The sequence below is a fragment of the Patagioenas fasciata genome, chromosome 19 (assembly GCF_037038585.1).
Source record: "Patagioenas fasciata isolate bPatFas1 chromosome 19, bPatFas1.hap1, whole genome shotgun sequence".
Lineage (NCBI taxonomy): Eukaryota > Metazoa > Chordata > Aves > Columbiformes > Columbidae > Patagioenas > Patagioenas fasciata.
The window spans coordinates 3,401,294-3,471,124 of record NC_092538.1 but is presented as its reverse complement, the minus strand read 5'-3'; the positions used below and the strand labels follow the sequence as shown (position 1 = coordinate 3,471,124).

Genomic DNA, 69,831 nt, shown 5'->3' with positions numbered 1-69,831 from the left:
TGGGGCTCTCGCTCCCCCCGTTGTCCCGCACCAACGGCGCCTTCGTGTCCCCCAGAGCAAGGGAGTGAGTTTTTCACGCAGTCCTGCGAGAAAAAGCTCCGTGGGAACAGGGAGCGGCTCCCCCGCCTGTGTGAGGCCGTGCAGGAGGATGCCCAGGCTCTGGCCACGGCCCGGAAGGTAGCGGGAGGTCCCATCTGCCACGTCCCCCTGCCCGGTGCTGGCCCTGCAGAGCCACCTGCTCCGCCAGCCCTCTCCGGGAGCAGACAGCAGTAGGACGTGACCGTCCCCATGCTGACGGGGACGTTCTCTCTGCCCGCAGCACAAGCCCGTCCTGGCCCCCGAGGTCCTCAGGGCGCACAACTTGCCCCCCGATCTGGCCGGGCTGACGGTGGAGGTAACGGGCTCTGGTGGGCACGGGCTGGTGCGGGGGCTGGGGCTCAAGGGACGCTGGGAACAGGGTGCGCCGTGGAGGGACCCGGTGCCGGCACAAGGACAAGCCCACAGGGCTGGTGTGGTGAGACACGGGGTGTTCACCTGTGTCCCACGGGTCCCTTTCCACCGCAGGACGCATCCGTGCAAGGTCCTCCTTTAGCTCCCGGAGCAGATCCCTTGCCCCAGCAGAGCTCCTGGCCCTTCCAGCCTGCCTCTCCTGGGCTGTCTGACGCAGAGTCCCCCAGCCCTGAGGTGTTGATGTCACCTCTGCCTTACCCCACCCACCCCCCAGAGCAAAGCTCTCCCAGTCCCCATCCTTCCAAGGGAGTGACAATGTCCTGGAGCAACGTCCCAGCGTCCCCGGCTCTACGGTGGGGGGAGTTTCCCAGGCAGGACCCCCTTTTCCCGCGGGTGCCCAGCAAGCGCTGCCTCCAGCTTGGTGACCTCTGGCTTGCCCATCCAGGAGGCCCGGGAGAAGCTCCGGGCCACAATCTACAAACAGGCGAACACGCTCAACATGCTGGACTACCAGCTGAGGCAGCGCTGCCAGACCCGGGACAAGCTGCAGCAGCAGCTGCTGCGGCTGCAGGAGGAGGAGTCGGATGAGACCAAGAAGCAAAAGCGGGTACCCAGGACCCCTCTTCCTGGGGTGGCTGCACCCATGGGAGGCTTGAACCCAAGCCCTGCAGCCCCTGGGTAGGTGCTGGGTTCAGCAGGTGGTGTCAGCCCATGTGTCCCCCCCATCTCTGCCCCAGATGATTCGCCAGCTGGAGAAGGACCTTGACAAGATGCGCGCCAAACTCCGCGCTGCAGAGAAAGTGGGCACCGTGTACGAGCGGGTGTATGATGCCCTGCAGAAGGTGAGCCCCTCCTCAGCGGGCCATCGTCCCACCTGCTCCCCCTGCAAAGGCAGCGAGGTGCCCCAGGGACTGTGCTGGAGGGACGTCCTCCTGGCTCAGCGAGGTCCTTCTGCTCCCCTCCATGAAGTGGTGAGAGCCTGGCCCGGGTTGCCCAGAGAGGTGGTGGAGGAACCATCCCTGGAGACATCCCAGGCCAGGCTGGAGTGGGCTCTGAGCAACCTGAGCTGGTGAAGACGTCCCCGCTGATGGCAGGGGTGGCACTGGGGGAGCTGGGAAGGTCCCTTCAACCCCAGCTATTCTAGGATTCTGTGATTCCATCCATTGTCACAGTGTGGGGACCCCCAGGGCTCAGTGGGGTGACACGCTGTGGTTCCCTGTGTCCCAGGAGGTGAGCCAGCTGACTAGAGACGTGGAGCGCATGTGCAGGGAGTCCGAGCTGGACGACATGGAGCTGAAGGACATGGAGGCCAGGGCCGAGGAGGCCCGCAAAGCTGCTGAGAGAGCCCAGGTGAGATCAGCCAGGGCACCCTGGGGCCCACTGCCACCCTCCAGAGCCCACAGACAGCACCATGCACCCAGGCTGGTGGATCTTCCTGCAATGAAGAACAAAAGAGACTAAGCTGGGCTGGCCCACGGCACCTAGATCCTCTGGAGCTCCTCTCACGTCTCATTCTTGGGCCAGGATGCCCTAGGGCTGGGGACAACATGCCCAAAGCAACAGCCATGGTGAAAGTAGCACTCTCCACCCTCCAGCCCTCCCTGCCCTCCATCCTGCTCGCTTTCCTACCCAGCCCATTTACACGGGGGGTCATTTATGACACTGGCCATCTCAGAAGCTCAGCTGGCTCACAGAGGTCCATCCTCAGAACAAGAAAGCCCTTGAGGTGCTGGAGCGAGTTGAGAGAAGGGAACAGAGCTGGTGAGGGGCTAGAGCACAAGTGTGATGGGAGCGGCTGAGGGACCTGGGGGGTTCAGCTGGAGAACAGGAGCTTCTGATCTCTGAACTGCCTGAAAGGAGCTTGGAGCCAGGGGGGTCGGGCTCTGCTCCCCAGGAACAAGCGCCAGGAGCAGAGGAAACGGCCTCAAGTTGCGCCAGGGGAGGGTGAGGTTGGATGTGGGGAACAATTTCTTCCCCAAAGGGCTGTGGGGCATTGGAACAGGCTGCCCAGGGCAGTGCTGGAGTCACCATCCCTGGAGGGCTGGACAGACGGACATGAGGTTCTTAGGGACATGGGGCAGTGCCAGGGGTGGGTTGACGGTCGGACTCGATGATCTTGAGGGGCTTTTCCAAGCCAAATGATTCCATGATTCTGTGGTCCCAGCTTCTGCAGCCACTTCTCTCTTCTCTGATACCCTCCAGAAGGAGCTGGCCAAGAGGGAAGCCGAGTTCCTTGCGGAGCGCTCCCTGGACACCCAGAAGGTTCCCATGGAGAGGCTGTGGCTGAGGGAACTGAGCGAAAAGAAAGTGCCAGCGGTGAGCTGAGGGGAAAGCAGCAGCACCGAGCCCCATGGGTGGGGGTGGCAGGGCCAGCTCCCCAGGGTGCCAGCAGCTCGGGGGGTGACCATGAACGTCCTTACAGGCAGCCAAGTCCGAGCCCAGCACGGACGTCTCGACCCAGCAGGACCCAGTGGTGGGTGAGTGCTTGGCGGGGTGCAGTGGGGTGGGACGCGGGGGCAGCTCCGGGCATCCCTCTCTGCCGCTTTTCTCCCGCCTCAGCCACCGAACTGGAGGCCGCCGAGTCCCAGAGAGACCGCGAGGCCAGGATAAGCGAGACGATGGAGGCGGCCAAGGCTGCAGTACAGTGCTCCCGCCTCTGGGTAACGGAACAAGCCATCTCCCCAAAAACCTGAGGCTGCTCGTAGCCACAGGGAGCCGAGACCTCTCAGCTCGCTTTGTTTTCTTGAGGGGTTCTCAGCTCTCATGTGGGCCTGGAGAGCCCAGAGCCCCTATGTGTGGGCAAGGATGGAGCTGTGTTTCTCCACGCCTTGAGCCTGCAGTGGTCCCTGGTGCAGAAACCTCCCTGAGGCCACGGGCCAGCTCCTGCACCCTGCATGAGCACTGTGGGCTGAGTTCTCGTGCTGTCCCTTGGTTAGAACGTCCCCAGCAAGCTCCTGACACAGGACTCAACCTTGGAGGACCTGGAGAAGTACATCAAGGAGCAGGAAGAGCTGCAGGAGGAGCTGAAGAAAAAACTGAGGGATCTGGAGCTGAAGAAGGCTTTGCTCCTGTTTCAACCGGCCCCCAACAAAACCAGGTGCTGCTGGCCTCGGGACAGCCATGTCATAGAATCACAGACTCGCTTTGGTTGAAAAAGACTCTCAAGATCACTGAGTCCAACCATCAACCCACCCCTGGCACTGCCCCATGTCCCTGAGAACCTCATGTCCGTCTGTCCAACCCTCCAGGGATGGTGACTCCAGCACTGCCCTGGGCAGCCTGTTCCAATGCCCCACAGCCCTTTGGGGAAGAAACTGTGCCCCAGATCCAACCTCAACATCCCTTGGCGCAACTTGAGGCCATTTCTGTTTGTCCTATCACTTGTTAGGATTAGGGTGGCGAGAGCCTGTCCCATGTTGGCCAGAGAGGTGGTGGATGAACCATCCCTGGAGACATCCCAGGCCAGGCTGGACGGGGCTCTGAGCAACCTGAGCTGGTGAAGATGTCCCCGCTCATGGCAGGGGGGGGTGGGTTGCAACCTGAGCAGCTTTTGCAATGATTTGTGGTGTCTCTGCACCCCTGTGCAGTTGTATGCATGTGGCTGTGGTTGGCTGCAGGATGCTGGAGAAGGAGCTGAGGGCGAAACTGCAGGAGCAAGAGGCCCGGCGGGACCGGTCGCGAGCCCAGATGCTGAAGAACGAGGAGCTCCTCTTTCAGATTGAGAACAGAATCGACCACCTCCTCTTCCGTGTGCGTGACATCACCGTGCCCGGCCAGGTAACCCCCCAGCGCTGGGTGGTGCAGTGACACAGCGCGGTGACACTTGGCGCAGCCACCGTCACCCCAGGTGGCTCATTTTGCCCACCAAGGTTGTTCTCTCTGTCTCCAGGATGATTCTCTCCTGTCCCGGGGGCTGGAGGAGAAGCTCCAGTGCCTGGTCCAGAAGTGGCAGTACCTGGAGCAGCGGGTGGCCCACCTGCCCCCTGAGTACAAGATCCTGGACGAGAGCAGCAAGGTACGTGGGGTGTCCATCCCTGCTGGGGTCTTCGGGGACCCGCACCAGGAGGCTCCTCCTGATGGCCCGTCCCAAGTGAGGAGAATGGCGGTGGCCCCGTGGAGCAGCTCAGCTCCAGGTGGCACTGGGCACTGCAGGGCGTTGTTGCCAGGGGATCATCAAGGGCATCCCTTGGGTTGTAACACCCACCTCCCCTTCAACAACTAACCCAGGGTGTGTTTCACAGATTTTTGTGAAGGCCAGGGATTTTCTAGAGAAGAAAATGTCAAGCGATCCTCGGAACGTGATGGTTTCCTTCGAGGAGAGAGACAGCAGCGATGACGGTAGGAGAACACAGCGGGGACGCGTCCCACGGCGACTGTCCCTGCCCCTGCCTGTTGGGATTTCTGACCATCCTCGCCTGTCTCTCCCTGTCCCAGCAGAGCCCAGCCCATGAGTTCTCTCCAGACCTTGGGGCTGTCTCCAAGGCTTTGAGCATGGGTGGTGCTTTTAGGTGGGGATGTGGGAGCATGAAGGTGGCCGGTGGGGTGGCGAGCGTTGGACCACAGAAGGAACAAGAAAAGATGCTATGGGGGAGGGAGGGAGAGCCTTGTCTTCAAAATCACCTGGTTTCGAAGAATAACCAGTGCTGGGGTCTGTCTGTGGCCTCTTCCTCTTGGATGCTCTTGGAGGAGCCACTGAGTTTTTGGAGCTTGCCACCTCTTTTGAATGAAGCTGGAGCGGCGTCCAGCACCGCGTGGCTCCAGACCTTTCTGGGAAGCCCCAGCAGCTGGGGATGGGCCACAGCAGCGGCACTGCCAGGCCCTGCAGGTCAGCCTGGGATGCTGGGCAGGAAGAGCCAGGGCTTGGCAGGAAAGCTCACTGTGATGCCACCAGCCCTCCAAAACGTGCTGGCTCTCCCTGGTGACACCGGCACAGTGGAGGTGGCCCTGCAGACCCTCCCCAGCCCATTTCTCTCTGTTCGCTCCTCCAGAATCCTCTGAATCCTCTGAAGAGAAGGAGGACGAAGATGGCGAGCACGTCCCCACTCGGGAAGACATCAAGAGGGAGGGGCAGCTGCTGATCCAAAGACACAAAAAAGCCATCGAAAAGTAGCAACCGCTCCACGAGAGCTTTGGATGCCCCCGCCCACCCCTTGTTCTTTGGATGCCCCCACTACCCCTGTGTTTTGGATGGCCCAGACCATCCACTTGACCCTGTATTCTCCCACCACCCCTTGTACCCTTTCTCCAACAGGTTTAATAAAGCAGATCTTTTTCGTTCCTCCCAAACCTGTGGTCAAGCTGCAATGGGGGGTCCTAGGTCACTTCTGTCACCCGGGACGCATGAGGGTCAAACCTTGAGGAGCACTCACCTGGGTTTGGAGGCAGCCCCATCGCCCTGGCCCTCACCCAGCTGTTCTCCTCACAGAGCTGGGGATGGGCTGGGGTGGGGACGGCGTTCCTGGCCAGAGGAAAGCCGGGGGCAGCCTGGCTTTTCCCCACTTGATGCTGTGGAGCCAGCAACTTCCTGGGACCTCTGTCCCCCAGACGGCTCTGAGTGCACCAGTGGGCCGCTGTGTGTCCACAAACATCTGCCAAAGCCTCAGGTAACCAAGAAACCCACTTCTCAGCAGTGACATCACCGAATCCAAGAGCCAGAGTCTGTTGGTCAACAGCTGGGAATGTCCAGTTCCAGGTATTCTGACAGCCTGAAGGTCATAGAGAAGAAAATCATGGAATCCCAGAATCAGACTCACAGAACAGTTTGGGTTGGAAGGGACCTTCAAAGCTCCTCCAGTCCAACCTCTGCCATGAGCAGGGACATCTTCACCCAGATCAGGTTGCAGCTGGTAGAAATGATGACCTTTCAGAGCGTGCTGGTGGTACTTTGTCCCTTGTGCCCTGCCCTGATGTGCAGAGGAGACAGAAGGGACACTGGGAAGCTTTGGGGAAGACCCTCCATATGCTGAGGTGTTGCGTCTCCTTCCTCTTCAGCCTCTAAAAGGCATTTGGTAAAGAGCAGAGTTGGAACTGGGGGTTCCCACCTTTTGAGATAAACTGTAAAAACTCATTAATCATTTTGGTTGGAAAAGACCCTCCAGATCATGGAGCCCAACCATAACCCACCCCTGGCACTGCCCCATATCTCTGAGAACCTCATCTCCGTCTGTCCAACCCTCCAGGGATGGTGACTCCAGCACTGCCCTGGGCAGCCTGTTCCAATGCCCCACAGCCCTTTGGGGAGGAAATTGTTCCCTATATCCCATCTAAAGCCTCCCCTGGTGCCAGTTGTTTCAGGCTCTTGGTCTGGTCTTTGCACTGGGACTGTGGGGAACAGAGAAGCCACAAAACGTGTTGAAGACTTCTCTCTGGTAAAGCTGGACTCCAAGGACATTCGCACATCCCACGCACTTGGGGGCGGTTATCCGGCCCGAGATACCATTCTCACAAGTCTGGGCTATAACTTTTTACAATTACAAGAAACGTACACAAAGTAATCTGTCCAAGGCCCTTTATATGTTATTATGTTAGTATTATGTCTTTGACCATCCAAATGGTCACGTTAGTATTGATCTTCCTTTATCATCCAGATGGCTGGAACCGCACGTCTTGCTCTCCCATATTTGACTTTCCAACATTTTCCCCTTTTTTGTTTTAAAATCAGGTTCTCAATGAGTGCAGTAAGGACCCTGGCTTTGTTCTTCTTTGCATTCTGTATCATTGTCCAGATGATTCGAAGGACTACAAGAAAAACATCACACAAGCATATCCAAATCCCTCGAAAACCCATATACGTAGACTGAGAGCTGAAAGTGAAGTTTTAGGGTCTAATCACTTTATGCTATGAGATAATGTTAGCCATTTTGTCTTACAGTCCTAACTCTTACAAACTGTGTAATTATTTGCAGGGTACTGGCTAAATCCTAAATCAGGCCTTGCACATTAGCAAAGACTGTTATTTTACTTGATATCACTCATAAACACTAGAATTCAAGTTCAACAGTATTACACATATTTAGCACTCTGATAAGAGAAAATACAGGTTCAGATAGCAGCTAAGGAGATTATTTAAATACAATATTGTAAGAACAATGAGGATCCACAACGTGCATGCAGTCACTCACAAGAAACAAAACCGGAGGCCTTTTACTTCAGGGTACTCACAAGAAACAGTCGCTCACTCCAATAAAGAAGTGGGGTGTCATTAATCCCAGGAAGTTTCCTTAGACACTGTTCCTGTCTAAGGAAAGGACTCCAGTTCACAGACCCGCAGCTCCGAGAAGACCACTCAAAGGGGGTCTTTGGCGGGAACCCCGTTTCATTGTTTGGCCAGATGTGGCTGTGGGCGTTACAACATAGTCCAGAAGCTTCTCAGCGAGTCTGGGCATCTCCTTTGTTAAGGACCCTGTCGACTGACCAAGGGTCCCACCCCTCCTGACCCATCGGTTGGTAGAGGTGAAGTTTATTGACAACACCTTGGTACCATTCTAGGTGTATGTATGTGGGGACAGGCACAGTGGGGCACAGAAGGTGCTAAAGAGCCGTCAACCTCCTCACTGAAAGCTCCAGATTTCAGGGGAATGTGTAACTGCCTCACAATCCAGCCTGTGACCACAGCCATCTGGCAAACTACTTTGGAGTGGTGGTGCAGTCACCTCTTGCCTCCAAAGTCAAAAGGGGACATTCTGTTGGTGAGTTTGAGTGCCTACTGTGGATCGTCATATCTTATGTGTCATTTTCTTGTTGCAAATCAACCTACAACAAAATAATACAAATTACAACAATTACAGTTATTAACAAATATTGGAGAAAGCTGGTTAGCCATACTAATAAGGAAAATAAATGCATTGAAAGTGCTTTCGACAGTTAGTCGCCAGTCCACATCATGTAAATCTGTATCATTCTGATATGGCAGTGCCTCTTCCTTTGATCTCTTCTATTTCTTTGTTGCCCTCTGCCGCAGGGACAGATGCTGGATCTCTGGCATTAGGTCCTGCATCGTGTTTGTCCAGCTCGTAGAAAGGTTTAACATATTTCACAGGAAGCCACTTTGGTCCTGTTGGAAGAAGAACACAAGCAGAGCCCTTCCCCAGGCGATTAACTACAGGCCCTTGCCACTGACTGTTGTGCAGGGGATCCGGTTATAAAACCTTTGGTCTCTGAGACAGTGAATCTGGAACACGGCAGTGTTTTTCCACTGCTGCGATAGAGGAGGGAGGCACAGTACGATTCAAAACATTTAAAGCATATATTGCATTGTCTGACTGTTCTTGAAGCACCATATTTGCCCTTTTTTGTTTTAATAACATCTGTTTCAGTGTGGAATGTGCTCGTTCAGTGATGGCCTGTCCAGTGGGAGAATGTGGAACACCTGTGACATGCGAAACACCCCACTGCTATAGAAATTATTGCATGGATCTAGCAGTGTATCCAGGACTGTTGTCAGTTTTAATCTGTTATGGCACTCCCAGCATAGCAAAACAGTCGATCCAGTGGGGCTGAACATCTCGGCTTTTCTCACTTGTATGTGCAGATGCACAAAACGTACCTGAAAAAGTATCTATAGAAACATGTACGTATTTCAAACGGCCAAAAGATGAAACACGTGTAACATCAGAGTACCAAACGCCATTAGCTGAGAGTCCGCGAGGGTTAACTCCAAGGGAGGGCGAGCTTGTAATCAGACCTTGACATTCCCTCCAGCGCATCCACGGCACCACTCGGTTTGGTGGAAAAGCAAAACTGAAGTGTCTTGGGTGATGCAGAGACCAGGGAAAGGTGCCTGGCTTTAGCTCTCTGCCAAGCACACCTGGGGAACCCTTTGAAATGCTTCAGTCACTTTAGCAGAGAAAAATAACACCCCCACACAGCTGCCAGGCTTTCACTGCTCACGCAGGGACAAAGGACAGCGCGGGGACAGCACGGCTCTCACTCCGGAGCTCGCCGGCTCTGACACCGGTGCCTGTTTAGGACAAATATCAATGGGAAAGATTTCGTGCTCTGGGATTCAGGTCATCTGGAGAACACCAGCAAGGAGAACGACTGCCAAAACCTGCACAACGATGTGACCAGCTCCAGCTCCCCTGGGGAAGGAGGCGGCTGGTGCTTGTCCCAGCCCAGCCATGCCATGGGCGACCCAGAGCGGCTGAGAACAAAGCCTCTTTCCAGGCTCTCTTCCCTGTGAGAACGTGGGGCAGGGTCCCATCCATGGGGGACATGGGAGCACATCCTGCCCGAGCTCTCACGGGCCACTCTGCTGCACAGGGAGCAGAGGAAGGGACAAAGGCGCCTGGGTGGGCAGGTAGCCCCCCAGCGCTGGGTGGTGCAGTGACACAGCGCGGTGACACTTGGCGCAGCCACCATCACCCCAAGTGGCTCATTTTGCCCACCAAGGTGGTTCTGTCTCCAGGATGATTCTCCCCTGTCCTGGGGGCTGGAGGAGAAGCTCCAGTGTCTGGTCCAGAAGCTGCAGTACCTGGAGCAGTGGGCAGCCCACCTGCCCCCTGAGTGCAAGATCCTCGATGAGAGCAATGAGGTACGTGGGGTGTCCATCCCTGCTGGGGTCTTTGGGGACCCGCACCAGGCTCCTCCTGATGGCCCGTCCCAAGTGAGAAGAATGGCGGTGGCCCCATGTCGAGCGATCCTCGGAACGTGATGGTTTCCTTTGCGGAGAGAGACGGTAGGAGCAGCGATGATGGTAGGAGAGCATAGCGGGGACGCGTCCCACGGCGACTGTCCCTGCCCCTGCCTGTTGGGATTTCTGACCATCCTCGCCTGTCTCTCCCTGTCCCAGCAGAACCCAGCCCATGAGTTCTCTCCAGACCTTGGGGCTGTCTCCAAGGCTTTGAGCATGGGTGGTGCTTTTAGGTGGGGATGTGGGAGCATGAAGGTGGCTGGTGGGGTGGCGAGCGTTGGACCACAGAGGGAACAAGAAAAGCTCCGTGGGAACAGGGAGCAGCTCCCCTGCCTGTGTGAGGCCGTGCAGGAGGATGCCCAGGCTCTGGCCATGGCCCGGAAGGTAGCGGGAGGTCCCATCTGCCACATCCCCCTGCCTGGTCCTGGCCCTGCAGAGCCACCTGCTCCGCCAGCCCTCTCCGGGAGCAGACAGCAGTAGGACGTGACCGTCCCCATGCTGACGGGCAGTGCTGGAGTCACCAGTCCTGGAAGGGTTTGAATGATGCAGAGATGAGGTTCTCAGGACATGTGGCAGTGCCAGGGGTGGGTCATGGTTGGACTCAATCTTGAAATGATTCTATCATTATTGAATCAGGGTTATATCATCTACACTTTATGGATGACACAAGTACAACACAAGTGGCACCTGTTTACAGCAGAACTCCACCAAAACTCTCTTGCCAGCTCTCCGGTTTCATCTCCGTGTGTGTGGCCGCATCATGCCCTGCACACACCAGTGTCCCTCTGTCACCTCTGCTCACCCACGGACTGGGTGCACGGAAAGGTCAACTTAATTCAGAAATTAATTGCAAAGATAGTAAAACAAGCTCCTTATAGTTACCTTCATAAGTGATTTCACATACCATGTATGACATCTTCCCATATGTTAATTCCCTTCCAAGGCATCTCAGATGCCCAGGTCCCAGCTTCGCATCGTGCGCTGAGCTACAGCCGAGGGCAGGACTGGCTCCAGCGCTGCCTTTTCACTCATTTCTTGCTGTTTCTGTTGGCTGCAGCATCTTAGAAGTGCCCGAGCATCCACACCCACGGGGAGATGCTGATTTGTTGGCTACAAATAGGAAGACAACACTAATCCTTCTCAATTCAGCACAACTGAAAAGTCATCAGTCTTTCTGTGATGTTTTTCCAGCAGGTTCCCTTTATTAGATTTTTCCCCAGGGGCTGTGCCAAAGGCTGTGCTGGGATTGAGCCCGATTGCTTTTCAGAAAGTGCCATTCTGTGGCCAAGTGTGAAATCCTTGCTGCTTCCTGTTCTAAAACTGAAGTCAGCAAAGCCACCTCAGACACCATAATCCCTGTAGCACACCACGGATGTGCTGCAGTGAGGCAAATACCCAACCTCTCAGCCTTGCTCATCCCCAGATCTACAACAGTCCTGCTCCCACACCTTCACGGTTCTACATGGACCCTTAGTTTTAATTACCCGTTCATTTTTTTCTTTGAGGGACAACTATCATTATTTTTCACTGTGAGGCCTGACTTAATCACAGGGTTTGGAAGTTGAAGATGACGCTCAAATAAATGAATCAAAAATCACCACCACTCTACTGTAAGGAGAGTTTCCCAGAGTGAAACTGCTGCTTACAGCACCCCCTCATCCACATCGTTATAACAAACATGTCAGACAAAATCAGACCCAGGACTGCCCTGTGTGCTGCACCACTAGTTACCGGCCTCCACGTAGACTTTGCGACACTGATCACCACCCCCTAGGCTCGGTCCACACTTCTTCAGCTTATAAACTCTAATCAATCCACCCAATCTCCAATAAGATTTATTATTATCATTGAGACACCTTGGAGACATGTCGAGCTTTATTAGTGTCTGTATTACCAGCAGGTCTAGCAGGATAAATCCAGGACAGGACTCAGTCCACTCACTGCCTTGGGAAATAGCTGAATACACCAAGAATATCTCTTCAGTAAAAAACATACAGGGGAGACGTCTTTTATACTTAGAAACTACAGGGGTCGTGGCAGCTGGACGCCAGAACCGTCAGATAACGGTTGGTTGTTGGACTGAGGGATCAGCTCAGATAAATGTATTAAAGCCCAGCTCAGGAGCGGGTATCTTCCCCTCCCCAGTGAAAGAGTCCACAGGCAGGCCTTTCGCTTTCCGTAGCCAGGCTTTCCTGCGCGCTCGCTCCCGTTCTTCCGTGAGCTGCTGCTCTGCCTTACACTGAGCTGCAACAGCTGCCTCGCACCGCTCCTTCCATTTTTCCGTCAGAAGCCTGAACCCACCGTTAGGCTGGGAAGGGTCTGCAGCACTCGTGCAAAAAGAGATTTTTCTCCTGGAAACCTCTTTGTTTCCCGTTTGTGCAATGGTCGCATGCGTTGGTTTGGTCCTCTCAGCAGCAGCTGTAACGGGATCAACAACCTGAACCCCATCTCCAGGGGGAGGAATGACTTCCCCAGGAGCTTTCTTTTCCTTCAGCAACCCAGAGCAAGTCTTGAGCCGCACAACAGAGGGAGCAGGGATGGAGGACTTCACAGTGGGGCCATGCAAAGAGTTTTTCAGCTTGAGCTGCAGCATTTTGGTTTCAAAGGGCACAGAGATTACCCTTGGGGTCAGAGAATCACTGTGCAATTTGGCACGTTGGAGCTGGGCTGCCTGATCGTTTTTGCGTTGCAGGGAGGGTTTGTGTATTTGTACCTTTTCAGGGTGGTGTTGCTCACTTTCACAGACTTCCCTGACTTCTGCGTGGCGATGAACGGGGTACCTGAGGGCGGCTGCCTTGCGGGCATTCTGCAGCGTGTTGAGCGTTAAGAGGAACTTGTCAACGGACATGGGACCACTTTCACCTCTTCTCTTTCCAAATTGCCAAGTGGATTCTGCCTTGTCAAGATGCGCAGGTACATTGATAGAAGTGCCATGTTGGAGTCTGCTACCTGTTCCCAAAAATACAACACAGCAGGAGTCAAAAATAGTTTTTCTGATCATCATTACACTCCTATTTGTTTCCTGTTTCTACAAACTGTGCGTCCCTTACCAAGTAGAGCCACATCAGTGAGGTCAACACCTGGTCGCCTTCAAAGCATGAAAACTTTCTCAGTTTCCCTGCAATACACAGTTTGACTGTGGAGCTGGAAGATCTGTGATACGTCCTGCATTAAATAACTGCTGATTAGAAAAAATCACTGTGTTACGATTTAAAAGGTGCCTGCTCCTGTCCAATTGCATTTCCCACGGATGGCAGATCCCAAACGCAGGTGTCCTGTGGCTTTCTGGAGTATTTTCTAATAAATCAGAACTGAACCAGCAGCCTGTTTCCCTGCACACCAGCTGTAATAATGTGAATAATACTGATTTCTCTGTTACTGAGCTGGAAAAACGACAGTGCCTGTCTGTATGGGGATATAGCAGAAGATTTGGTGAGGAGCTTAGTTAAATGTAAATACGCTCAAGTGACTTGCACCTGTCTGTAAAAAAGCACACACATCACACTCATTGTTTTACTGACCTTGTGTGCTTGACGAGCAGAACCTCTGTGTTAGATACCATAGGCCTGTGAGAAACTCCAGGCACCTCATCACTATGGCTGAGATTCCTGCTCTGTTGTGAGAAAGAGCAGGAGGCTGCGCCTGCCTGAAGCCTCGAAGCACAGGTGAGCTCAGCAGCTCAGAGCTCCCAGCAGGGCTGAACTGACCAGCGCCTGCGTCCCTGCCGGTGTCACCTCTGCTGGGAGCTCCCGTGAGGCTTCGGAGATCCCCCGGTAGAGAGGGAACTAAAATGAAGCTCGCTCTTTGCAGCACACCCGTGCCCTCTGGCTCTTCTTGCGACGCCTGCGGATGTGCACACACTGTCTTGGCAAATGTCTCGAATTTATACCAAACCTTTCTAAAAAGGCACAAAAGTTTTACAAAAGCCTACAAGTGACGGAACCATTGAAACCAACAGCACACCTCCCAGACCGCACTTTTGAAAAGCACAGAGTCTGTATATTGATTAAGACGAAGGCAGCCGTATACTTGCAATTATTTCAAATTCATTTTAGGAAACGCCAGCGTGTTGCAGAGGCCGTTTGTAATATTTTGAGGTGTTCCCCAGCCTTTCAGTGACCGGCAGCGGACCCAGGTTGAAAACAGGAGCCGCCAGCACCTTCTGGTTCCAGAGCCAGGCGGCGCATCCGGTCGTGGTACAGCCTTCGCCAGCAGGGAACCGCGGTTCTGCTCCAAGTCGCCTGCTGCTGGTTGGTCTTCCCCGCCACCTCTCGGGCAGCATCCAAGGTGTAGTCCCAGCTGACGTCCTCAAACTGGAACACCAGCACTACGGCTGGAGAATTTATCACCATCCTGAAGGAGGGAAGGAAAAGCTGTGAAAGCACCAATACCATTAACCCAGGGCTTAGTGCCTGCAGACACTTCAACAGCTCTGAGATGACCCGCACTTGTTTAAGGGAGCAGGAACAATTAACCCCATCGGTGGTGCTGCACATTGTAACCCAACCTCTGTGTGAGCTCTGTGGGGCTCTTTTCATTCAGCTCTATAATAAATTTAGTTGTAAGATGATTAGGATGAAAACTTGCAGCAGTAGAGTGAGCTAGATCAGTGCAATGCCAAAAGAAACTGGAAACACCATATTATGAGGGACATTTAATGTAAATTGGAGGGGTGGAGCGGGCCTGGCTGGGATGGAGTTTTCTTCATAGCAGCCCATATTTTGCTGTGGTTCAGAGCTGTGACCAAAACACCAGCATTTTAGCCATTGCTTATGCAGAAGCTGGGAACCACCTTCACTTCAGAGGTGCAGATGTGAGGACACCTGGGAGAACTTTCCACTGCTGGCTTTTACAAAGAGGCAGTAAGGCAGGGAACAGGTAGAGGCTTTGTCAGGCCTTGGCTCGAGTCCCCAACCTGCTAAGAAATTTGGGTGCTCAATTCAACTTTACAGTTGGTCCATAGAATCTTTTAAGCTGGAAAAAACCATTAAGATCATGAAGTCGACCATAAACTCGGCACTGCCGAGTCCACCGCTGAGCCACGGCCTGAGGTGCCACATCTTTAAAATACCTTCGGGGATGGGGACTCCACCGCTTGCCCGGGCAGCCAGTTCCTCTGTGTGTCTTAAGTTGGATAGAAACGGGAAATTGTCAATTGCTGGATGGAGTAAGCAAATCTATTTTTAGCCACTGCTAACAAAACCAAGTTATTAAAGCAGTCAACAAGCAGTAGAGCCCTTTACAGCTTATTTGTGAGAAGGAAAAATGCTTAATTCCTTCAATTACCAAGTTATCTACCTAGTTTAGTTCAGAGACGACAGCTGCCCTCACCAACCTGTTTTCTGACACATGGACAGAAGAGATGGGGCTCCCACTGGTATCGGCCGTCAGCACTTTCAGGCAGGTCCCAGTCAGGTAGTTAAATATACGGATGTTCCCGTCAGCGCAGCCGCTGATGACCCGGAGATAGAGGAGCTGCAGAGACACGACTTCCCTGGAAACACAACACGCAGCGCTGGGACATCCACCGTGCTTTCCCGAGGAGACGCGATCAGCTCCCTCTTTTGTCCTGGAGGAGATGCAGAGCTCTGCCTCCATCAACAGCCTGAATAAAGAAGCTCATGGAGATATTTCAAAGGCCTGGTAGCGAAGTCCTTCATAATCCCTCCCTGCCCAAACCAACCAACCCAGCGCATCCTCAGAGCAGCCACTGTGGCTGTGGCCATCTGCCGTGTTTTGAATTGCATTTTTATGTCCAGGAAAGTAAAAGAAAATAATCTGATGGTACAGTTGTAATGAGTATTAGAAAATAACATAGTACACAGTTGGCAGGGTTCAGCATATAACTTGGCCACCTCTGACATAGACCGTGTCTTCTCTTGACCAGGTAGCATGACACCCTCTTGCATACAGGTTATGATCCTTGGATTATTAGACTATGCCCTGCCATCCCTGCTCCTGAACAAGTGGTTGCAATATTTGCATTTGAGGTTGTTATAGGTCTTAACTGACAAACACTGGTTATGATCACATAGTGCCTGACACTTTTAAAGATGAAGACTGTTGAATGTGGGGATATTTCAGATACTAAGCTTGATAATTGAGGCATTCTGTGTTTCTATAAGGAAGATGTTTTCTTTACAGACTTAGTAGATTGCTGAATACAACTCGAAACGCATCCGATTCCTACTTTGGGTGGTGGAAAGCTATGAGGCATCTGCTCAGCTTTCCCAACATGCTCCATCCCAGGGCGCTCCCATCGGTGCTGCCTGTGACAAGGTGCCACTGGTCAAAGGACAAGCACTTCACTGGGCCTTGGTGCTCCTCTAATGTCTGCAAAGTAAAAGAAATAGGTGTAACCCTCAGTAATCTAGATGTAAATACGCCAAGGTATCTTATGGCATTCCCAATACCAGCCTCATGTACTATATTGTAGTTTTATCAGGTATTATTCTAATGTACCAATATACTCTGTGGATAACTGTTGGGTTTATAGTCACCAGAAATATTTCGGGCTCGCTGCTGATAAAGAGCTGCTGGTGTGGAATTAACATTAATTTTCCATCTTTATTTATGTGCTCAATAGATGTCACCACACCAAGACCTTTATCATCCATTGAATACTCACCCAGGAGAGAAGAGACCCAATGGCCCTGACTGTAATGAAAGGGACAATCGCAAATGTAGCTCAGCTGGAGCTGGGAAATCCTGCATCTGAGATGCTCTCAATTTGCAGCTAGATTGCTCTCAATTTGCAGACAGAAAGAGCTTCACTCCTCTCAAATGTGGACTAACACTGATTCTGGACACCTGCTAAGGTAATTAGCAGTCTCCAGCCTCGACCTTTAAAATGCAGAGCAGCCATCCAGCTGCTTCAGCTGCATCAACTGTTACCAGTTGTGAAGGTTTCATATTTTAGGCTGACAGGTGAGACCCAACCCCAAGAGCTGTTGGTCAGACCCCAACCTCTTCCCAGGGTCTGAATGTTCCTGCAGGAGCAGAGGTGAACGTTTCTACAGGAATGAAGGGGTCAGGCACAGCACATCAAACCCTGCATTAAAATTGACAGTTGTTTGCAAACAAGTTTTATATTATTTGCTTACAAATAAATCTGTGGTTTCTTTTACCAGTTTAGGCTGCCTTTGGTTTGGGGCTTTTTTTTTTCTTCAGAAAATTTTCGGCAAGAACCAAAGGCTGTGATAAACTAGCACAGATTTTTAAACATTTAGCACAAAACGATCCACCTAAGAAGAAACTCACTTTGATCAGAGCGCCCGTATCCGCAGCCCAGACTCTGACCAGCCCTCGCTCGCACCCGCTGACAACGCGGGCACCGTCGGTTCTGACCACCCAGACAGCGCTGCTGTGCTGCAGGGTCTGGAGACATCGCCCACTCCTCAGATTCCACACTGTTGGGAGCAAGGGGGAGAAAGGTCACAAATTAATAGTAAAGAAACTTCTGGCAAAGCTGCAAGCTGATACCGTTTTCCCCGAGAGGTGGTGTGGCCTTAGAGCCACAAAACCTTTAAAAGTGAATAAAAGCAGAAGTAACGAGAATTTATGCAGTGACACAGAGACCTTGCATGTGCACGTGGCCACAGCTTCGGCTGCTCTGGAATCGAAATGGGATGCTAAACTCCACCCTCCAATTGATGCCCTTGCTCTATTCAGACGCTGCCCGTGTCACCCGTCACACCTCCAGCACTCTGCCCATCGCTACTCCCGGCCTTTGTCTGGAAGCTCCTGGTCTCACCTTTTACCATCCCATCCCTGGCTCCCGACACGAGCTGCTCTTCGTGTAAATCCAAGCAGGTGACTGTCCCACGGTGACCATCGAAGACTTTCACACAAGCACCACTGTAGATATTCCAGCACCTACAAAGGACCAACCAAAACAGGAATACAGCGATTAACTTAATTGATGGCTTATTCATTTTATTATTTCCTACTTAACAGGCCCAGCGTTTCTCCTCTACACACTAGGCTAAAGCCAGGAGTCATTCCACTAAGGTGTCAGAGTATTTGGAATGATCAAGTCAGGATTAGTAGTAATTTTTTACCAATATCATTTGTTCTACCTGCAGACTACCTGGAAACACATGTCTAGATTCCACCTTAGGCACAGCTACCTCCAATTAACCTTAAAATGTAGAGCTTTGCAGATAAAATTGTTTCTTTAGTGGCTGGTGTCAATGTGATTCCTGTTGGCCTCGGAGAACACCAGCACCTGTTCAGACAAACATTTTGGAGCAGGGAAGAGCAGGGGGGTCAGAGCCTGAGTCACTGTAAACTCTTTCCCTTTTTAAGTGCTGCCTTTCATGAATTTCTGGTATTGCTGTGCCAGAGCCAGACAGCCTGCTGTTCAGCTTTTACCCCTCCTTGTGATACTCTTGAGATGTAGAGATAAATAACACGGAAGAGCTGAGCATCTCCTTGTCTGAGGGGGCAGTGTCTGCAAAGGAGCAGCTGTGCAGCGGGTACCAGGCTGTTAAACCTGCTCAGCCAAACTGTCACAGATAAACCCAGCCTTGCTGAACTCAGTGCTGACCTTAGCAAGGCCAGAATCTCACAGCAAGTGCCTTTGGGAAACATCTGGTGTTTTGAGGCACTTTAGGAAGACCTGTGCGTCACCAGGTGAAACCGGAAAAGAGAAGCTGTCCTATGTGAGTGGGGGTTGTTTCCTTATCTACTGTCCTTTCCTCGTTACTATAACGAAAGTGAGGGAAGGAAGATTCCGAAGATGGGCTGGAAGGACTAAAGATGAATGTTTTCCTGGATATTCCAAGAGGCTGGTAATCCCGTGGCACGGTCCCTGTGCTGCTCACCTGATGCTGAGATCAAAGCCTGTGCTGAGGACCAAGCCTTTGTTCTCATCGAGGAGCAGAGCTTTGCTCCCAGCACTACCAGAGAGCAGAGGCGGCACTTCTTTCGTCCCCGGCATGCCAAGGAACCGCACTTTTCGGCTTGCAGAGACAACGGCTACCAGGTCACCACCACTGTAGTGGATTATTCTGCTCTGGTCTGATCTGGATAAGAAACAGCGACTGAGATGAGCTTTAGCCAGGTGACAAGGTACAACATGTCTAAGGTTGTGACAGGGATTTCTCTGATGCTTAATGGTCTTCACTGAGCAACCTGACACACAACACACTTAAATGGGTGAATCCTTTGCAGGGCACCACAGCCAAGGTCCCTAATTCTGCATATTTAAGGTTGTATCTGGAGAATAAGCTCAATAGGTGCTGGAGTGAGTTGAGAGAAGGGAACGGAGCTGGTGAGGGGCTGGAGCACAAGTGCGATGGGAGCGGCTGAGGGACCTGGGGGGTTCAGCTGGAGAACAGGAGCTGAGGGGAGACCTTCTGATCTCTGAACTGCCTGAAAGGAGCTTGGAGCCAGGGGGGTCGGGCTCTGCTCCCCAGGAACAAGCGCCAGGAGCAGAGGAAACGGCCTCAAGTTGCACCAGGGGAGGTTGAGGTTGGATGTGGGGAACAATTTCTTCCCCAAAGGGCTGTGGGGCATTGAAACAGGCTGCCCAGGGCAGTGCTGGAGTCACCATCCCTGGAGGGCTGGACAGACGGACATGAGGTTCTCAGGAACATGGGGCAGTGCTAGGGGTGGGTTAATGTTTGGACTCCATGATCTTGAGGGTCTTTTCCAATCAACACAATTCTGTAATTCTAAAACAGGGAGAGTGCTCTGTATCCTTTTGTGATACACTGGGGATCACCAACCCTTAAGCCTTCAAAAATTCCCCTGCTATCTTTATTAAAAACTGGATTTGACACTGAGGATTTTTCAACACTGATGCTGAGGGACTCTCCCCTCCAGCCACACATTCCCACAGAAGGACCACAGGGAACAGAACGGGTTTGCAGAAGCTGCAGTTGGGCCCTACAGGGTTAGTGCAGAGAGCAGCCAGGCAATCTACTCACTGGTCCATGAGGACACGAACACTGTAGGAGCCACAGAAGACATTTCTCTCTTCTAGTTGGATTGTGTCGGTTTTCAGATCGCGATAGGCTTCCTGCAGATTGTCTTTCTCCTCCCGTCTTTCTCCTCTCTGTCCAAAGAGAAACAGGGAAAAGTAACTCATGGAGGGAGGAAGGTAGCATTATTCCACAGTATTAAACATCAAGGCTTGGTCCCTACTATAGTGATGAGACCAGAGACAGAATGTGTTGGTAAGGAACACCCAGAGTGCAGGAGCTTCCTGCTTGGTGCAGAAACAAGGGTTGTTCCTTGGCAAAAATGCAAGGCCTGACATCTGCACCCTTGATTTCTGGGGAAAATGCTGTGCCCTCGGGATGCTGCCCGACCCTGCTCGCAGCCCTGGCCCCAAGGCTACGCCTGCGAGATGCAGTAGGACAAGGCAGGATTTAGGGATGCAGGCTCCTGCTCGTGACAGAAGGTGCTGAGCAAGCTCTGGTCCTTAGGAGTTGCTCACGATGGTACAAACCAGAAGAGCAAAGCAACTCCAAATTCACTGTCACATCTTCCAAGATGTGTCCTCCTTCTTCCTCAAATGCTGAAATGCAGGATCCATGGAAGGCAAACACCTTTCAACATACCTGCGGTTTACTTTCGCAGTCATGGCCTTCAATGACATCCCCCTCTTCGTTTAACACTGGAACTGCCACATCGACTCTTTTGGCATAGGTTGGAACTGCTCTTCTGGGGCACAACCCCTGGAATGAACCGGCAGAGGCACCACAGTCACCGCAGAGCCCGAGCACACAGAGGACGCTGCTCACGGGTGGTGCTCCAGCATCTCCATGGGACGCTGAAGCCACACGCAAATCTGAACTGCACACACTGGTTGACTGTTCCTTAAGAGACCTGACTTGCATTTACCACCTTGTTGCTATATGACTTGACTTGTTGTGAAAAATCATTGCCCTTTCTTTTTTTCCTCCAAAATCCAGTCTTGAGCTTCTAAGAGCCTCCAAAACTTTTCCATTTCAACAGAAAAAAGTTGGAAAGTGCATCTCATCTCTGGTGAGCGCTCACTTGGTTCAGAATCCAAACCCGCTGAGATGAGAGGCTCTCAAAACATCTTCAGCAATATCTAAGTTTCATATGTAATGCGCAAAGCCTGACATGAAACAGCCTTTAAATGCTGGCCCAGAGCTGAGATTTCAATGCTCTCTTCACAAATCAAAGCACACAAAGATCTCCTACTTTCTCTCTTTGGGGATTTACCTTTACACTTAGCTTGCTCTATGGCAAGTCTGTCCTAAGCAGGACAGGCATTTCCTAGCAGTTCTGCTTTACTGTGTCCCAACCACCAGCTGTGACTTCTCACAAAGTCATCTCATCTTTCCATCTTCCTTGGTGGAGCAAATAAAGCTCAGGGAGCTGTTGCAGGTCTGCCAAATTGTCACCAGCTCCTGGAAATACAGCATTTGCATTCCTGACCAAACCCTGTTTTCTTTGTTACAAGAGTGTTTTGATCCATTTTTAGAGTCGCAGGCTCCCTGAAGGTCAGTAAAGGCTCTTACGTTGTGCTTACTGGTGATAGTATGAACATCTAACCTGGCTTAACTCTGCAGATGGAAGAACAGGACAAAGGTGGGAGGTGGCCTCTAGTAAAAGCATTTCCATCTAAGGGTTTGGGCAGTAGCAGAAAAACCCTCTTTTTAAAGCACATCATCATGGCAGAAGCCCAGACATCATACCTGCAAATATAGGATACTCTCCTGGATTGTTTTTTGACATTCACGTTCCTTATTGACTTCTTCAACCAGATGAGCCCAGAATCTATTCACAGACGCACATGCTTCGAGGGATTTCTCATCCAAAAGTCCTGAGGAATTAAAAGGACAGAATGCTCAACCAAGATCCACACTACAGGCCATCCATGGCCCTCGGGGGAAACCACACTTGGAAAAACGAGGGCAGCTTTACCAAAGATGTACAGGGACAGGTGAGATGGCAGGCAGCTAATTAAGTTCTTGCACCCAAAGACATTAGAGGGTGACCGGTGGGCGGCAGGACCCACAGCCTCATCTCGACCAGTTAAGGGGCACAGCAGGCGAGTTCTCCTCTGCATCAGGACCCTCCCGGGGTAGGCACTTGATGCCGTGGGGCCAGCAGCTCACTGCTGGTGGGTGACCACCTAGGAAACAGAGGAAATGACAGTTTTGTAAGCACTTGAGCTTCAGTGCCTATTAATGATGCTGTTGCTAGCAGTGCACCGCAAGAGCTGGTTGATTTTCCTTAAACCCTTCACTATTGTACTGTTGAAAGGAAAACACTGGACACTCAGTGTCTTGCAGGACAATTCAAGCCAGCAAGGCTGGGGGGCAGAGGTGTGTGGGATGACAACTCTTCCCACCCCCCTTTGTCCCGAGGAGCAGGCAGGGGCTCCCGAACAGCCCGGAATCCCAGTTCTAGTCTGCAAACAAAAGCTCCCTCCCCAGAGGAGGGAGGGCTGTGTGCTGCTCCTCCCCACCGCCGGCCCTGCAGGGAGGGGCTCTGCTGACAGCCACCCAGGCTGCTGACAGGCGACATCTTCCTGCCTGGGCACAGTTGCTTGCAGTTTGTGTTAAATTCAGCCACTTTAAGTCTCAGCTGGGAGAAATCAAGAGGATTTTCGCAGCTCAGGGGAATCCAGCACAAGCCCCAGCAAAGCAGCATTTGCTTTTCCTACACCCTTAACCCTCAAAAACACTACAGGGAAAACCAGCACGGCATCAGCACCCAGAACACCGAACCGCGCCGGCCTGGTTGCCCTCGGTGCGAGGTTTCGGTCCCCTCCAAGCAGCACATGAAGCATCAAGCGGTGCCCCCAGGCCCAGGTTCAGACAAACCCCTTTTGTCCCCGGGTCCCACCGGCGCCCACCGGCCCCGGGCCCGCTCACCCGCCCCGATGCCCCCGCCGCGTCCCGTTGCCAGGAGGCAACCGCTTAACGGAAACCTCCGAGCGCCGCCCGTGTTCTGCCGACAGCCGCGCCCGCCCGCCAGCGCCCGGCGTTCCGTGCCGAGCACGGGAACCCGCGGCGGGGCAGGGGGCACAGAGCCCCCGGAGCACAAGGCAGCTGGAAAGTGAAGCAGAGGGGCTGTAAAAAGACCTCAGGGAAGTGGGAGACAAGAGAGAGATAAAACAGCCAAACACCACACACACTCCAAAACAACAACCAACAAACCACACTTCCTTAGCCATCTAATGATTCAAAAATGCATGTAGATTAAGATTAAAGACCTGTTCATCTATCATTTGGAAGAAGGTAGGGGGATTAATTAGATTATTAGAAAAAACCTTTTGAAAAGAAGATCAAGTTCTGCAGAACAGCCTGCAAAGGCCAGGATGAACTCGTACCTCCCCAGGGACTCCCCTCAGCCTTGCAGGGACAGGCCCAGATGCATCAGGACAGCAGTGGCACGTACCTGGGTCATGCTCTGTTCACAGCAAGTTCGGAGTTATCGCTGTGCCTGTTAGGCAGGAGTGGAAACGATGGTGCTGGATGGGAGCACAACAGTCTCTGCCCTGCGGAGATCTCAGCGCTGTGCAAAGCACTCGAGGCACCATCCCATGCACATCCCCATGGTCACATTCGCCGTGCAGGATTTTAACACAGCCCTCGGGCTGAGCAAGCAGAGAAATGCAATGCTCCAGCCTCAGCTATTTCTCCAGCGCTGGGTTGTTTTCCTGCCCCAAAGAGCTACTCAGAACAAATCCACCCCTTTTCACCAGTACCAAGCACTGCTACGGGGTCTCTCTGGGTGCTTGTTCAACTAGATCAAAGTTTGGAGCTCTGCCCAGATCACAAACCCCTCCAGAAATGCATTTTACTCCCTACGCACAAAAATGCTTCTCTTACCTACCTTCCTGCATATCTAATGGTATCTCATAAATAATATTTTCTAGCAAAACAGTCTATTTGGGATTACAGCGCCCAGCACCGAGACACTGCTGTCCCAGGTGAGAGAAGCTCTCAGACCCCAGACCTCCAGGAGGGCTCTGGAGGGAGCAGCCACCTCTCCCTGGGCCAGATTGCATTCTGTCCCCTTCTCCATGTTCACAAGAAGGTGCAAGCACCCTGATAGGGCAGCTCCTACTAAAACCAGCACTGAGACCCTCATACAACCACCCATGGCCTCCTGGCTTTCACAGAGACCCCCAGCCCCAGCGCTGAGATGTCACTCTCCACACCAAACCTGAGCCCTGCCAGGGGGACCAGGAGCACATCCCACCCTGCCAGCTCTGTTCAGAAAACCCAGAGTTACCTTCCTAGCTGCACATGGCTTCCTACCTGTGGGGTGCTCAGCACAGCAAACAAGCTGGGGCTGCGGGTGGCCCCAGCACCCCCACCCCAGGCAGCAAAGGGGGAACCATGGCAGCAGCAGATCCCACAACACATCCAGTACCCATCAGGGGGAAATAAAACACCTGAGTGGGGGCAGGCAAAGCAAGAAACCCCCACAGTGGGCACAGAGAACAGGGCTGAGCAGGACACATCCCAGCACTGGGGCTGCTGGGCTTAAATTGGTGTCCAGGAGCAGAGGGGTGCAGGTGAGGATGTTCAGGGTAATGAAGGCATCAGGGTGGGGATGCCCGTGGGAGGGGGTGGTGGGGGCTCTGAGGTGCCTGGGGATGTGTGTGTGTCCCCAGCCGTGCAGGGGTCAGGGGGACAAGCACAGCCCTGTAACACACACGTAGTGGCTGCTGCTGGGTGTCACGGTGTGGAGACCCAGGATCACCCCAACACGCTGCCCTGGGCTGGGCCCAGGCGGGTGCTCCCCCAAACTGCCAGCACCCACTCCTGGGCACCCCCCCCACTGGCTGCCACCCCTGGGCAGGCACAGCGGTGCTGGGCTGTACTGGGACCTGCTGGTTCACAGCAGGATTTGGGGGGGACCTGGAAGAGTAGTCAGGCACCCCACCCCGTGCTGAGCTGGATCCATCCACCAGCACCATGTGGAGGACATTGGGGTGCAGGTGGGCTGGGAGGGGGCTTGCAGGGTGAAGGGGCAGGATAGTGGGGTACAGGACAGGATAGTGGGGTGCAGGGAGAAATAGCAGGGTGCAGATGGATGACGCCCACTGGAGGGCAGGTAGAAACACAGTCCATGGATCCCAGCACCACCCCACCAGCTCCTGGTGAAGCCAACCTGCGGTAACTGGGCATTGGTGCTCATGGTGGGGGACCAACCATAGCGAGCGCCCACGGTGTATCCCAGCAGGGCTCACCACATCATGGGGGGGGCACAAGGATGTTGGGGGGCAACTCATGAAGAGCAATCGCATCCCCAGGCCAGGATCCCTGCTCTGCTCCCCCAGGTCCCATCATGGTCCTCACACCAGCGGGACCCCAGGGCAGTGCATGGGGGGACCCTCACCCTTGGCTGCTGCCTCAGCCCCCAGGTGGGGTCCCACAGGGCTCTCCCACCCCCCTCCAAGCTGGGTGCCCCTGTGGGTGCAGCAGAACCCCCCCCAACATCCATTTTAAGCCTTTTTCCAGGAAATAGGAGCCAGAAGCCGCTGAGCGGTCACTGTCAGCCCCTGCCCGCACGGAAGCCACTTGGGGTTGCAGTCAAGCCGGGTCAGCCGTGTTTATTGAGAATGGTTGTGGAGGGATTAAAAATATTTCCACTAGCTCTGTAAGAATGTATAAACCTATACTCTGCTTCTCCCTGAATAAATGCCTCTCTGACCGTCATGCAAAGGGAGGTACTTCTGTAAGAAAATAGCAACGTTAAAAAAAGGAAAGCGCTAATACACCCTGCAGGGCCCTGCCGTGTCAGGGGGGTCCCTGCCCGCGGGGGCCAAGGGACCCTCTGGCTGGCACGGGGACATGGGTGACGCACGCGGACGCTGCTCCAGCACCCTGCAGCACCCACCCCCAGTACAGCCCCCGTCAGCAGAGCCCTTGGTGTGCAAACCCCTTCGCTCAGGGGTGAACCCCCCGGGGACCACGGCTCAGGTGGCTCTGATAGGGAGGGGACACGTCCCCGCGCTAGGGAGCTCCCAGTGATCCCATTGCTCCCAGTTCTGCCTCCACCCTGCAGCTTTGCTGTCCCATCATCTCTCCCCATAGCCAGGGACACCCCTGCGGGGGACACGGCACAGTGTTCTGCAGGGCAGCAACACGGATGGGGACATCCTGGGGGGACACAGAGACACAAAACTGTGTCCCCAGCAGCAGGGCAGATGGAGGGGCTGGGATCGCTCCCCCACTTAAGCCAGGGCCAAGCTGAGCGTAACAGTGGAAAGCAGGCAGCTCGAGGTGACACGGGGACAAGGGACACGATTGGCGAGCAGATTGGCCAGTGGCCCTGCCCCGAGCGGCAAGGGGCACAGAGAAAGCCAAAGCTTGGGGATCAGAGCTGTCCCCAGCCCACCGGGGGGTGGCTGGGGCAGCATCTGGCCGAGACAAGGGGCCTGTCCCCCTGGGTGGCCTGTCCCCTCGCTGTCCCCGCGGGCTGGGCGCTGGCCGCTTGGCGAAGGCGATACCGCAGCAGCGCAGGGTGGCGGGTGCGGCGTTGGTACCGGGGCAGGATGGAGCGCGATGTAAACATTTCTGATCTGGGGGGGTGGCAAGGAACAGGAGGAGGAGGAGGAGGAGGAGGTGGCTAGTGCGAGTCCTTCATCTGCTTCTGGATCTTCTGCAGCATCTCCTGCATCTGCCGCAGCTGGAGGGGAGCAGAGCAGGGAGCGTGGCGGGGGCTGGCACCCCCCAGCCCCCTTGCAAACCATAGTGGGGTTGAGCATCCCAAGCAAATTGGGATCCGCGAGTCCTGTGGGTTGGGGAGGGAACCTCTGACACCCCTCCAGCACCCCCCACCATGGCTGGCAGCTGCTGGGGTCTGCGGGAAGGGTGGTCCCTTGCTGTGGTCGCCGTTTGCTCTGCCCGCTCCGTGATCTTACTCACCATCTTCTGTATTATCACAAAACGCACATTTTGAGTCAACGGATTCTCATGATTTAACAGTCTGTGAACTTACTGTACCATATAACAGACAAAGACCTATTAAACGGTAATATGCTTAAACAGATACCTACAAAGGAAACAGGTTAATAAAGAAAGCATCTTGCGGAGTTCAGCAAGTTTACTGTGACCTGTGTATTATCAGTTAACTCTCTCAGCTTGTTGAAGTTCAAACCGTTCCATCTGTAAAACTGTCTGAAATGATTTAATGATCTCTTGTAGAGATTTCTTTTGTCCTGCTCTTCTCACCTTAAAAACAACATTAATTGCAACAAAGTGTTATACTTCAAGATTCTATTCTCCGGCCACTTTTCCCAATCATTTAACTTATACAGGAGCCACCATTAATTACAATATTTCACAAGATCTTCCTTCCTCATATTTCCAAGTGCTTTCCTATGTTTTAAAACACCTCCCAATACCGATTTCTTAGGAACACGAATGAAAACAGCCGTTCCCGACCCCATCTCGTAAGTAAAGACCATGAGAAGAGGGAGGCGGGGGAAGCACAGGGCTGCTGGCAGCGCGAGTGGGAAAAGTGGGGAGAAAGTCTTACGGTGCACTTATAGCACAAAGAAACAATTCTGACAACAACCAGTAAAACAATGAACTCGCGTTCCTGACAAGCTGCTTGATTTTCAGCGAGGCAATGCACAGAAGCATGCAATATGTACTGTAAAACCCGCAGATAACACGTCGATAGCAAACATTAGCATTCTCTGCTGCTAATTTCAACACCAGCGCTTCCTTAACTTCTAAGTTTTCAACCTACTTATTGATGGCCTCTTGAAGATGGTCGATAAATTGCATGTAATTCTCATTGGGACCCTGATAATAGTTATAAACGATTTGGCTGCTTTGCTGGTTTCAGACACCTCTACTATAGCTTGATATGCGAAGTCCGTTGACTGTCTCAGGATTTCAGAACTAATCGCTCCTGTAATTGTGGTGTGCCAATTAGTGTCTGTCCTAGGAGTTGGGGGATACCCACTCCTTTCAACGAGTCCCCATCGTTCCGTCCTAAATGATCCACAGCTGTTACACTGCATAGGTCTAATTTTGCTTGAGTCTTTCATGGTTTTTATCTGATCTCGAGGCAACACACACACGAACTCTTTTTCCTGTTAACTTTTGAAGAAAATGCTGCAAACCCCCGTCCTCATCCGAGTCATCAGATAACGCGGACTCGGGCGGTGCTGCAGAATCGTTAGGAACATGGGGGTTCGGAACAGTGCACATTCTCGCCAATACTTTCTAGCATCATAGCTATTCGTACAACCTGAGTCCCCAGGCGCACCCCCTTTCCCGTCACGATCAGCGTGACCGCATTGCCGACTGCTGGATTCCAGCGACTCCTTCTGCTCTCTCGTGGAAGCTGGAGGGTTAAAAGGCGATAAAAAAAGATACAAATTGGCAAAATTGTTTGCGACTTTAGCATTCTCAGCTTTCTCAGGTTCTTTGGGCAAGTTGTCCGACTCCAATCCTCTGGACTTGCTGTTCTCACCAGGGTTGGGCAATGGTACAGGAGCCCACCCGCTCGGCATTTTTCCTCCCCCCGCCCCGGACTGCTGAGCTATCGGGGGTGCCGAAAGCACAGCAGGGGATGGAGTAGGGAGGGAATCAAAGACACGAACCGGGTGAACTCCACAGCGACTTTCAGGATACTTATCAGGCTGCAACGCTGCAAAAATTCCGGCAGCAGCAGACCGTTCAGCCTTAAGATCTTTTAAGGTGCTAATTATAAGCTTCCATGTAGTTGCTAATGATTTAGTTTCTTTATCTCCATTGCTGACTTTATCCCATAATTTCTGCCCTGTGTCGTCCCAAAGTTCAAGTTTAAGTCACTAATGCTCATAACAGTCTTTTCAGGTTTTAATTGCTTCGCTGTAGTAATTATCAGTTTCCAGGCGGTTACAAGGCCGAGAATATGTTTTTCACTGCGACTAATTGCCTTCCACAACACCGTTCCCACTTTTTCTCAAGTCTCTCTTTGAAAAACTCCTAAGAGATCAGCAGGAAACCCATTGCCTCTGCACCAAATTAATAGTCTTTTGAGGTTACTCTCCTCATACTTCACCCCTCTCTTAGAGAGAATATGCGAGAGGAGCCGCAGTATTTCTTCTTCTTTAAAAATATTCTGCCCCGTCTCCTCCCGCCCCCAGCTGCCCACCTCTTTGGGTGTCCGTTGCAACGATATCGGATCCTTTATCCCTCCTCTGTCGCTTCTGTAGCGATCAATCAGGAGTCACGCAGCCCGCAGACCGCGTCCCGGTCACGGTCCAGCCGAGCCGTTCCAGCTGGGGCTCGCTCCCCGCAGCGACCGTCCCCCTGCCGTAAATTCTCCTTATGGGTCACGTCGGGGTCTCCACTTGCGGGGGCGAAAACTCATGGACTCCACACAATTCAATATGAATTCAAGCGAAGCCATTTATTAGAGAAACAAGCCTCTTTATATATGCAGTTATTTCCTGATCACGCGTCCACGCTCCAGGCGTGCACGGGCCGATTGGATGTTGTCCGTGTTCACGAGCTGTCCACGGGCCCGAGTCTCACTGCTGATAGGCCTGTTGATTTACATCCCCCACCACGGCTGGCAGCTGCTGGGATGCTGCGGGAAGGGTGCTCCCTTGCTGTGGTCGCCGGTTGCTCTGCCCGCTCCGTGACGATTAAACAGAGCTCTGCTTTGTGCTCCTGACACGACCTTTGCCTTTGTGCCATTAACGCGGTGTGAATTGTGTAGAATCGAAGCAGGGAGAGCTGATGTCAACGGGAGGAGCTTTGACGTGTGGGGTGTGGAGAGTCTTCGGGACTGGATGCTCTTGGAAGCTGATTTCTGCGGCGGCCGATTTACGGGAGCTCGTGCAAGGCTGGGTTAAGTTTCTTTAGGAATATTTTCAAAGTATTTGCCACTATAGACTCTGAGTTTTGCTGAGGGCCACTGCAATGGAGATTCTTGAACACTTTCTCCTGCCCCCAGGCTAATCTTCCGCGGTGTTTAAATGCTGCCTAGGAAAGTTCAGTGGCATAATGATTCTATTTGCTGTGTGGCCACAGCCTCAGTGTGGAAATCTCTCCGTGGACAGATCGGTAAGATTCCTCGCGTGTACAATCCGTGCTTTTCAGACGCCCATCTCTTCATGCGTGCTTTGTGAAGCGCTGAGGATGGTAACGTTGATATTTAGCTTGTCCCTGGCAATTAGCGCTAACATTCAATTCATGAATGTGCGAGTGAGACGCTGAGGAAGAGCCTCCGATGATGTTGTGTCAGTAATACTCGATTTCCTAATCCCGCCATTTGTTTTCTACATCCCAACACGCAGGGCACAAGAGGACGGCTGCAGGTCAAAGAGCTTCTGTTACAGAAACTTCATCTAAGCCAATTTACGCGCTTGATGCTAGGAAGGCAATTTCCTTATCAAGTCTGTTTTTTCTGCAAATGAAATGTTAAGTGTTTTCTCTGGTAGGGGGAGCTTCATTTGATCTATTAACACATCAATGCACATGCTTGCAGTTGTTGTCATAGTTGTCCTTCAGCAGGAATGTATGGTAAGCATCCAAATAAAGATCAGTATTGGCGGCTGGTTTCCGTGTGCGGGTTTGAAGAACTCCCTGCGCAAGCGTGTCCTGACCAATGAGGTGGAATTTGGGAAGGAGGATGTGCAGGGAGTGACAGACTCCTCCTGGCACTTGGAGCGAGCTGGCAGCTCCCGGGCGAGCGCTGCTGTGTTGTGTGTCCGTGTGCGCGTGTTTTGGCTGTGAGCGGCCGTGTGGCCGTTGGAGCTGCCGCGTGGCCGTTGGAGCTGCCGCGGCAACGGTTCCGCAGGCAACGGACACCCGGTTCCACAGGCGGTGCCGGCGGCGGCTCCGGCAGGCGGTGGAGCGGCCATGGCTGCGGCGGGGCCGGGGGACCGGGACGCGACTGCCACCGTGCGGGGCCAGAAGACACGGCTGAGCCGGCGCGCCCAGGAGCTGCGCGCCGCCACCGCCGTGCAAGGTGCTGCCCCTTGGGCTTGGCGGGGACGGGCTGGGGCTCTCGCTCCCCCCGTTGTCCCGCACCAACGGCGCCTTCGTGTCCCCCAGAGCAAGGGAGTGAGTTTTTCACGCAGTCCTGCGAGAAAAAGCTCCGTGGGAACAGGGAGCGGCTCCCCCGCCTGTGTGAGGCCGTGCAGGAGGATGCCCAGGCTCTGGCCACGGCCCGGAAGGTAGCGGGAGGTCCCATCTGCCACGTCCCCCTGCCCGGTGCTGGCCCTGCAGAGCCACCTGCTCCGCCAGCCCTCTCCGGGAGCAGACAGCAGTAGGACGTGACCGTCCCCATGCTGACGGGGACGTTCTCTCTGCCCGCAGCACAAGCCCGTCCTGGCCCCCGAGGTCCTCAGGGCGCACAACTTGCCCCCCGATCTGGCCGGGCTGACGGTGGAGGTAACGGGCTCTGGTGGGCACGGGCTGGTGCGGGGGCTGGGGCTCAAGGGACGCTGGGAACAGGGTGCGCCGTGGAGGGACCCGGTGCCGGCACAAGGACAAGCCCACAGGGCTGGTGTGGTGAGACACGGGGTGTTCACCTGTGTCCCACGGGTCCCTTTCCACCGCAGGACGCATCCGTGCAAGGTCCTCCTTTAGCTCCCGGAGCAGATCCCTTGCCCCAGCAGAGCTCCTGGCCCTTCCAGCCTGCCTCTCCTGGGCTGTCTGACGCAGAGTCCCCCAGCCCTGAGGTGTTGATGTCACCTCTGCCTTACCCCACCCACCCCCCAGAGCAAAGCTCTCCCAGTCCCCATCCTTCCAAGGGAGTGACAATGTCCTGGAGCAACGTCCCAGCGTCCCCGGCTCTACGGTGGGGGGAGTTTCCCAGGCAGGACCCCCTTCTCCCGCGGGTGCCCAGCAAGCGCTGCCTCCAGCTTGGTGACCTCTGGCTTGCCCATCCAGGAGGCCCGGGAGAAGCTCCGGGCCACAATCTACAAACAGGCGAACACGCTCAACATGCTGGACTACCAGCTGAGGCAGCGCTGCCAAATCCGGGACAAGCTGCAGCAGCAGCTGCTGCGGCTGCAGGAGGAGGAGTCGGATGAGACCAAGAAGCAAAAGCGGGTACCCAGGACCCCTCTTCCTGGGGTGGCTGCACCCATGGGAGGCTTGAACCCAAGCCCTGCAGCCCCTGGGTAGGTGCTGGGTTCAGCAGGTGGTGTCAGCCCATGTGTCCCCCCCATCTCTGCCCCAGATGATTCGCCAGCTGGAGAAGGAGCTTGACAAGATGCGCGCCAAACTCCGCGCTGCAGAGAAAGTGGGCACCGTGTACGAGCGGGTGTATGATGCCCTGCAGAAGGTGAGCCCCTCCTCAGCGGGCCATCGTCCCACCTGCTCCCCCTGCAAAGGCAGCGAGGTGCCCCAGGGACTGTGCTGGAGGGACGTCCTCCTGGCTCAGCGAGGTCCTTCTGCTCCCCTCCATGAAGTGGTGAGAGCCTGGCCCGGGTTGCCCAGAGAGGTGGTGGAGGAACCATCCCTGGAGACATCCCAGGCCAGGCTGGACGGGGCTCTGAGCAACCTGAGCTGGTGAAGACGTCCCCGCTGATGGCAGGGGTGGCACTGGGGGAGCTGGGAAGGTCCCTTCAACCCCAGCTATTCTAGGATTCTGTGATTCCATCCATTGTCACAGTGTGGGGACCCCCAGGGCTCAGTGGGGTGACACGCTGTGGTTCCCTGTGTCCCAGGAGGTGAGCCAGCTGACTAGAGACGTGGAGCGCATGTGCAGGGAGTCCGAGCTGGACGACATGGAGCTGAAGGACATGGAGGCCAGGGCCGAGGAGGCCCGCAAAGCTGCTGAGAGAGCCCAGGTGAGATCAGCCAGGGCACCCTGGGGCCCACTGCCACCCTCCAGAGCCCACAGACAGCACCATGCACCCAGGCTGGTGGATCTTCCTGCAATGAAGAACAAAAGAGACTAAGCTGGGCTGGCCCACGGCACCTAGATCCTCTGGAGCTCCTCTCACGTCTCATTCTTGGGCCAGGATGCCCTAGGGCTGGGGACAACGTGCCCAAAGCAACAGCCATGGTGAAAGTAGCACTCTCCACCCTCCAGCCCTCCCTGCCCTCCATCCTGCTCGCTTTCCTACCCAGCCCATTTACACGGGGGGTCATTTATGACACTGGCCATCTCAGAAGCTCAGCTGGCTCACAGAGGTCCATCCTCAGAACAAGAAAGCCCTTGAGGTGCTGGAGCGAGTTGAGAGAAGGGAACAGAGCTGGTGAGGGGCTAGAGCACAAGTGTGATGGGAGCGGCTGAGGGACCTGGGGGGTTCAGCTGGAGAACAGGAGCTTCTGATCTCTGAACTGCCTGAAAGGAGCTTGGAGCCAGGGGGGTCGGGCTCTGCTCCCCAGGAACAAGCGCCAGGAGCAGAGGAAACGGCCTCAAGTTGCGCCAGGGGAGGTTGAGGTTGGATGTGGGGAACAATTTCTTCCCCAAAGGGCTGTGGGGCATTGGAACAGGCTGCCCAGGGCAGTGCTGGAGTCACCATCCCTGGAGGGCTGGACAGACGGACATGAGGTTCTTAGGGACATGGGGCAGTGCCAGGGGTGGGTTGACGGTCGGACTCGATGATCTTGAGGGGCTTTTCCAAGCCAAATGATTCCATGATTCTGTGGTCCCAGCTTCTGCAGCCACTTCTCTCTTCTCTGATACCCTCCAGAAGGAGCTGGCCAAGAGGGAAGCCGAGTTCCTTGCGGAGCGCTCCCTGGACACCCAGAAGGTTCCCATGGAGAGGCTGTGGCTGAGGGAACTGAGCGAAAAGAAAGTGCCAGCGGTGAGCTGAGGGGAAAGCAGCAGCACCGAGCCCCATGGGTGGGGGTGGCAGGGCCAGCTCCCCAGGGTGCCAGCAGCTCGGGGGGTGACCATGAACGTCCTTACAGGCAGCCAAGTCCGAGCCCAGCACGGACGTCTCGACCCAGCAGGACCCAGTGGTGGGTGAGTGCTTGGCGGGGTGCAGTGGGGTGGGACGCGGGGGCAGCTCCGGGCATCCCTCTCTGCCGCTTTTCTCCCGCCTCAGCCACCGAACTGGAGGCCGCCGAGTCCCAGAGAGACCGCGAGGCCAGGATAAGCGAGACGATGGAGGCGGCCAAGGCTGCAGTACAGTGCTCCCGCCTCTGGGTAACGGAACAAGCCATCTCCCCAAAAACCTGAGGCTGCTCGTAGCCACAGGGAGCCGAGACCTCTCAGCTCGCTTTGTTTTCTTGAGGGGTTCTCAGCTCTCATGTGGGCCTGGAGAGCCCAGAGCCCCTATGTGTGGGCAAGGATGGAGCTGTGTTTCTCCACGCCTTGAGCCTGCAGTGGTCCCTGGTGCAGAAACCTCCCTGAGGCCACGGGCCAGCTCCTGCACCCTGCATGAGCACTGTGGGCTGAGTTCTCGTGCTGTCCCTTGGTTAGAACGTCCCCAGCAAGCTCCTGACACAGGACTCAACCTTGGAGGACCTGGAGAAGTACATCAAGGAGCAGGAAGAGCTGCAGGAGGAGCTGAAGAAAAAACTGAGGGATCTGGAGCTGAAGAAGGCTTTGCTCCTGTTTCAACCGGCCCCCAACAAAACCAGGTGCTGCTGGCCTCGGGACAGCCGTGTCATAGAATCACAGACTCGCTTTGGTTGAAAAAGACTCTCAAGATCACTGAGTCCAACCATCAACCCACCCCTGGCACTGCCCCATGTCCCTGAGAACCTCATGTCCGTCTGTCCAACCCTCCAGGGATGGTGACTCCAGCACTGCCCTGGGCAGCCTGTTCCAATGCCCCACAGCCCTTTGGGGAAGAAACTGTGCCCCAGATCCAAGCTCAACATCCCTTGGCGCAACTTGAGGCCATTTCTGTTTGTCCTATCACTTGTTAGGATTAGGGTGGCGAGAGCCTGTCCCATGTTGGCCAGAGAGGTGGTGGATGAACCATCCCTGGAGACATCCCAGGCCAGGCTGGATGGGGCTCTGAGCAACCTGAGCTGGTGAAGATGTCCCCGCTCATGGCAGGGGGGGGTGGGTTGCAACCTGAGCAGCTTTTGCAATGATTTGTGGTGTCTCTGCACCCCTGTGCAGTTGTATGCATGTGGCTGTGGTTGGCTGCAGGATGCTGGAGAAGGAGCTGAGGGCGAAACTGCAGGAGCAAGAGGCCCGGCGGGACCGGTCGCGAGCCCAGATGCTGAAGAACGAGGAGCTCCTCTTTCAGATTGAGAACAGAATCGACCACCTCCTCTTCCGTGTGCGTGACATCACCGTGCCCGGCCAGGTAACCCCCCAGCGCTGGGTGGTGCAGTGACACAGCGCGGTGACACTTGGCGCAGCCACCGTCACCCCAGGTGGCTCATTTTGCCCACCAAGGTTGTTCTCTCTGTCTCCAGGATGATTCTCTCCTGTCCCGGGGGCTGGAGGAGAAGCTCCAGTGCCTGGTCCAGAAGTGGCAGTACCTGGAGCAGCGGGTGGCCCACCTGCCCCCTGAGTACAAGATCCTGGACGAGAGCAGCAAGGTACGTGGGGTGTCCATCCCTGCTGGGGTCTTCGGGGACCCGCACCAGGAGGCTCCTCCTGATGGCCCGTCCCAAGTGAGGAGAATGGCGGTGGCCCCGTGGAGCAGCTCAGCTCCAGGTGGCACTGGGCACTGCAGGGCGTTGTTGCCAGGGGATCATCAAGGGCATCCCTTGGGTTGTAACACCCACCTCCCCTTCAACAACTAACCCAGGGTGTGTTTCACAGATTTTTGTGAAGGCCAGGGATTTTCTAGAGAAGAAAATGTCAAGCGATCCTCGGAACGTGATGGTTTCCTTCGAGGAGAGAGACAGCAGCGCTGATGGTAGGAGAACACAGCGGGGACCTGTCCCACGGCGACTGTCCCTGCCCCTGCCTGTTGGGATTTCTGACCATCCTCGCCTGTCTCTCCCTGTCCCAGCAGAGCCCAGCCCATGAGTTCTCTCCAGACCTTGGGGCTGTCTCCAAGGCTTTGAGCATGGGTGGTGCTTTTAGGTGGGGATGTGGGAGCATGAAGGTGGCCGGTGGGGTGGCGAGCGTTGGACCACAGAAGGAACAAGAAAAGATGCTATGGGGGAGGGAGGGAGAGCCTTGTCTTCAAAATCACCTGGTTTCGAAGAATAACCAGTGCTGGGGTCTGTCTGTGGCCTCTTCCTCTTGGATGCTCTTGGAGGAGCCACTGAGTTTTTGGAGCTTGCCACCTCTTTTGAATGAAGCTGGAGCGGCGTCCAGCACCGCGTGGCTCCAGACCTTTCTGGGAAGCCCCAGCAGCTGGGGATGGGCCACAGCAGCGGCACTGCCAGGCCCTGCAGGTCAGCCTGGGATGCTGGGCAGGAAGAGCCAGGGCTTGGCAGGAAAGCTCACTGGGATGCCACCAGCCCTCCAAAACGTGCTGGCTCTCCCTGGTGACACCGGCACAGTGGAGGTGGCCCTGCAGACCCTCCCCAGCCCATTTCTCTCTGTTCGCTCCTCCAGAATCCTCTGAATCCTCTGAAGAGAAGGAGGACGAAGATGGCGAGCACGTCCCCACTCGGGAAGACATCAAGAGGGAGGGGCAGCTGCTGATCCAAAGACACAAAAAAGCCATCGAAAAGTAGCAACCGCTCCACGAGAGCTTTGGATGCCCCCGCCCACCCCTTGTTCTTTGGATGCCCCCACTACCCCTGTGTTTTGGATGGCCCAGACCATCCACTTGACCCTGTATTCTCCCACCACCCCTTGTACCCTTTCTCCAACAGGTTTAATAAAGCAGATCTTTTTCGTTCCTCCCAAACCTGTGGTCAAGCTGCAATGGGGGGTCCTAGGTCACTTCTGTCACCCGGGACGCATGAGGGTCAAACCTTGAGGAGCACTCACCTGGGTTTGGAGGCAGCCCCATCGCCCTGGCCCTCACCCAGCTGTTCTCCTCGCAGAGCTGGGGATGGGCTGGGGTGGGGACGGCGTTCCTGGCCAGAGGAAAGCCGGGGGCAGCCTGGCTTTTCCCCACTTGATGCTGTGGAGCCAGCAACTTCCTGGGACCTCTGTCCCCCAGACGGCTCTGAGTGCACCAGTGGGCCACTGTGTGTCCACAAACATCTGCCAAAGCCTCAGGTAACCAAGAAACCCACTTCTCAGCAGTGACATCACCGAATCCAAGAGCCAGAGTCTGTTGGTCAACAGCTGGGAATGTCCAGTTCCAGGTATTCTGACAGCCTGAAGGTCATAGAGAAGAAAATCATGGAATCCCAGAATCAGACTCACAGAACAGTTTGGGTTGGAAGGGACCTTCAAAGCTCCTCCAGTCCAACCTCTGCCATGAGCAGGGACATCTTCACCCAGATCAGGTTGCAGCTGGTAGAAATGATGACCTTTCAGAGCGTGCTGGTGGTACTTTGTCCCTTGTGCCCTGCCCTGATGTGCAGAGGAGACAGAAGGGACACTGGGAAGCTTTGGGGAAGACCCTCCATATGCTGAGGTGTTGCGTCTCCTTCCTCTTCAGCCTCTAAAAGGCATTTGGTAAAGAGCAGAGTTGGAACTGGGGGTTCCCACCTTTTGAGATAAACTGTAAAAACTCATTAATCATTTTGGTTGGAAAAGACCCTCCAGATCATGGAGCCCAACCATAACCCACCCCTGGCACTGCCCCATATCTCTGAGAACCTCATCTCCGTCTGTCCAACCCTCCAGGGATGGTGACTCCAGCACTGCCCTGGGCAGCCTGTTCCAATGCCCCACAGCCCTTTGGGGAGGAAATTGTTCCCTATATCCCATCTAAAGCCTCCCCTGGTGCCAGTTGTTTCAGGCTCTTGGTCTGGTCTTTGCACTGGGACTGTGGGGAACAGAGAAGCCACAAAACGTGTTGAAGACTTCTCTCTGGTAAAGCTGGACTCCAAGGACATTCGCACATCCCACGCACTTGGGGGCGGTTATCCGGCCCGAGATACCATTCTCACAAGTCTGGGCTATAACTTTTTACAATTACAAGAAACGTACACAAAGTAATCTGTCCAAGGCCCTTTATATGTTATTATGTTAGTATTATGTCTTTGACCATCCAAATGGTCACGTTAGTATTGATCTTCCTTTATCATCCAGATGGCTGGAACCGCACGTCTTGCTCTCCCATATTTGACTTTCCAACATTTTCCCCCTTTTTGTTTTAAAATCAGGTTCTCAATGAGTGCAGTAAGGACCCTGGCTTTGTTCTTCTTTGCATTCTGTATCATTGTCCAGATGATTCGAAGGACTACAAGAAAAACATCACACAAGCATATCCAAATCCCTCAAAAACCCATATACGTAGACTGAGAGCTGAAAGTGAAGTTTTAGGGTCTAATCACTTTATGCTATGAGATAATGTTAGCCATTTTGTCTTACAGTCCTAACTCTTACAAACTGTGTAATTATTTGCAGGGTACTGGCTAAATCCTAAATCAGGCCTTGCACATTAGCAAAGACTGTTATTTTACTTGATATCACTCATAAACACTAGAATTCAAGTTCAACAGTATTACACATATTTAGCACTCTGATAAGAGAAAATACAGGTTCAGATAGCAGCTAAGGAGATTATTTAAATACAATATTGTAAGAACAATGAGGATCCACGACGTGCATGCAGTCACTCACAAGAAACAAAACCGGAGGCCTTTTACTTCAGGGTACTCACAAGAAACAGTCGCTCACTCCAATAAAGAAGTGAGGTGTCATTAATCCCAGGAAGTTTCCTTAGACGCTGTTCCTGTCTAAGGAAAGGACTCCAGTTCACAGACCCGCAGCTCCGAGAAGACCACTCAAAGGGGGTCTTTGGCGGGAACCCCGTTTCATTGTTTGGCCAGATGTGGCTGTGGGCGTTACAACATAGTCCAGAAGCTTCTCAGCGAGTCTGGGCATCTCCTTTGTTAAGGACCCTGTCGACTGACCAAGGGTCCCACCCCTCCTGACCCATCGGTTGGTAGAGGTGAAGTTTATTGACAACACCTTGGTACCATTCTAGGTGTATGTATGTGGGGACAGGCACAGTGGGGCACAGAAGGTGCTAAAGAGCCGTCAACCTCCTCACTGAAAGCTCCAGATTTCAGGGGAATGTGTAACTGCCTCACAATCCAGCCTGCGACCACAGCCATCTGGCAAACTACTTTGGAGTGGTGGTGCAGTCACCTCTTGCCTCCAAAGTCAAAAGGGGGCATTCTGTTGGTGAGTTTGAGTGCCTACTGTGGATCGTCATACCTTATGTGTCATTTTCTTGTTGCAAATCAACCTACAACAAAATAATACAAATTACAACAATTACAGTTATTAACAAATATTGGAGAAAGCTGGTTAGCCATACTAATAAGGAAAATAAATGCATTGAAAGTGCTTTCGACAGTTAGTCGCCAGTCCACATCATGTAAATCTGTATCATTCTGATATGGCAGTGCCTCTTCCTTTGATCTCTTCTATTTCTTTGTTGTCCTCTGCCGCAGGGACAGATGCTGGATCTCTGGCATTAGGTCCTGCATCGTGTTTGTCCAGCTCGTAGAAAGGTTTAACGTATTTCACAGGAAGCCACTTTGGTCCTGTTGGAAGAAGAACACAAGCAGAGCCCTTCCCCAGGCGATTAACTACAGGCCCTTGCCACTGACTGTTGTGCAGGGGATCCGGTTATAAAACCTTTGGTCTCTGAGACAGTGAATCTGGAACACGGCAGTGTTTTTCCACTGCTGCGATAGAGGAGGGAGGCACAGTACGATTCAAAACATTTAAAGCATATATTGCATTGTCTGATTGTTCTTGAGGCACCATATTTGCCCTTTTTTGTTTTAATAACATGTGTTTCAGTGTGGAATGTGCTCGTTCAGTGATGGCCTGTCCAGTAGGAGAATGTGGAACACCTGTGACATGCGAAACACCCCACTGCTATAGAAATTATTGCATGGATCTAGCAGTGTATCCAGGACTGTTGTCAGTTTTAATCTGTTGTGGCACTCCCAGCATAGCAAAACAGTCGATCCAGTGGGGCTGAACATCTCGACTTTTCTCACTTGTATGTGCAGATGCACAAAACGTACCTGAAAAAGTATCTATAGAAACATGTACGTATTTCAAACGGCCAAAAGATGAAACACGTGTAACATCAGAGTGCCAAACGCCATTAGCTGAGAGTCCGCGAGGGTTAACTCCAAGGGAGGGCGAGCTTGTAATCAGACCTTGACATTCCCTCCAGCGCATCCACGGCACCACTCGGTTTGGTGGAAAAGCAAAACTGAATTCTCTTGGGTGATGCAGAGACCAGGGAAAGCTGCCTGGCTTTAGCTCTCTGCCAAGCACACCTGGGGAACCCTTTGAAATGCTTCAGCCACTTTAGCAGAGAAAAATAACACCCCCACACAGCTGCCAGGCTTTCACTGCTCACGCAGGGACAAAGGACAGCGCGGGGACAGCACGGCTCTCACTCCGGAGCTCGCCGGCTCTGACACCCGTGTCTGTTTAGGACAAATATCAATGGGAAAGATTTCGTGCTCTGGGATTCAGGTCATCTGGAGAACACCAGCAAGGAGAACGACTGCCAAAACCTGCACAACGATGTGACCAGCTCCAGCTCCCCTGGGGAAGGAGGCGGCTGCTGCTTGTCCCAGCCCAGCCACGCCATGGGCGACCCAGAGCAGATGACAGCAAAGCCTCTTTCCAGGCTCTCTTCGCTGTGAGACCATGGGGCAGGGTCCCATCCATGGGGGACATGGGAGCACATCCTGCCCGAGCTCTCACGGGCCACTCTGCTGCACAGGGAGCAGAGGAAGGGACAAAGGCGCCTGGGTGGGCAGGTAGCCCCCCAGCACTGGGTGGTGCAGTGACACAGCGCAGTGACACTTGGTGCAGCCACCATCACCCCAAGTGGCTCATTTTGCCCACCAAGGTGGTTCTGTCTCCAGGATGATTCTACCCTGTCCTGGGGGCTGGAGGAGAAGCTCCAGTGCTTGGGCCAGAAGCTGCAGTACCTGGAGCGGTGGGCAGCCCACCTGCCCCCTGAGTGCAAGATCCTCGATGAGAGCAATGAGGTACGTGGGGTGTCCATCCCTGCTGGGGTCTTTGGGGACCCGCACCAGGCTCCTCCTGGCGGCCCGTCCCAAGTGAGGAGAATGGCGGTGGCCCCATGTCGAGCGATCCTCGGAACGTGATGGTTTCCTTTGCGGAGAGAGACGGTAGGAGCAGCGATGATGGTAGGAGAGCATAGCGGGGACGCGTCCCACGGCGACTGTCCCTGCCCCTGCCTGTTGGGATTTCTGACCATCCTTGCCTGTCTCTCCCTGTCCCAGCAGAACCCAGCCCATGAGTTCTCTCCAGACCTTGGGGCTGTCTCCAAGGCTTTGAGCACGGGTGGCGCTTTTAGGTGGGGATGTGGGAGCATGAAGGTGGCCGGTGGGGTGGCAAGCATTGGACCACAGAGGGAACAAGAAAAGCTCCGTGGGAACAGGGAGCAGCTCCCCCGCCTGTGTGAGGCCGTGCAGGAGGATGCCCAGGCTCTGGCCACGGCCCGGAAGGTAGCGGGAGGTCCCATCTGCCACGTCCCCCTGCCTGGTCCTGACCCTGCAGAGCCACCTGCTCCACCAGTCGTCTCTGGGAGCAGACAGCAGTAGGACGTGACCGTCCCCATGCTGACGGGCAGTGCTGGAGTCACCAGTCCTGGAGGGGTTTGAATGATGCAGAGATGAGGTTCTCAGGACATGTGGCAGTGCCAGGGGTGGGTCATGGTTGGACTCAATCTTGAAATGATTCTATGATTATTGAATCAGGGTTATATTATCTACACTTTATGGATGACACAAGTACAACACAAGTGGCACCTGTTTACAGTAGAACTCCACCAAAACTCTCTTGCCAGCTCTCTGGTTTCATCTCCGTGTGTGTGGCCGCATCATGCCCTGCACACACCAGTGTCCCTCTGTCACCTCTGCTCACCCACGGACTGGGTGCACGGAAAGGTCAATTTAATTCAGAAATTAATTGCAAAGATAGTAAAAGAAGCTCCTTATAGTTACCTTCATAAGTGATTTCACATACCATGTATGACATCTTCCCATATGTTAATTTCCTTTCAAGGCATCTCAGATGCCCAGGTCCCAGCTTCGCATCGTGCGCTGAGCTACAGCCGAGGGCAGGACTGGCTCCAGCGCTGCCTTTTCACTCATTTCTGGCTGTTTCTGTTGGCTGCAGCATCTTAGAAGTGCCCGAGCATCCACACCCACGGGGAGATGCTGATTTGTTGGCTACAAATAGGAAGACAACACTAATCCTTCTCACTTCAGCACAACTGAAAAGTCATCAGTCTTTCTGTGATGTTTTTCCACCAGTCTCCCTTTATTAGATTTTTCCCCAGGGGCTGTGCCAAAGGCTGCGCTGGGATTGAGCCCGATTGCTTTTCAGAAAGTGCCATTCTGTGGCCAAGTGTGAAATCCTTGCTGCTTCCTGTTCTAAAACTGAAGTCAGCAAAGCCACCTCAGACACCATAATCCCTGTAGCACACCACGGATGTGCTGCAGTGAGGCAAATACCCAACCTCTCAGCCTTGCTCATCCCCAGATCTACAACAGTCCTGCTCCCACATCTTCACGGTTCTACATGGACCCTTAGTTTTAATTACCCGTTCATTTTTTTCTTTGAGGGACAACTATCATTATTTTTCACTGTGAGGCCTGACTTAATCACAGGGTTTGGAAGTTGAAGATGACGCTCAAATAAATGAAGCAAAAATCACCACCACTCTACTGTAAGGGGAGTTTCCCAGAGTGAAACTGCTGCTTACAGCACCCCCTCATCCACATCGTTATAACAAACATGCCAGACAAAATCAGACCCAGGACTGCCCTGTGTGCTACACCACTAGTTACCGGCCTCCACGTAGACTTTGCGACACTGATCACCAACCCGTAGGCTCGGTACACACTTCTTCAGCTTATAAACTCTAATCAATCCACACAATCTCCAATAAGATTTATTATTATCATTGAGACACCTTGGAGACATATGTCGAGCTTTATTAGTGTCTGTATTACCAGCAGGTCTAGCAGGATAAATCCAGGACAGGACTCAGTCCACTCACTGCCTTGGGAAATAGCTGAATACACCAAGAATATCTCTTCAGAAAAAAACATACAGGGGAGACGTCTTTTATACTTAGAAACTACAGGGGTCGTGGCAGCTGGACGCCAGAACCGTCAGATAACGGTTGGTTGTTGGACTGAGGGATCAGCTCAGATAAATGTATTAAAGCCCAGCTCAGGAGCGGGTATCTTCCCCTCCCCAGTGAAAGAGTCCACCGGCAGGCCTTTCGCTTTCCGTAGCCAGGCTTTCCTGCGCGCTCGCTCCCGTTCTTCCGTGAGCTGCTGCTCTGCCTTACACTGAGCTGCAACAGCTGCCTCGCACCGCTCCTTCCATTTTTCCGTCAGAAGCCTGAACCCACCGTTAGGCTGGGAAGGGTCTGCAGCACTCGTGCAAAAAGAGATTTTTCTCCTGGAAACCTCTTTGTTTCCCATTCGTGCAATGGTCGCATGCGTTGGTTTGGTCCTCTCAGCAGCAGCTGTAACGGGATCAACAACCTGAACCCCATCTCCAGGGGGAGGAATGACTTCCCCAGGAGCTTTCTTTTCCTTCAGCAACCCAGAGCAAGTCTTGAGCCGCACAACAGAGGGAGCAGGGATGGAGGACTTCACAGTGGGGCCATGCAAAGAGTTTTTCAGCTTGAGCTGCAGCATTTTGGTTTCAAAGGGCACAGAGATTACCCTTGGGGTCAGAGAATCACTGTGCAATTTCGCACGTTGGAGCTGGGCTGCCTGATCGTTTTTGCGTTGCAGGGAGGGTTTGTGTATTTGTACCTTTTCAGGGTGGTGTTGCTCACTTTCACAGACTTCCCTGACTTCTGCGTGGCGATGAACGGGGTACCTGAGGGCGGCTGCCTTGCGGGCATTCTGCAGCGTGTTGAGCGTTAAGAGGAACTTGTCAACGGACATGGGACCACTTTCACCTCTTCTCTTTCCAAATTGCCAAGTGGATTCTGCCTTGTCAAGATGCGCAGGTACATTGATAGGAGGGCCATGTTGGAGTCTGCTACCTGTTCCCAAAAATACAACACAGCAGGAGTCAAAAATACTTTTTCTGATCATCATTGCACTCCTATTTGTTTCCTGTTTCTACAAACTGTGCGTCCCTTACCAAGTAGAGCCACATCAGTGAGGTCAACACCCGGTGGCCTTAAAAGCATGAAAACTTTCTCAGTTTCCCTGCAATACACAGTTTGACTGTGGAGCTGGAAGATCTGTGATACGTCCTGCATTAAATAACTGCTGATTAAAAAAAATCACTGTGTTACGATTTAAAAGGTGCCTGCTCATGTCCAATTGCATTTCCCACGGATGGCAGATCCCAAATGCAGGTGTCCTGTGGCTTTCTGGAGTATTTTCTAATAAATCAGAACTGAACCAGCAGCCTGTTTCCCTGCACACCAGCTGTAATAATGTGAATAATACTGATTTCTCTGTTACTGAGCTGGAAAAACAACAGTGCCTGTCTGTATGGGGATACAGCAAAACATTTGGCGAGGAGCTTAGTTAAATGTAAATACGCTCAAGTGACTTGCACCTGTCTGTAAAAAAGCACACACATCACACTCATTGTTTTACTGACCTTGTGTGCTTGGCGAGCAGAACCTCTGTGTTAGATACCATAGGCCTGTGAGAAACTCCAGGCACCTCATCACTATGGCTGAGATTCCTGCTCTGGTGTGAGAAAGAGCAGGAGGCTGCGCCTGCCTGAAGCCTCGAAGCACAGGTGAGCTCAGCAGCTCAGAGCTCCCAGCAGGGCTGAACTGACCAGCGCCTGCGTCCCTGCCGGTGTCACCTCTGCTGGGAGCTCCCGTGAGGCTTCGGAGATCCCCCGGTAGAGAGGGAACTAAAATGAAGCTCGCTCTTTGCAACACACCCGTGCCCTCTGGCTCTTCTTGCGACGCCTGCGGATGTGCACACACTGTCTTGGCAAATGTCTCGAATTTATACCAAACCTTTCTAAAAAGGCACAAAAGTTTTGCAAAAGCCTACAAGTGACGGAACCATTGAAACCAACAGCACACCTCCCAGACCGCGCTTTTGAAAAGCACAGAGTCTGTATATTGATTAAGACGAAGGCAGCCATATACTTGCAATTATTTCAAATTCATTTTAGGAAACGCCAGCGTGTTGCAGAGGCCGTTTGTAATATTTTGAGGTGTTCCCCAGCCTTTCAGTGACCGGCAGCAGACCCAGGTTGAAAACAGGAGCCGCCAGCACCTTCTGGTTCCAGAGCCAGGCGGCGCATCCGGTCGTGGTACAGCCTTCGCCAGCAGGGAACCGCGGTTCTGCTCCAAGTCGCCTGCTGCTGGTTGGTCTTCCCCGCCACCTCTCGGGCAGCATCCAAGGTGTAGTCCCAGCTGACGTCCTCAAACTGGAACACCAGCACTACGGCTGGAGAATTTATCACCATCCTGAAGGAGGGAAGGAAAAGCTGTGAAAGCACCAATACCATTAACCCAGGGCTTAGTGCCTGCAGACACTTCAACAGCTCTGCGATGACCTGCACTTGTTTAAGGGAGCAGGAACAATTAACCCCATCGGTGGTGCTGCACATTGTAACCCAACCTCTGTGTGAGCTCTGTGGGGCTCTTTTCATTCAGCTCTATAATAAATTTAGTTGTAAGATGATTAGGATGAAAACTTGCAGCAGTAGAGTGAGCTAGATCAGTGCAATGCCAAAAGAAACTGGAGACACCATATTATGAGGGACATTTAATGGAAATTGGAGGGGTGGAACGGGCCTGGCTGGGATGGAGTTTTCTTCATAGCAGCCCATATTTTGCTGTGGTTCAGAGCTGTGACCAAAACACCAGCATTTTAGCCATTGCTTATGCAGAAGCTGGGAACCACCTTCACTTCAGAGCTGCAGATGTGAGGACACCTGGGAGAACTTTCCACTGTTGGCTTTTACAAAGAGGCAGTAAGGCAGGGAACAGGTAGAGGCTTTGTCAGGCCTTGGCTTGAGTCCCCAACCTGCTAAGAAATTTGGGTGCTCAATTCAACTTTACAGTTGGTCCATAGAATCTTTTAAGCTGGAAAAAACCATTAAGATCATGAAGTCGACCATAAACTCGGCACTGCCGAGTCCACCGCTGAGCCACGGCCTGAGGTGCCACATCTTTAAAATACCTTCGGGGATGGGGACTCCACCGCTTGCCCGGGCAGCCAGTTCCTCTGTGTGTCTTAAGTTGGATAGAAACGGGAAATTGTCAATTGCTGGATGGAGTAAGCAAATCTATTTTTAGCCACTGCTAACAAAACCAAGTTATTAAAGCAGTCAACAAGCAGTAGAGCCCTTTAAAGCTTATTTGTGAGAAGGAAAAATGCTTAATTCCTTCAATTACCAAGTTATCTACCTAGTTTAGTTCAGAGACGACAGCTGCCCTCACCAACCTGTTTTCTGACACATGGACAGAAGAGATGGGGCTCCCGCTGGTATCGGCCGTCAGCACTTTCAGGCAGGTCCCAGTCAGGTAGTTAAATATACGGATGTTCCCGTCAGCGCAGCCGCTGAGGACCCGGAGATAGAGGAGCTGCAGAGACACGACTTCCCTGGAAACACAACACGGCAGCGCTGGGACATCCACCGTGCTTTCCCGAGGAGACGCGATCAGCTCCCTCTTTTGTCCTGGAGGAGATGCAGAGCTCTGCCTCCATCAACAGCCTGAATAAAGAAGCTCATGGAGATATTTCAAAGGCCTGGTAGCGAAGTCCTTCATAATCCCTCCCTGCCCAAACCAACCAACCCAGCGCATCCTCAGAGCAGCCACTGTGGCTGTGGCCATCTGCCGTGTTTTGAATTGCATTTTTATGTCCAGGAAAGTAAAAGAAAATAATCTGATGGTACAGTTGTAATGAGGATTAGAAAATAACATAGTACACCGTTGGCAGGGTTCAGCATATAACTTGGCCACCTCTGACATAGACCGTGTCTTCTCTTGACCAGGTAGCATGACACCCTCTTGCATACAGGTTATGATCCTTGGATTATTAGACTATGCCCTGCCATCCCTGTTCGTGAACAAGTGGTTGCAATATTTGCATTTGAGGCTGTTATAGGTCTTAACTGACAAACACTGGTTATGATCACATAGTGCCTGACACTTTTAAAGATGAAGACTGTTGAATGTGGGGATATTTCAGATACTAAGCTTGATAATTGAGGCATTCTGTGTTTCTATAAGGAAGATGTTTTCTTTACAGACTTAGTAGATTGCTGAATACGACTCGAAATGCATCCGATTCCTACTTTGGGTGGTGGAAAGCTATGAGGCATCTGCTCAGCTTTCCCAACATGCTCCATCCCAGGGCGCTCCCATCGGTGCTGCCTGTGACAAGGTGCCACTGGTCAAAGGACAAGCACTTCACTGGGCCTTGGTGCTCCTCTAATGTCTGCAAAGTAAAAGAAATAGGTGTAACCCTCAGTAATCTAGATGTAAATACGCCAAGGTATCCTATGGCATTCCCAATACCAGCCTCATGTACTATATTGTACTTTTATCAGGTATTATTCTAATGTACCAATATACTCTGTGGATAACTGTTGGGTTTATAGTCACCAGAAATATTTCGGGCTCGCTGCTGATAATGAGCTGCTGGTGTGGAATTAACATTAATTTTCCATCTTTATTTATGTGCTCAATAGATGTCACCACACCAAGACCTTTATCATCCATTGAATACTCACCCAGGAGAGAAGAGACCCAATGGCCCTGACTGTAATGAAAGGGACAATCGCAAATGTAGCTCAGCTGGAGCTGGGAAATCCTGCATCTGAGATGCTCTCAATTTGCAGCTAGATTGCTGTCAATTTGCAGATAGAAAGAGCTTCACTCCTCTCAAATGTGGACTAACACTGATTCTGGACACCTGCTAAGGTAATTAGCAGTCTCCAGCCTTGACCTTTAAAATGCAGAGCAGCCATCCAGCTGCTTCAGCTGCATCAACTGCTACCAGTTGTGAAGGTTTCATATTTTAGGCTGACAGGTGAGACCCAACCCCAAGAGCTGTTGGTCAGACCCCAACCTCTTCCCAGGGTCTGAATGTTCCTGCAGGAGCAGAGGTGAACGTTTCTACAGGAATGAAGGGGTCAGGCACAGCACATCAAACCCTGCATTAAAATTGACAGTTGTTTGCAAACAAGTTTTATATTATTTGCTTACAAATAAATCTGTGGTTTCTTTTACCAGTTTAGGCTGCCTTTGGTTTGGGGCTTTTTTTTTTTCTTCAGAAAATTTTTGGCAAGAACCAAAGGCTGTGATAAACTAGCACAGATTTTTAAACATTTAGCACAAAACGATCCACCTAAGAAGAAACTCACTTTGATCAGAGCGCCCGTATCCGCAGCCCAGACTCTGACCAGCCCTCGCTCGCACCCGCTGACAACGCGGGCACCGTCGGTTCTGACCACCCAGACAGCGCTGCTGTGCTGCAGGGTCTGGAGACATCGCCCACTCCTCAGATTCCACACTGTTGGGAGCAAGGGGGAGAAAGGTCACAAATTAATAGTAAAGAAACCTCTGGCAAAGCTGCAAGCTGATACCATTTTCCCCGAGAGCTGGTGTGGCCTTAGAGCCACAAAACCTTTAAAAGTGAATAAAAGCAGAAGTAACGAGAATTTATGCAGTGACACAGAGACCTTGCATGTGCACGTGGCCACAGCTTCGGCTGCTCTGGAATCGAAATGAGATGCTAAACTCCACCCTCCAATCGATGCCCTTGCTCTATTCAGACGCTGCCCGTGTCACCCGTCACACCTCCAGCACTCTGCCCATCTCGCTACTCCCGGCCTTTGTCTGGAAGCTCCTGGTCTCACCTTTTACCATCCCATCCCGGGCTCCCGACACGAGCTGCTCTTCGTGTAAATCCAAGCAGGTGACTGTCCCACGGTGACCATCGAAGACTTTCACACAAGCACCACTGTAGATATTCCAGCACCTACAAAGGACCAACCAAAACAGGAATACAGCGATTAACTTAATTGATGGCTTATTCATTTTATTATTTCCTACTTAACAGGCCCAGCGTTTCTCCTCTACACACTAGGCTAAAGCCAGGAGTCATTCCACTAAGGTGTCAGAGTATTTGGAATGATCAAGTCAGGATTAGTATTAATTTTTTACCAATATCATTTGTTCTACCTGCAGACTACCTGGAAACACATGTCTAGATTCCACCTTAAGCACAGCTACCTCCAATTAACCTTAAAATGTAGAGCTTTGCAGATAAAATTGTTTCTTTAGTGGCTGGTGTCAATGTGATTCCTGTTGGCCTCGGAGAACACCAGCACCTGTTCAGACGAACATTTTGGAGCAGGGAAGAGCAGGGGGGTCAGAGCCTGAGTCACTGTAAACTCTTTCCCTTTTTAAGTGCTGCCTTTCATGAATTTCTGGTATTGCTGTGCCAGAGCCAGACAGCCTGCTGTTCAGCTTTTACCCCTCCTTGTGATACTCTTGAGATGTAGAGATAAATAACACGGAAGAGCTGAGCATCTCCTTGTCTGAGGGGGCAGTGTCTGCAAAGGAGCAGCTGTGCAGCGGGTACCAGGCTGTTAAACCTGCTCAGCCAAACTGTCACAGATAGACCCAGCCTTGCTGAATTCAGTGCTGACCTTAGCAAGGCCAGAATCTCACAGCAAGTGCCTATGGGAAACATCTGGTGTTTTGAGGCACTTCAGGAAGACCTGTGCGTCACCAGGTGAAACCGGAAAAGAGAAGCTGTCCTATGTGAGTGGGGGTTGTTTCCTTATCTACTGTCCTTTCCTCGTTACTATAACAAAAGTGAGGGAAGGAAGATTCCGAAGATGGGCTGGAAGGACTAAAGATGAATGTTTTCCTGGATATTCCAAGAGGCTGGTAATCCCGTGGCACGGTCCCTGTGCTGCTCACCTGATGCTGAGATCAAAGCCTGTGCTGAGGACCAAGCCTTTGTTCTCATCGAGGAGCAGAGCTTTGCTCCCAGCACTACCAGAGAGCAGAGGCGGCACTTCTTTCGTCCCCGGCATGCCAAGGAACCGCACTTTTCGGCTTGCAGAGCCAACGGCTACCAGGTCACCACCACTGTAGTGGATTATTCTGCTCTGGTCTGATCTGGATAAGAAACAGCGACTGAGATGAGCTTTAGCCAGGTGACAAGGTACAACATGTCTAAGGTTGTGACAGGGATTTCTCTGATGCTTAATGGTCTTCACTGAACAACCTGACACACAACACACTTAAATGGGTGAATCCTTTGCAAGGCACCACAGCCAAGGTCCCTAATTCTGCATATTCAAGATTGTGTCTGGAGAATAAGCTCAATAGGTGCTGGAGCGAGTTGAGAGAAGGGAACGGAGCTGGTGAGGGGCTGGAGCACATGTGTGATGGGAGCAGCTGAGGGACCTGGGGGGTTCAGCTGGAGAACAGGAGCTGAGGGGAGACCTTCTGATCTCTGAACTGCCTGAAAGGAGCTTGGAGCCAGGGGGGTCGGGCTCTGCTCCCCAGGAACAAGCGCCAGGAGCAGAGGAAACGGCCTCAAGTTGCACCAGGGGAGGTTGAGGTTGGATGTGGGGAACAATTTCTTCCCCAAAGGGCTGTGGGGCATTGGAACAGGCTGCCCAGGGCAGTGCTGGAGTCAGCATCCCTGGAGGGTTGGACAGACGGACATGAGGTTCTCAGGACATGGGTCAGTGCTAGGGGTGGGTTAATGTTTGGACTCCATGATCTTGAGGGTCTTTTCCAATCAACACAATTCTGTAATTCTAAAACGGCCGGGGTGCTCTGTATCCTTTCTGATACACTGGGGATCACCAACCCTTAAGCCTTTAAAAATTCCCCTGCTATCTTTATTAAAAACTGGATTTGACACTGAGGATTTTTCAACACTGATGCTGAGGGACTCTCCCCTCCAGCCACACATTCCCACAGAAGGACCGCAGGGAACAGAACGGGTTTGCAGGAGCTGCTGTTGGGCCCTACAGGGTTAGTGCAGAGAGCAGCCAGGCAATCTACTCACTGGTCCATGAGGACACGAACACTGTAGGAGCCACAGAAGACATTTCTCTCTTCTAGTTGGACTGTGTTGGTTTTCAGATCGCGATAGGCTTCCTGCAGATTGTCTTTCTCCTCCCGTCTTTCTCCTCTCTGTCCAAAGAGAAATAGGGAAAAGTAGCTCATGGAGGGAGGAAGGTAGCATTATTCCACAGTATTAAACATCAAGGCTTGGTCCCTACTATAGTGATGAGACCAGAGACAGAATGTGTTGGTAAGGAACACCCAGAGTGCAGGAGCTTCCTGCTTGGTGCAGAAACAAGGGTTGTTCCTTGGCAAAAATGCAAGGCCTGACATCTGCAGCCTTGATTTCTGGGGAAAATGCTGTGCCCTTGGGATGCTGCCCGGCCCTGCTCGCAGCCCTGGCCCCAAGGCTACGCCTGCGAGATGCAGTAGGACAAGGCAGGATCTAGGGATGCAGGCTCCTGCTCGTGACAGAAGGTGCTGAGCAAGCTCTGGTCCTTAGGAGTTGCTCACGATGGTACAAACCAGAAGAGCAAAGCAACTCCAAATTCACTGTCACATCTTCCAAGATGTGTCCTCCTTCTTCCTCAAATGCTGAAATGCAGGATCCATGGAAGGCAAACACCTTTCAACATACCTGCGGTTTACTTTCGCAGTCATGGCCTTCAATGACATCCCCCTCTTCGTTTAACACTGGAACTGCCACATCGACTCTTTTGGCATAGGTTGGAACTGCTCTTCTGGGGCACAACCCCTGGAATGAACCGGCAGAGGCACCACAGTCACCGCAGAGCCCGAGCACACAGAGGACGCTGCTCACGGGTGGTGCTCCAGCATCTCCATGGGACGCTGAAGCCACACGCAAATCTGAACTGCACACGCTGGTTTACTGTTCCTTAAGAGACCTGACTTGCATTTACCACCTCGTTGCTATATGACTTGACTTGTTGTGAAAAATCATTGCTCTTTCTTTTTTTCCTCCAAAATCCAGTCTTGAGCTTCTAAGAGCCTCCAAAACTTTTCCATTTCAACAGAAAAAAGTTTGAAAGTGCATCTCATCTCTGGTGAGCGCTCACTTGGTTCAGAATCCAAACCCACTGAGATGAGAGGCTCTCAAAACATCTTCAGCAATATTTAAGTTTCATATGTAATGCGCAAAGCCTGACATGAAACAGCCTTTAAATGCTGGCCCAGAGCTGAGATTTCAATGCTCTCTTCACAAATCAAAGCACACAAAGATCTCCTACTTTCTCTCTTTGGGGATTTACCTTTACACTTAGCTTGCTCTATGGCAAGTCTGTCCTAAGCAGGACAGGCATTTCCTAGCAGTTCTGCTTTACTGTGTCCCAACCGCCAGCTGTGACTTCTCACAAAGTCATCTCATCTTTCCATCTTCCTTGGTGGAGCAAATAAAGCTCAGGGAGCTGTTGCAGGTCTGCCAAATTGTCACCAGCTCCTGGACATACAGGATTTGCATTCCTGACCAAACCCTGTTTTCTTTGTTACAAGAGTGTTTTGATCCATTTTTAGAGTCGCAGGCTCCCTGAAGGTCAGTAAAGGCTCTTACGTTGTGCTTACTGGTGATAGTATGAACATCTAACCTGGCTTCACTCTGCAGATGGAAGAACAGGACAAAGGTGGGAGGCGGCCTCTAGTAAAAGCATTTCCATCTAAGGGTTTGGGCAGTAGCAGAAAAACCCTCTTTTTAAAGCACATCATCATGGCAGAAGCCCAGACATCATACCTGCAAATATAGGATACTCTCCTGGATTGTTTTTTGACATTCACGTTCCTTATTGACTTCTTCAACCAGATGAGCCCAGAATCTATTCACAGACGCACATGCTTCGAGGGATTTCTCATCCAAAAGTCCTGAGGAATTAAAAGGACAGAATGCTCAACCAAGATCCACACTACAGGCCATCCATGGCCCTCGGGGGAAACCACCCTTGGAAAAACGAGGGCAGCTTTACCAAAGATGTACAGGGACAGGTGAGATGGCAGGCAGCTAATTAAGTTCTTGCACCCAAAGACATTAGAGGGTGACCGGTGGGCGGCAGGACCCACAGCCTCATCTCGACCAGTTAAGGGGCACAGCAGGCGAGTTCTCCTCTGCATCAGGACCCTCCCGGGGTAGGCACTTGATGCCGTGGGGCCAGCAGCTCACTGCTGGTGGGTGACCACCTAGGAAACAGAGGAATTGACAGTTTTGTAAGCACTTGAGCTTCAGTGGCTATTAATGATGCTGTTGTTAGCAGTGCACCACAAGAGCTGGTTGATTTTCCTTAAACCCTTCACTATTGTACTGTTGAAAGGCAAACACTGGACACTCAGTGTCTTGCAGGACAATTCAACCCAGCAAGGCTGGGGGGCAGAGGTGTGTGGGATGACAACTCTTCCCACTCCCCTTTGTCCCGAGGAGCAGGCAGGGGCTCCCGAACAGCCCGGAATCCCAGTTCTAGTCTGCAAACAAAAGCTCCCTCCCCAGAGGAGGGAGGGCTGTGTGCTGCTCCTCCCCACCGCCGGCCCTGCAGGGAGGGGCTCTGCTGACAGCCACCCAGGCTGCTGACAGGCGACATCTTCCTGCCTGGGCACAGTTGCTTGCAGTTTGTGTTAAATTCAGCCACTTTAAGTCTCAGCTGGGAGAAATCAAGAGGATTTTCGCAGCTCAGGGGAATCCAGCACAAGCCCCAGCAAAGCAGCATTTGCTTTTCCTACACCCTTAACCCTCAAAAACACTACAGGGAAAACCAGCACGGCATCCGCACCCAGAACACCGAACCGCGCCGGCCTGGTTGCCCTCGGTGCGAGGTTTCGGTCCCCTCCAAGCAGCACATGAAGCATCAAGCGGTGCCCCCAGGCCCAGGTTCAGACAAACCCCTTTGTCCCCGGGTCCCACCGGCGCCCACCGGCCCCGGGCCCGCTCACCCGCCCCGATGCCCCCGCCGCGTCCCGTTGCCAGGAGGCAACCGCTTAACGGAAACCTCCGAGCGCCGCCCGTGTTCTGCCGACAGCCGCGCCCGCCCGCCAGCGCCCGGCGTTCCGTGCCGAGCACGGGAACCCGCGCCGGGGCAGGGGGCACAGAGCCCCCGGAGCACAAGGCAGCTGGAAAGTGAAGCAGAGGGGCTGTAAAAAGACCTCAGGGAAGTGGGAGACAAGAGAGGGGTAAAACAGCCAAACACCACACACACTCCAAAACAACAACCAACAAACCACACTTCCTTAGCCATCTAATGATTCAAAAATGCATGTAGATTAAGATTAAAGACCTGTTCATCTATCATTTGGGAGAAGGTAGGGGGGTTAATTAGGTTATTAGAAAAAACCTTTTGAAAAGAAGATCAAGTTCTGCAGAACAGCCTGCAAAGGCCAGGATGAACTCGTACCTCCCCAGGGACTCCCCTCAGCCTTGCAGGGACAGGCCCAGATGCATCAGGACAGCAGTGGCACGTACCTGGGTCATGCTCTGTTCACAGCAAGTTCGGAGTTATCGCTGTGCCTGTTAGGCAGGAGTGGAAACGATGGTGCTGGATGGGAGCACAACAGTCTCTGCCCTGCGGAGATCTCAGCGCTGTGCAAAGCACTCGAGGCACCATCCCATGCACATCCCCATGGTCACATTCGCCGTGCAGGATTTTAACACAGCCCTCGGGCTGAGCAAGCAGAGAAATGCAATGCTCCAGCCTCAGCTATTTCTCCAGCGCTGGGTTGTTTTCCTGCCCCAAAGAGCTACTTAGAACAAATCCACCCCTTTTCACCAGTACCAAGCACTGCTACGGGGTCTCTCTGGGTGCTTGCTCAACTAGATCAAAGTTTGGAGCTCTGCCCAGATCACAAACCCCTCCAGAAATGCGTTTTACTCCCTACGCACAAAAATGCTTCTCTTACCTACCTTCCTGCATATCTAATGGTATCTCATGAATAATATTTTCTAGCAAAACAGTCCATTTGGGATAACAGCACCCAGCACCGAGACACTGCTGTCCCAGGTGAGAGAAGCTCTCAGACCCCAGACCTCCAGGAGGGCTCTGGAGGGAGCAGCCACCTCTCCCTGGGCCAGATTGCATTCTGTCCCCTTCTCCATGTTCACAAGAAGGTGCAAGCACCCTGATAGGGCAGCTCCTACTAAAACCAGCACTGAGACCCTCATACAACCGCCCATGGCCTCCTGGCTTTCACAGAGACCCCCAGCCCCAGCGCTGAGATGTCACTCTCCACACCAAACCTGAGCCCTGCCAGGGGGACCAGGAGCACATCCCACCCTGCCAGCTCTGTTCAGAAAACCCAGAGTTACCTTCCTAGCTGCACATGGCTTCCTACCTGTGGGGTGCTCAGCACAGCAAACAAGCTGGGGCTGCAGGTGGCCCCAGCACCCCCACCCCAGGCAGCAAAGGGGGAACCATGGCAGCAGCAGATCCCACAACACATCCAGTACCCATCAGGGGGAAAAAAAACACCTGAGTGGGGGCAGGCAAAGCAAGAAACCCCCACAGTGGGCACAGAGAACAGGGCTGAGCAGGACACATCCCAGCATTGGGGCTGCTGGGCTTAAATTGGTGTCCAGGAGCAGAGGGGTGCAGGTGAGGATGTTCAGGGTAATGAAGGCATCAGGGTGGGGATGCCCGTGGGAGGGGGTGTTGGGGGCTCTGAGGTGCCTGGGGATGTGTGTGTGTCCCCAGCCGTGCAGGGGACAGGGGGACAAGCACAGCCCTGTAACACACACGTAGTGGCTGCTGCTGGGTGTCATGGTGTGGAGACCCAGGATCGCCCCTACACGCTGCCCTGCGCTGGGCCCAGGCGGGTGCTCCCCCAAACTGCCAGCACCCACTCCTGGGCACCCCCCCCACTGGCTGCCACCCCTGGGCAGGCACAACGGTGCTGGGCTGTACTGGGACCTGCTGGTTCACAGCAGGATTTGGGGGGGGCCTGGAAGAGTAGTCAGGCACCCCACCCCATGCTGAGCTGGATCCATCCACCAGCACCATGTGGAGGACATTGGGGTGCAGGTGGGCTGGGAGGGGGCTTGCAGGGTGAAGGGGCAGCATAGTGGGGTACAGGACAGGATAGTGGGGTGCAGGGAGAAATAGCAGGGTGCAGATGGATGACGCCCACTGGAGGGCAGGTAGAAAGACAGTCCATGGATCCCAGTACCACCCCACCAGCTCCTGGTGAAGCCAACCTGCGGTAACTGGGCATTGGTGCTCATGGTGGGGGACCAGCCATAGCAAGCGCCCACGGTGTATCCCAGCAGGGCTCACCACATCATGGGGGAGGCACAAGGATGTTGGGGGGCAACTCATGAAGAGCAATCACACCCCCAGCCCAGGATCCCTGCTCTGCTCCCCCAGGTCCCATCTCGGTCCTCACACCAGCGGGACCCCAGGGCAGTGCATGGGGGGACCCTCACCCTTGGCTGCTGCCTCAGCCCCCAGGTGGGGTCCCACAGGGCTCTCCCACCCCCCTCCCAGCTGGGTGTCCCTGTGGGTGCAGCAGAACCCCCCCCAACATCCATTTTAAGCCTTTTTCCAGGAAATAGGAGCCAGAAGCCGCTGAGCGGTCACTGTCAGCCCCTGCCCGCACGGAAGCCACTCGGGGTTGCAGTCAAGCCGGGTCAGCCGTGTTTATTGAGAATGGTTGTGGAGGGATTAAAAACATTTCCACTAGCTCTGTAAGAATGTATAAACCTATACTCTGCTTCTCCCTGAATAAATGCCTCTCTGACCGTCATGCAAAGGGAGGTACTTCTGTAAGAAAATAGCAACGTTAAAAAAAGGAAAGCGCTAATACACCCTGCAGGGCCCTGCCGTGTCAGGGGGGTCCCTGCCCGCGGGGGCCAAGGGACCCTCTGGCTGGCACGGGGACATGGGTGACGCACGCGGACGCTGCTCCAGCACCCTGCAGCACCCACCCCCAGTACAGCCCCCGTCAGCAGAGCCCTTGGTGTGCAAACCCCTTCGCTCAGGGGTGACCCCCCCGGGGACCACGGCTCAGGTGGCTCTGATAGGGAGGGGACACGTCCCCGCGCTAGGGAGCTCCCAGTGATCCCATTGCTCCCAGTTCTGCCTCCACCCTGCAGCTTTGCTGTCCCATCATCTCTCCCCATAGCCAGGGACACCCCTGCGGGGGACACGGCACAGTGTTCTGCAGGGCAGCAACACGGATGGGGACATCCTGGGGGGACACAGGGACACAAAACTGTGTCCCCAGCAGCAGGGCAGATGGAGGGGCTGGGATCGCTCCTCCACTTAAGCCAGGGCCAAGCTGAGCGTAACAGTGGAAAGCAGGCAGCTCGAGGTGACACGGGGACAAGGGACACGATTGGCGAGCAGATTGGCCAGTGGCCCTGCCCCGAGCGGCAAGGGGCACAGAGAAAGCCAAAGCTTGGGGATCAGAGCTGTCCCCAGCCCGCCAGGGGGTGGCTGGGGCAGCATCTGGCCGAGACAAGGGGCCTGTCCCCCTGGGTGGCCTGTCCCCTCGCTGTCCCCGCGGGCTGGGCGCTGGTCGCTTGGCGAAGGCGATACCGCAGCAGCGTAGGGTGGCGGGTGCGGCGTTGGTACCGGGGCAGGATGGAGCGCGATGTAAACATTTCTGATCTGGGTGGTGGCAAGGAGGAGAAGGAGGAGGAGGAGGGGGCTAGTGCCAGTCCTTCATCTGCTTCTGGATCTTCTGCAGCATCTCCTGCATCTGCCGCAGCTGGAGGGGAGCAGAGCAGGGAGCGTGGCGGGGGCTCGCACCCCCCAGCCCCCTTGCAAACCATAGTGGGGTTGAGCATCCCAAGCAAATTGGGATCCGCGAGTGCTGTGGGTTGGGGAGGGAACCTCTGACACCCCTCCAGCACCCCCCACCATGGCTGGCAGCTGCTGGGGTCTGCGGGAAGGGTGGTCCCTTGCTGTGGTCGCCGTTTGCTCTGCCCGCTCCGTGATCTTACTCACCATCTTCTGTATTATCACAAAACGCACATTTTGAGTCAACGGATTCTCATGATTTAACAGTCTGTGAACTTACTGTACCATATAACAGACAAAGACCTATTAAACGGTAATATGCTTAAACAGATACCTACAAAGGAAACAGGTTAATAAGGAAAGCATCTTGCAGAGTTCAGCAAGTTTACTGTGACCTGTGTGTTATCAGTTAACTCTCTCAGCTTGTTGAAGTTCAAACCGTTCCGCCTGTAAAACTGTCCGAAATGATTTAATGATCTCTTGTAGAGATTTCTTTTGTCCTGTTCCTCTCGCCTTAAAAGCAACATTAATTGTAACAAAGTGTTATACTTCAAGATTCTATTCTTCGGCCACTTTTCCCAATCATTTGACTTATACAGGAGCCACCATTAATTATAATATTTCACAAGATCTTCCTTCCTCATATTTCCAAGTGCTTTCCTATGTTTTAAAACACCTCCCAATACCGATTTCTTAGGAACACGAATGAAAACAGCCGTTCCCGACCCCATCTCGTAAGTAAAGACCATGAGAAGAGGGAGGGGGGAAGCACAGGGCTGCTGGCAGCGCGAGTGGGAAAAGTGGGGAGAAAGTCTTACGGTGCACTTATAGCACAAAGAAACAATTCTGACAACAACCAGTAAAACAATGAACTCGCGTTCCTGACAAGCTGCTTGATTTTCAGCGAGGCAATGCACAGAAGCATGCAATATGTACTGTAAAACCCGCAGATAACACGTCGATAGCAAACATTAGCATTCTCTGCTGCTAATTTCAACACCAGCGCTTCCTTAACTTCTAAGTTTTCAACCTACTTATTGATGGCCTCTTGAAGATGGTCGATAAATTGCATGTAATTCTCATTGGGACCCTGATAATAGTTATAAACGATTTGGCTGCTTTGTTGGTTTCAGACACCTCTACTATAGCTTGATATGCGAAGTCCGTTGACTGTCTCAGGATTTCAGAACTAATCGCTCCTGTAATTGTGGTGTGCCAATTAGTGTCTGTCCTAGGAGTTGGGGGATACCCACTCCTTTCAACGAGTCCCCATCGTTCCGTCCTAAATGATCCACAGCTGTTACACTGCATAGGTCTAATTTTGCTTGAGTCTTTCATGGTTTTTATCTGATCTCGAGGCAACACACACACGAACTCTTTTTCCTGTTAACTTTTGAAGAAAATGCTGCAAACCCCCGTCCTCATCCGAGTCATCAGATAACGCGGACTCGGGCGGTGCTGCAGAATCGTTAGGAACAGGGGGGTTCGGAACAGTGCACATTCTCGCCAATACTTTCTAGCATCATAGCTATTCGTATAACCTGAGTCCCCAGGCGCACCCCCTTTCCCGTCACGATCAGCGTGACCGCATTGCCGACTGCTGGATTCCAGCGACTCCTTCTGCTCTCTCGTGGAAGCTGGAGGGTTAAAAGGCGATAAAAAAAGATACAAATTGGCAAAATTGTTTGCGACTTTAGCATTCTCAGCTTTCTCAGGTTCTTTGGGCAAGTTGTCCGACTCCAATCCTCTGCACTTGCTGTTCTCACCAGGGTTGGGCAATGGTACAGGAGCCCACCCGCTCGGCATTTTTCCTCCCCCCGCCCCGGACTGCTGAGCTATCGGGGGTGCCGAAAGCACAGCAGGGGATGGAGTAGGGAGGGAATCAAAGACACGAACCGGGTGAACTCCACAGCGACTTTCAGGATACTTATCAGGCTGCAACGCTGCAAAAATTCCGGCAGCAGCAGACCGTTCAGCCTTAAGATCTTTTAAGGTGCTAATTATAAGCTTCCATGTAGTTGCTAATGATTTAGTTTCTTTATCTCCATTGCTGACTTTATCCCATAATTTCTGCCCTGTGTCGTCCCAAAGTTCAAGTTTAAGTCACTAATGCTCATAACAGTCTTTTCAGGTTTTAATTGCTTCGCTGTAGTAATTATCAGTTTCCAGGCGGTTACAAGGCCGAGAATATGTTTTTCACTGCGACTAATTGCCTTCCACAACACCGTTCCCACTTTTTCTCAAGTCTCTCTTTGAAAAACTCCTAAGAGATCAGCAGGAAACCCATTGCCTCTGCACCAAATTAATAGTCTTTTGAGGTTACTCTCCTCATACTTCACCCCTCTCTTAGAGAGAATATGCGAGAGGAGCCGCAGTATTTCTTCTTCTTTAAAAATATTCTGCCCCGTCTCCTCCCGCCCCCAGCTGCCCACCTCTTTGGGTGTCCGTTGCAACGATATCGGATCCTTTATCCCTCCTCTGTCGCTTCTGTAGCGATCAATCAGGAGTCACGCAGCCCGCAGACCGCGTCCCGGTCACGGTCCAGCCGAGCCGTTCCAGCTGGGGCTCGCTCCCCGCAGCGACCGTCCCCCTGCCGTAAATTCTCCTTATGGGTCACGTCGGGGTCTCCACTTGCGGGGGCGAAAACTCATGGACTCCACACAATTCAATATGAATTCAAGCGAAGCCATTTATTAGAGAAACAAGCCTCTTTATATATGCAGTTATTTCCTGATCACGCGTCCACGCTCCAGGCGTGCACGGGCCGATTGGATGTTGTCCGTGTTCACGAGCTGTCCACGGGCCCGAGTCTCACTGCTGATAGGCCTGTTGATTTACATCCCCCACCACGGCTGGCAGCTGCTGGGATGCTGCGGGAAGGGTGCTCCCTTGCTGTGGTCGCCGGTTGCTCTGCCCGCTCCGTGACGATTAAACAGAGCTCTGCTTTGTGCTCCTGACACGACCTTTGCCTTTGTGCCATTAACGCGGTGTGAATTGTGTAGAATCGAAGCAGGGAGAGCTGATGTCAACGGGAGGAGCTTTGACGTGTGGGGTGTGGAGAGTCTGCGGGACTGGATGCTCTTGGAAGCTGATTTCTGCGGCGGCCGATTTACGGGAGCTCGTGCAAGGCTGGGTTAAGTTTCTTTAGGAATATTTTCAAAGTATTTGCCACTATAGACTCTGAGTTTTGCTGAGGGCCACTGCAATGGAGATTCTTGAACACTTTCTCCTGCCCCCAGGCTAATCTTCCGCGGTGTTTAAATGCTGCCTAGGAAAGTTCAGTGGCATAATGATTCTATTTGCTGTGTGGCCACAGCCTCAGTGTGGAAATCTCTCCGTGGACAGATCGGTAAGATTCCTCGCGTGTACAATCCGTGCTTTTCAGACGCCCATCTCTTCATGCGTGCTTTGTGAAGCGCTGAGGATGGTAACGTTGATATTTAGCTTGTCCCTGGCAATTAGCGCTAACATTCAATTCATGAATGTGCGAGTGAGACGCTGAGGAAGAGCCTCCGATGATGTTGTGTCAGTAATACTCGATTTCCTAATCCCGCCATTTGTTTTCTACATCCCAACACGCAGGGCACAAGAGGACGGCTGCAGGTCAAAGAGCTTCTGTTACAGAAACTTCATCTAAGCCAATTTACGCGCTTGATGCTAGGAAGGCAATTTCCTTATCAAGTCTGTTTTTTCTGCAAATGAAATGTTAAGTGTTTTCTCTGGTAGGGGGAGCTTCATTTGATCTATTAACACATCAATGCACATGCTTGCAGTTGTTGTCATAGTTGTCCTTCAGCAGGAATGTATGGTAAGCATCCAAATAAAGATCAGTATTGGCGGCTGGTTTCCGTGTGCGGGTTTGAAGAACTCCCTGCGCAAGCGTGTCCTGACTAATGAGGTGGAATTTGGGAAGGAGGATGTCCAGGGAGTGACAGACTCCTCCTGGCACTTGGAGCGAGCTGGCAGCTCCCGGGCGAGCGCTGCTGTGTTGTGTGTCCGTGTGCGCGTGTTTTGGCTGTGAGCGGCCGTGTGGCCGTTGGAGCTGCCGCGTGGCCGTTGGAGCTGCCGCGGCAACGGTTCCGCAGGCAACGGACACCCGGTTCCACAGGCGGTGCCGGCGGCGGCTCCGGCAGGCGGTGGAGCGGCCATGGCTGCGGCGGGGCCGGGGGACCGGGACGCGACTGCCACCGTGCGGGGCCAGAAGACACGGCTGAGCCGGCGCGCCCAGGAGCTGCGCGCCGCCACCGCCGTGCAAGGTGCTGCCCCTTGGGCTTGGCGGGGACGGGCTGGGGCTCTCGCTCCCCCCGTTGTCCCGCACCAACGGCGCCTTCGTGTCCCCCAGAGCAAGGGAGTGAGTTTTTCACGCAGTCCTGCGAGAAAAAGCTCCGTGGGAACAGGGAGCGGCTCCCCCGCCTGTGTGAGGCCGTGCAGGAGGATGCCCAGGCTCTGGCCACGGCCCGGAAGGTAGCGGGAGGTCCCATCTGCCACGTCCCCCTGCCCGGTGCTGGCCCTGCAGAGCCACCTGCTCCGCCAGCCCTCTCCGGGAGCAGACAGCAGTAGGACGTGACCGTCCCCATGCTGACGGGGACGTTCTCTCTGCCCGCAGCACAAGCCCGTCCTGGCCCCCGAGGTCCTCAGGGCGCACAACTTGCCCCCCGATCTGGCCGGGCTGACGGTGGAGGTAACGGGCTCTGGTGGGCACGGGCTGGTGCGGGGGCTGGGGCTCAAGGGACGCTGGGAACAGGGTGCGCCGTGGAGGGACCCGGTGCCGGCACAAGGACAAGCCCACAGGGCTGGTGTGGTGAGACACGGGGTGTTCACCTGTGTCCCACGGGTCCCTTTCCACCGCAGGACGCATCCGTGCAAGGTCCTCCTTTAGCTCCCGGAGCAGATCCCTTGCCCCAGCAGAGCTCCTGGCCCTTCCAGCCTGCCTCTCCTGGGCTGTCTGACGCAGAGTCCCCCAGCCCTGAGGTGTTGATGTCACCTCTGCCTTACCCCACCCACCCCCCAGAGCAAAGCTCTCCCAGTCCCCATCCTTCCAAGGGAGTGACAATGTCCTGGAGCAACGTCCCAGCGTCCCCGGCTCTACGGTGGGGGGAGTTTCCCAGGCAGGACCCCCTTTTCCCGCGGGTGCCCAGCAAGCGCTGCCTCCAGCTTGGTGACCTCTGGCTTGCCCATCCAGGAGGCCCGGGAGAAGCTCCGGGCCACAATCTACAAACAGGCGAACACGCTCAACATGCTGGACTACCAGCTGAGGCAGCGCTGCCAAACCCGGGACAAGCTGCAGCAGCAGCTGCTGCGGCTGCAGGAGGAGGAGTCGGATGAGACCAAGAAGCAAAAGCGGGTACCCAGGACCCCTCTTCCTGGGGTGGCTGCACCCATGGGAGGCTTGAACCCAAGCCCTGCAGCCCCTGGGTAGGTGCTGGGTTCAGCAGGTGGTGTCAGCCCATGTGTCCCCCCCATCTCTGCCCCAGATGATTCGCCAGCTGGAGAAGGAGCTTGACAAGATGCGCGCCAAACTCCGCGCTGCAGAGAAAGTGGGCACCGTGTACGAGCGGGTGTATGATGCCCTGCAGAAGGTGAGCCCCTCCTCAGCGGGCCATCGTCCCACCTGCTCCCCCTGCAAAGGCAGCGAGGTGCCCCAGGGACTGTGCTGGAGGGACGTCCTCCTGGCTCAGCGAGGTCCTTCTGCTCCCCTCCATGAAGTGGTGAGAGCCTGGCCCGGGTTGCCCAGAGAGGTGGTGGAGGAACCATCCCTGGAGACATCCCAGGCCAGGCTGGAGTGGGCTCTGAGCAACCTGAGCTGGTGAAGACGTCCCCGCTGATGGCAGGGGTGGCACTGGGGGAGCTGGGAAGGTCCCTTCAACCCCAGCTATTCTAGGATTCTGTGATTCCATCCATTGTCACAGTGTGGGGACCCCCAGGGCTCAGTGGGGTGACACGCTGTGGTTCCCTGTGTCCCAGGAGGTGAGCCAGCTGACTAGAGACGTGGAGCGCATGTGCAGGGAGTCCGAGCTGGACGACATGGAGCTGAAGGACATGGAGGCCAGGGCCGAGGAGGCCCGCAAAGCTGCTGAGAGAGCCCAGGTGAGATCAGCCAGGGCACCCTGGGGCCCACTGCCACCCTCCAGAGCCCACAGACAGCACCATGCACCCAGGCTGGTGGATCTTCCTGCAATGAAGAACAAAAGAGACTAAGCTGGGCTGGCCCACGGCACCTAGATCCTCTGGAGCTCCTCTCACGTCTCATTCTTGGGCCAGGATGCCCTAGGGCTGGGGACAACGTGCCCAAAGCAACAGCCATGGTGAAAGTAGCACTCTCCACCCTCCAGCCCTCCCTGCCCTCCATCCTGCTCGCTTTCCTACCCAGCCCATTTACACGGGGGGTCATTTATGACACTGGCCATCTCAGAAGCTCAGCTGGCTCACAGAGGTCCATCCTCAGAACAAGAAAGCCCTTGAGGTGCTGGAGCGAGTTGAGAGAAGGGAACAGAGCTGGTGAGGGGCTAGAGCACAAGTGTGATGGGAGCGGCTGAGGGACCTGGGGGGTTCAGCTGGAGAACAGGAGCTTCTGATCTCTGAACTGCCTGAAAGGAGCTTGGAGCCAGGGGGGTCGGGCTCTGCTCCCCAGGAACAAGCGCCAGGAGCAGAGGAAACGGCCTCAAGTTGCGCCAGGGGAGGTTGAGGTTGGATGTGGGGAACAATTTCTTCCCCAAAGGGCTGTGGGGCATTGGAACAGGCTGCCCAGGGCAGTGCTGGAGTCACCATCCCTGGAGGGCTGGACAGACGGACATGAGGTTCTTAGGGACATGGGGCAGTGCCAGGGGTGGGTTGACGGTCGGACTCGATGATCTTGAGCGGCTTTTCCAAGCCAAATGATTCCATGATTCTGTGGTCCCAGCTTCTGCAGCCACTTCTCTCTTCTCTGATACCCTCCAGAAGGAGCTGGCCAAGAGGGAAGCCGAGTTCCTTGCGGAGCGCTCCCTGGACACCCAGAAGGTTCCCATGGAGAGGCTGTGGCTGAGGGAACTGAGCGAAAAGAAAGTGCCAGCGGTGAGCTGAGGGGAAAGCAGCAGCACCGAGCCCCATGGGTGGGGGTGGCAGGGCCAGCTCCCCAGGGTGCCAGCAGCTCGGGGGGTGACCATGAACGTCCTTACAGGCAGCCAAGTCCGAGCCCAGCACGGACGTCTCGACCCAGCAGGACCCAGTGGTGGGTGAGTGCTTGGCGGGGTGCAGTGGGGTGGGACGCGGGGGCAGCTCCGGGCATCCCTCTCTGCCGCTTTTCTCCCGCCTCAGCCACCGAACTGGAGGCCGCCGAGTCCCAGAGAGACCGCGAGGCCAGGATAAGCGAGACGATGGAGGCGGCCAAGGCTGCAGTACAGTGCTCCCGCCTCTGGGTAACGGAACAAGCCATCTCCCCAAAAACCTGAGGCTGCTCGTAGCCACAGGGAGCCGAGACCTCTCAGCTCGCTTTGTTTTCTTGAGGGGTTCTCAGCTCTCATGTGGGCCTGGAGAGCCCAGAGCCCCTATGTGTGGGCAAGGATGGAGCTGTGTTTCTCCACGCCTTGAGCCTGCAGTGGTCCCTGGTGCAGAAACCTCCCTGAGGCCACGGGCCAGCTCCTGCACCCTGCATGAGCACTGTGGGCTGAGTTCTCGTGCTGTCCCTTGGTTAGAACGTCCCCAGCAAGCTCCTGACACAGGACTCAACCTTGGAGGACCTGGAGAAGTACATCAAGGAGCAGGAAGAGCTGCAGGAGGAGCTGAAGAAAAAACTGAGGGATCTGGAGCTGAAGAAGGCTTTGCTCCTGTTTCAACCGGCCCCCAACAAAACCAGGTGCTGCTGGCCTCGGGACAGCCATGTCATAGAATCACAGACTCGCTTTGGTTGAAAAAGACTCTCAAGATCACTGAGTCCAACCATCAACCCACCCCTGGCACTGCCCCATGTCCCTGAGAACCTCATGTCCGTCTGTCCAACCCTCCAGGGATGGTGACTCCAGCACTGCCCTGGGCAGCCTGTTCCAATGCCCCACAGCCCTTTGGGGAAGAAACTGTGCCCCAGATCCAAGCTCAACATCCCTTGGCGCAACTTGAGGCCATTTCTGTTTGTCCTATCACTTGTTAGGATTAGGGTGGCGAGAGCCTGTCCCATGTTGGCCAGAGAGGTGGTGGATGAACCATCCCTGGAGACATCCCAGGCCAGGCTGGACGGGGCTCTGAGCAACCTGAGCTGGTGAAGATGTCCCCGCTCATGGCAGGGGGGGGTGGGTTGCAACCTGAGCAGCTTTTGCAATGATTTGTGGTGTCTCTGCACCCCTGTGCAGTTGTATGCATGTGGCTGTGGTTGGCTGCAGGATGCTGGAGAAGGAGCTGAGGGCGAAACTGCAGGAGCAAGAGGCCCGGCGGGACCGGTCGCGAGCCCAGATGCTGAAGAACGAGGAGCTCCTCTTTCAGATTGAGAACAGAATCGACCACCTCCTCTTCCGTGTGCGTGACATCACCGTGCCCGGCCAGGTAACCCCCCAGCGCTGGGTGGTGCAGTGACACAGCGCGGTGACACTTGGCGCAGCCACCGTCACCCCAGGTGGCTCATTTTGCCCACCAAGGTTGTTCTCTCTGTCTCCAGGATGATTCTCTCCTGTCCCGGGGGCTGGAGGAGAAGCTCCAGTGCCTGGTCCAGAAGTGGCAGTACCTGGAGCAGCGGGTGGCCCACCTGCCCCCTGAGTACAAGATCCTGGACGAGAGCAGCAAGGTACGTGGGGTGTCCATCCCTGCTGGGGTCTTCGGGGACCCGCACCAGGAGGCTCCTCCTGATGGCCCGTCCCAAGTGAGGAGAATGGCGGTGGCCCCGTGGAGCAGCTCAGCTCCAGGTGGCACTGGGCACTGCAGGGCGTTGTTGCCAGGGGATCATCAAGGGCATCCCTTGGGTTGTAACACCCACCTCCCCTTCAACAACTAACCCAGGGTGTGTTTCACAGATTTTTGTGAAGGCCAGGGATTTTCTAGAGAAGAAAATGTCAAGCGATCCTCGGAACGTGATGGTTTCCTTCGAGGAGAGAGACAGCAGCGCTGATGGTAGGAGAACACAGCGGGGACGCGTCCCCCGGCGACTGTCCCTGCCCCTGCCTGTTGGGATTTCTGACCATCCTCGCCTGTCTCTCCCTGTCCCAGCAGAGCCCAGCCCATGAGTTCTCTCCAGACCTTGGGGCTGTCTCCAAGGCTTTGAGCATGGGTGGTGCTTTTAGGTGGGGATGTGGGAGCATGAAGGTGGCCGGTGGGGTGGCGAGCGTTGGACCACAGAAGGAACAAGAAAAGATGCTATGGGGGAGGGAGGGAGAGCCTTGTCTTCAAAATCACCTGGTTTCGAAGAATAACCAGTGCTGGGGTCTGTCTGTGGCCTCTTCCTCTTGGATGCTCTTGGAGGAGCCACTGAGTTTTTGGAGCTTGCCACCTCTTTTGAATGAAGCTGGAGCGGCGTCCAGCACCGCGTGGCTCCAGACCTTTCTGGGAAGCCCCAGCAGCTGGGGATGGGCCACAGCAGCGGCACTGCCAGGCCCTGCAGGTCAGCCTGGGATGCTGGGCAGGAAGAGCCAGGGCTTGGCAGGAAAGCTCACTGGGATGCCACCAGCCCTCCAAAACGTGCTGGCTCTCCCTGGTGACACCGGCACAGTGGAGGTGGCCCTGCAGACCCTCCCCAGCCCATTTCTCTCTGTTCGCTCCTCCAGAATCCTCTGAATCCTCTGAAGAGAAGGAGGACGAAGATGGCGAGCACGTCCCCACTCGGGAAGACATCAAGAGGGAGGGGCAGCTGCTGATCCAAAGACACAAAAAAGCCATTGAAAAGTAGCAACCGCTCCACGAGAGCTTTGGATGCCCCCGCCCACCCCTTGTTCTTTGGATGCCCCCACTACCCCTGTGTTTTGGATGGCCCAGACCATCCACTTGACCCTGTATTCTCCCACCACCCCTTGTACCCTTTCTCCAACAGGTTTAATAAAGCAGATCTTTTTCGTTCCTCCCAAACCTGTGGTCAAGCTGCAATGGGGGGTCCTAGGTCACTTCTGTCACCCGGGACGCATGAGGGTCAAACCTTGAGGAGCACTCACCTGGGTTTGGAGGCAGCCCCATCGCCCTGGCCCTCACCCAGCTGTTCTCCTCGCAGAGCTGGGGATGGGCTGGGGTGGGGACGGCGTTCCTGGCCAGAGGAAAGCCGGGGGCAGCCTGGCTTTTCCCCACTTGATGCTGTGGAGCCAGCAACTTCCTGGGACCTCTGTCCCCCAGACGGCTCTGAGTGCACCAGTGGGCCACTGTGTGTCCACAAACATCTGCCAAAGCCTCAGGTAACCAAGAAACCCACTTCTCAGCAGTGACATCACCGAATCCAAGAGCCAGAGTCTGTTGGTCAACAGCTGGGAATGTCCAGTTCCAGGTATTCTGACAGCCTGAAGGTCATAGAGAAGAAAATCATGGAATCCCAGAATCAGACTCACAGAACAGTTTGGGTTGGAAGGGACCTTCAAAGCTCCTCCAGTCCAACCTCTGCCATGAGCAGGGACATCTTCACCCAGATCAGGTTGCAGCTGGTAGAAATGATGACCTTTCAGAGCGTGCTGGTGGTACTTTGTCCCTTGTGCCCTGCCCTGATGTGCAGAGGAGACAGAAGGGACACTGGGAAGCTTTGGGGAAGACCCTCCATATGCTGAGGTGTTGCGTCTCCTTCCTCTTCAGCCTCTAAAAGGCATTTGGTAAAGAGCAGAGTTGGAACTGGGGGTTCCCACCTTTTGAGATAAACTGTAAAAACTCATTAATCATTTTGGTTGGAAAAGACCCTCCAGATCATGGAGCCCAACCATAACCCACCCCTGGCACTGCCCCATATCTCTGAGAACCTCATGTCCGTCTGTCCAACCCTCCAGGGATGGTGACTCCAGCACTGCCCTGGGCAGCCTGTTCCAATGCCCCACAGCCCTTTGGGGAGGAAATTGTTCCCTATATCCCATCTAAAGCCTCCCCTGGTGCCAGTTGTTTCAGGCTCTTGGTCTGGTCTTTGCACTGGGACTGTGGGGAACAGAGAAGCCACAAAACGTGTTGAAGACTTCTCTCTGGTAAAGCTGGACTCCAAGGACATTCGCACATCCCACGCACTTGGGGGCGGTTATCCGGCCCGAGATACCATTCTCACAAGTCTGGGCTATAACTTTTTACAATTACAAGAAACGTACACAAAGTAATCTGTCCAAGGCCCTTTATATGTTATTATGTTAGTATTATGTCTTTGACCATCCAAATGGTCACGTTAGTATTGATCTTCCTTTATCATCCAGATGGCTGGAACCGCACGTCTTGCTCTCCCATATTTGACTTTCCAACATTTTCCCCTTTTTTGTTTTAAAATCAGGTTCTCAATGAGTGCAGTAAGGACCCTGGCTTTGTTCTTCTTTGCATTCTGTATCATTGTCCAGATGATTCGAAGGACTACAAGAAAAACATCACACAAGCATATCCAAATCCCTCAAAAACCCATATACGTAGACTGAGAGCTGAAAGTGAAGTTTTAGGGTCTAATCACTTTATGCTATGAGATAATGTTAGCCATTTTGTCTTACAGTCCTAACTCTTACAAACTGTGTAATTATTTGCAGGGTACTGGCTAAATCCTAAATCAGGCCTTGCACATTAGCAAAGACTGTTATTTTACTTGATATCACTCATAAACACTAGAATTCAAGTTCAACAGTATTACACATATTTAGCACTCTGATAAGAGAAAATACAGGTTCAGATAGCAGCTAAGGAGATTATTTAAATACAATATTGTAAGAACAATGAGGATCCACGACGTGCATGCAGTCACTCACAAGAAACAAAACCGGAGGCCTTTTACTTCAGGGTACTCACAAGAAACAGTCGCTCACTCCAATAAAGAAGTGAGGTGTCATTAATCCCAGGAAGTTTCCTTAGACGCTGTTCCTGTCTAAGGAAAGGACTCCAGTTCACAGACCCGCAGCTCCGAGAAGACCACTCAAAGGGGGTCTTCGGCGGGAACCCCGTTTCAT

General features: G+C 53.6%; 2 protein-coding genes across 2 annotated transcripts; both read right to left on the bottom strand.

Annotated features, from left to right (window-relative positions):
• Positions 1-12,154: 12,154 nt before the first annotated feature.
• On the bottom strand, positions 12,155-22,191 carry LOC136110231 (F-box/WD repeat-containing protein 10-like). Its single transcript, XM_071817151.1, has 11 exons — positions 21,986-22,191; positions 21,757-21,884; positions 20,650-20,766; positions 20,014-20,141; positions 18,907-19,107; positions 17,835-17,956; positions 17,342-17,490; positions 16,272-16,414; positions 15,417-15,575; positions 14,202-14,434; positions 12,155-13,030 (listed from the first exon to the last, which is right to left on the bottom strand). Exons 1-11 carry the CDS (start codon positions 22,128-22,130, stop codon positions 12,174-12,176), a joined length of 2,382 nt encoding a protein of 793 aa, XP_071673252.1. The 5' UTR covers positions 22,131-22,191; the 3' UTR covers positions 12,155-12,173.
• Positions 22,192-43,189: 20,998 nt separating this feature from the next.
• Positions 43,190-53,231, bottom strand: LOC136110229 (F-box/WD repeat-containing protein 10-like). The gene is made up of 12 exons (XM_071817150.1): positions 53,024-53,231; positions 52,795-52,922; positions 51,688-51,804; positions 51,052-51,179; positions 49,947-50,147; positions 48,875-48,996; positions 48,380-48,528; positions 47,309-47,451; positions 46,453-46,611; positions 45,249-45,470; positions 44,933-45,015; positions 43,190-44,066 (listed from the first exon to the last, which is right to left on the bottom strand). Exons 1-12 carry the CDS (start codon positions 53,166-53,168, stop codon positions 43,210-43,212), a joined length of 2,454 nt encoding a protein of 817 aa, XP_071673251.1. The 5' UTR covers positions 53,169-53,231; the 3' UTR covers positions 43,190-43,209.
• Positions 53,232-69,831: the final 16,600 nt, after the last annotated feature.

Bases quoted from the DNA above. Each gene is read 5' to 3' on its own strand.
- LOC136110229 (XM_071817150.1), bottom strand. From the start codon at position 53,168: ATGCAGAGGAGAACTCGCCTGCTGTGCCCCTTAACTGGTCGAGATGAG. The intron at 50,148-51,051 runs GTGAGTAGATTG...TTTCTTATCCAG, and splicing joins GTTCGTGTCCTCATGGACCA to ATCAGACCAGAGCAGAATAA. The intron at 48,529-48,874 runs GTGAGACCAGGA...TGCTCCCAACAG, and splicing joins CCGGGATGGGATGGTAAAAG to TGTGGAATCTGAGGAGTGGG.
- LOC136110231 (XM_071817151.1), bottom strand. From the start codon at position 22,130: ATGCAGAGGAGAACTCGCCTGCTGTGCCCCTTAACTGGTCGAGATGAG. The intron at 17,491-17,834 runs GTGAGACCAGGA...TGCTCCCAACAG, and splicing joins CAGGGATGGGATGGTAAAAG to TGTGGAATCTGAGGAGTGGG. The intron at 16,415-17,341 runs GTGAGTTTCTTC...TTTACTTTGCAG, and splicing joins ATACGGGCGCTCTGATCAAA to ACATTAGAGGAGCACCAAGG.